This window comes from Chelmon rostratus, chromosome 3 (assembly GCF_017976325.1).
Source record: "Chelmon rostratus isolate fCheRos1 chromosome 3, fCheRos1.pri, whole genome shotgun sequence".
Taxonomy (NCBI): Eukaryota; Metazoa; Chordata; class Actinopteri; order Chaetodontiformes; family Chaetodontidae; genus Chelmon; species Chelmon rostratus.
Window position 1 is genome coordinate 30,532,909 of NC_055660.1, and position 53,155 is coordinate 30,586,063.

The window sequence follows — 53,155 nt, forward strand, 5'->3', positions numbered from 1 at the left end:
CCCACCCTTAATTATAATACTGCAAAATAAGACTTATAGGGTGCACTCTACATAATTACTTTTAATTTGGACTTAAAGTATTTCTGCTTTTCAATACTTCTTTCAATTTTTTACCAGTACTTGTCATGGAGTATTTTTAGATATTTTACAAATGTTTTTCTTTTTAATTGAAGGGTATAAATATTTCTTCAACCATGAGATGTAACAGTCATATTACCCCTGTAGTTGTATTTATGGTCACATATTTAAAGTCATTTGCTGCAGCCATTGTATTTATCTACCATGTGTCGTTCTGGGTTTTTGTGCTGGTGCACTGACCCCTCTGTACCTACATGGATAACTAACGTTGCATCTAATCTACACATCAGAATGAACACACAAACTACCGCAGTAAATCTACCTGCTGTGTGTACTGTACTGTGTGGCAGATCCACTCCTGAACACAGGGGACTCTCTAGTCCGACAGTCATCGTGCCAACTGGAAAAGTACTGCCAAAACTGGAGCTTCCGTGTAGCCAATATCAACCCTGAGTACCTATATCTGCGGACACTGTAGCTACAGGACACGCCTACTAAATATACAACCTCTGTATGGTTCGGGGTTAGGAAACAATTTCAGAGGGGGTGTGTGTTGTAGTAAAGTGGGTGTGTCATGTAGCAGAGTGGGTGTGTCGTGTAATATTCTAGCCTGCATCTAATCTCGTTTTAATCAACAAAGGCAACACGGCTGTACACCAGGACGACAGGCGTTGTTATGCACTTCAGATAGCGCTGCAACGCTTTTAGAAGTATCAGTGTTGGTTTTAGCACAAAATACGTTTCATCGTCATAAAGCCACAGTGTGACAATGGCAACGTCGACTGCTCTGGACTTCCATTCTCAGATTGCCTCCATCATGGAGGTGCTCGCTAATGCAGCCGTTGCAGAAATTTGTAAAGTTGTGGACGACGGATACGCGGTAGTTCATTTGGAAATGTCCCAGAGCCAGAAGGAGAACGAGTTTCTGCGAAGGAAAATCAAACTGCTGGAAGTGCAGATCGCCAGGTACCGAGCGGAGAGAGTGAGGGCAGCAGAGGGCTCAGGGCTCATCAGCAGCCGCTTCCCCGGGGTCCGCCTGCTCCACCCGCACAACACGGACTCACTGGCTGGTATGTAGCCCCGACACATACGACGGTAACGTCAACACGAGCTCCGGTCACAAATCTGTCCAAAATGTGTACGTCAGCGCATTTTAAATAGATGCAGAACGATGAATAAAGCTAATAATATGCTCTTTCAGCCGGACCTCAACTTCAAAACACAGATTTATCTGGGGGGGGGGGGGGGGGGGACACAGCAGTGTTCCAGTTCCTTGTGATGTGGATTAGCTCCAGTATTATCACAGTATTATATTATATTACATACATTTTTACTGTAGATTCGTTAATGCTGGTGGAAGGAGATACTGGAAATTATGTCACAAAAAGTTCAAAAAACATATTTTCCACACGTCTCTAATTTTTTGGGACTCCAGTCAGCTTTTAAAGACCTCCTCATCTATTGTAGATGCCTTTGTCAGCTGCTGAACAGTAGACCACTGCATGATCCTTTGGAGACTGTTGCACAGACTGTTACTAATAGCTCTCTCTGCTTTGTTTCTGAAGAGGTGTAACAGATCTGCTCTTGTTGTTCTCACCATGTTCAGCTACTATTGAAGGCACCCAGTCACAGATATAAAGTTGCACAAATCAGTATTTTTCGATTAACGACATATTAAATGACCATATATAATGTGAAATATATTACTTTCCCTGCTATTTGTAACACAACATTTTTAGTTTCTGTTGATTGTACTTTATCAAATATAGTACTGACATCAAATGTGGAATACCATAAAACTCGGTTTTGGATCCTGTTTGGGAATTCTCTGTGTCTCTGTTCCCTTATGTCATAATAATATGTCCTCACACATCTCTGAAAGCACAGAGGTTGGAATCATTAGCCATCAACACCTCTTTCAACAAATACAGTCACTCGATGGCTCCCTGAATGCCAGGTTTGCCTCTAAAAATGGTGGTGTCATTTTAAATAACACATAATTCTTCAACTCTGAAATAGGGTTGCAACAGTATGAGATTTTTATGGTATGTTAATTGTCAATGGTAGAATTCAATATCACAGATAAGCAAATCTACATGTGATGATAACCATAAATGTTCATACCACATGAATGAACTGATGTACTGCTGCAGCCCTATTCTGAAATATTGAAAAAAAAAATCCTAGCAGCTCCACTTTTTAGCAACACAGGGAGAATGTGACTGTGTGTGTCTTTATATTCCCATGTAAGATAATTATAATACCCTGTGACCTGCCATGACACAAATTAAACCAGTTCTTAAATTGTGCAGAACTCTGCAGCCTGTCTCACTAATCAGCTGTGCTAGTTTGCCATTTAAACGTCACGCAGAGATACATGGCTGATCTCTTCTCTTCTCTTTCTAATGTTCCATAAGGCCCCTCTCTTCAAGGCAGGACCAGGTTTCTGAACCAAGGTCCAGTGGCTCAGCAGTCTGTGCAGAAGACCCAGCCTATGAACCTGGATCAGGATCCTGATCAGGAGGTTGTGACCACCACCAAAACAGAGGTAGTTATCCCACAGTGCACCAACACCAGAAAAACATTTTCAAAATGTCTGACTTTGACATAGCAACAGATTGCATTCAGCCAAGGTTTCTTTTTGGGAAAGAATGTAAATATTTACAAATACTACCACAAAAAGTCAGTTTGATTTTTGTTTGCACCTTTAAGGCGTCATGGCGTCAAGTGTCAGCTTGTTACAGCAGCTCTGATTGCTTTTCTTTGTTTTAGTGTTTTCTTGTGTGTTTCTCGTGTTTTCGGTGGATAGAGCATTCCTACGGATGTACAACTGGTGAGACTAGTGATTTGTTTTTTACTCTTTTCTGGACCTTTAAAAACAACATTGGGAGATCCATTCAGCCACGGCTGCATTGTTTACACTCTGGAACAGCTGTTAGCGCTGTGCAACAGTGTGGAGATACGGAGACAGAGAAGGGGATGCAGAGCTGGAGTTAAGTGCTGGGACAAGTGAAGAGGGTATAAACCATCCATACCGTCTCTTCTTATGGGGAATGTGAGATCTCTCCTTAATAGGATGGAAGAGCTAATGGCGCTAACCAGACTGCAGCAGGAGTATCAGGAGTGTAGCGTCATGTGTTTCACAGAGACGTGGCTGAATGAACTCACGCCGGACACGCATGTGGCTTTGGACAATTTTCATCTGCTGAGAGCAGACAGGCAAGCGACAGAGAGCGGTAAGAGGAGGGTGGGCGCATAGCGATGTTTGTGAACAACAGATGGTGTTACCCAGGACACATCAGTGTTAAGGAGCAGCACTGCACGAGAAAAATTGAGCTGCTAGCTGTTAGCATTCAGCTGTATTACCTCCCGAGAGAGTTTGCACGTTGTTACGTCTGGCCTAGGGGAGCACAGACGTAACAAGAAAAAAAAACCCCTCATCTTCCCCAAGTCCCATTTTGTGTTTGGCGCCGTCCCAGGTGGCAGCCTGTAGCAGCAGCTCCCGTCATGTTTTTTTTTGTAAACTTTCGTTTATTTGTCCGTTCGTTCTTTTTTTCTGTTTTCTGATCAATCACAACCTGTTCGTTAGAGTTGTGACAATGTCTGGACTTAAGTTTGCTACCCTTCTCCGTGTTTTTCTTCTACTTTCCCTTCTGCATTTTCCCAGCTTGGGATAAATAAAGTATATCTATCTATCTATCTATCTGTCTGTCTGTCTGTCTATCTATCGATCTATCTATCTATCGATCTATCTATCGAGCCAGAGCAAAAGTTTTGCAATCGACCACTATATATATTTACACAAAAAAATCAATGAACAGAATATTCACGATAATGAGGGCTTCAGGGTTGACCTAGGCCAAAACAACAAACAAAATAATGCTAACTGACAGACAACAAAAACACATACAAGAAGACATAGCACACACTAACAGAAATGACGACTCCATAACCATCCATAACAGTGGATCAGGTGAGGAAGGAGCTCAGGAGATTGGAAAAACTGCATAAACTGGCTTAATTTAGTATGAAAAAGTAAGTGGAGTGGTATGACAAGTCTAATTTGTATGAATGGGACTGACAAATTAGATAAATCTCATGTCTGAAAGATGTGAAACATAAGGTTTGAATGCAGTTTCTGTCTGATTGTCTGATGTAGATGAGAAGATATTTATGTCATTTAAAGAGCAGTCATAGTCATATTACAGAGCTTTGTTTCAGCCTTGCCATCTAGGAATCTCTTTTGTCCCAAAAATTCCCCTTTAATCTTTGTTCAGATAAGGTTGCCATCAAAAATGCACAGTGATGGTCAGAAAGAGGTAATCCTAATGTAAAAACATTGTCAATGTTTAACCATGTTGTTGTTACATAATGTTACCATGCTGATAAGTGGCTTCATTTACATGTTGGACAAGTTCAAAGCTGTCCAGTAAATTAGCTTTAGGGTCATTGTTCCTGTTAATATGAATGTCTGGTCAGGATGAATATATGGGTATAGGACAATATCATATCTAGGACCAAGTATGATCAGCTCTGAGAATTCCTGCATAAACAGTGATGAATATCTTGGTGATTGATACAATGAGCACTGATAACTTTGCTTTGAGCTCAAGAGCAAGACATTCAAGTGATGTGAAGTCACCCAGGTCAGTGTCATTACACAAAAACTATGTAGAAAAAAGTCTGCTATCCCTCCACCTTTCCTGCTTTGTCTGACTGACAAAAAAATGACAATTTGGAGGACAAGCCTGTGTCATTGTTGCCACACCAGTAGTGCTGTTTCGCCATGTCTCAACTAAAAACATTATATCCAAATTATTTTCACGTGTCAGACCATTAACCAAAAATGATTTGTTAACTAACGAGCTGACAACAAAAGTTCTCATTTTAGCTTTAGAGATTCTGTGACAGGAAAGGAGACTGGCTGTTGTCAAATATTGAGAAGTTTAGGATTACTGAGTATGATCTGAGGGAATATTTGGATGTAATTTTTGGCTGATTTTGACAGCCCTACTTCCAGATGGTGCTGTAGATGACAATATCATCAAGATATGCACATGCAAAATCAGAAAGATGACTGAGTACCTTGTCGGTATGTTTCTTGCCAGTAACCCTTGCATAGGTCAATGGTAGTTAGGTATTCTACTTTCCCAAGGTGCCCAATGAGAACATCAGTTCATGGAGTTGAATAAGAATTGAACTTTGAAATAGAATTCATGTATCTGAAGTCACTACACAATCAAATCAATGCTAAAACAACTGGATTACACTATTCACTTTTCGGTAACCTGTAATTTATACCTCCTGCAGTTGCATCATCTTTCAACATAGTATCCTCCTGCGCAAGTTTTGTATGACCTGGGTATTCCTGAAATATTTTTAAATTTATTTCTTTCTGGATTTAGGGACTGCTGGTCTTCAGAGAGACTGCTCAAATCGAGGTCAGCAGATGTTTGTTCATGGTTGCAGGTTTCTTCTGCTCCTCAAAAGGTCCCTGCCACTTTGCCAGCAGCTTGCTGTCACTTGTTAGCAACATGACCAAGATCCTTTGACTCAGGTCAAAACTTCTGTGTCGGGCTGACGAGTCATACCAGGTATTCTGGTGCTGAAATTACATTAACAGGCCCCTCCCTCCTTCCCAGGTCTCCTTTAATCACGTCAGAGGGCCCCTTGCCTAGAGCAGTTACAAGGAAGAGAAGCCAGTGGAGAGCTGAGGTACTCCCCTGTAGGTGGGGCCGTAGGGAGATCACTGATCCCAGTCAGATCAGTGTCGCTTACAAACGAATGGAGCATCAGATCAACCTTCAGTTCATCTGTCTGTGGATGGGATGTCATTGTCTACCATACATGATGTCTGTAAAAGATTCACAGAATCTGAAGAAATCTGTGTACACAAGGGACAAGGCTGAAAACCAATATTGGATGGCCATGATCTTCAGGCCCTCAGATGGCACTACATTGAAAACGGCATGGGCTCAGGAACACTTCCAAAAACCATTGTCTGTGAACACAGTATGTCACAACATTCATAAATGCAAGTTGAAAATCTACAACTTGGAAACCATGTATAAATCAGACCCAGAAACGCCACCGCCTCTCTGGTCCGGAGCTCATTTAAATAGACACAAGCCAAGTGGAAAACTGTCCTGTGGTCTAACAAGTCAAAATTTGAAAACCATTTTTGAAATCATGGCTGCCGCGTCCAGGCCAAAGAGGAGAGGTACCATCCAGCTTCTTATCGGTGCACAGTTCAAAAGACAGCATTCAAGATGGTATGGGGGTGCGCTAGTGACATGGCGTGCCTGCACATTTGTGAAGGCACCATTAATGCTGAATGATATATACACATGCTGCCAAGTAGACAACGTCTTTTTCAGGGAAGGCCTTGCTTACTTCAGCAAGACAATGCTAAACAACCTTCTGCACGTATTACAGCTGCATGGCTCCGTAGTAAAAGAGTCCAGGTGCTAAACTGGCCTGCCGGCACTCCTGACTTGCCGCCCTATGAAAATGTTTGGCACATTAAGAAATGCAAAATACGACAAAGGAGCTGTGGAGCAACTGAAATTGTACATCAAGCAAGAATGGGAAAACACTCCACGTTCCATTTTCAAAATTACAGCAGTTGGTCTCCCCAGTTCCCAAACGCTTACAGAGTGTTGTTAAAAGAAGAGGCGATGCAGCAGAGTGATAAACATGGCCCTGTCCCAACTTTTTTTAAACATGTTGCTGGCGTCAAATTCTAAATGATGATGTAATTTTCAAAAACACTGGCATTTGTCAGTTCAACATTTGATATGTTGTCTTTGTGCTATTGTCAATTAAATATGGGGTTTCAGTGTTTTGAAAATCATCACAATCTGATTGTATTTACGTTTTACACAGTGTCCCAACTTTTTTGGAAACAGCGTTGTACTTGATGCTGAAATAAACATCTCTACTTCCTCTTCAAGTTTTAATTCACCGATACTATTCTCTTTAAAAAGATTTGAACAATGGTGAAAGAAATAATACTGTATATAATTATGTATCACCTCTCTGTCAGTCAAACTGCTTGTGATTTTAGTCAGCATTCATGCAGTAATAGTTTACAAAGCGTATGTTATTGTTTTGTTGGCTTCCATTATTATGGAAAAGTCCTAGGAAACTCCTACAACTTCTGAAAGTGGATATCTTGCGTATGTTACGTTGCCCTTTTTATTATAACATCTCTTATCCTTTCCCACTGTTTATCATCATCATTTGTCCTGTCAGTCAGCAGAGCCTGAGGAGGAGGGGGAGCTCCTGGTAGTCAAGGTGGAGGGAGCGATGGAGACCGGAACCACCAACCATGAGGTGCCAGTAGAGGCCTGCATCAGCAGCAGAGGCGACGCAGACACTGCCACATCGCCCCCGACTGCCTCGAAGGACACCAGCAACAGCCAGATGGCCAGACCACGCAACGAAATGGAGGTCAGTGGATCTGTCACCTTTGTTGTCGGCAGGACAGCTGAAACTGACAGCAGCAGTGACACTACCCACAGTTCCCTGCTGGAGCTAACAAGAAGCGATGTCAGAGCAGGGGACAGTCAGCCGCTGAACGCAGACACTGACATGATGCCACACAGGGAACCGGTGCCAACTTCCTGTGATGATGTAATAGGTCCCAGAAAAGATAATGAGGCTGTGTTAGACATCCTCAGGTCCTCCCAGTCAGAGGTGATAGTCATTGATAGAGGGGGGACATCACACAAGGAGGGGGAGGTGTATGAGTGGTCAGATGTAGACCAGACAAAGAGAGAAGCAGACAGAGGAGGCATACATGAAAAAACTACATCACCCATGGTTCAGTGTGCTGGGCTGGAATCAGCAGGATCTAGACCAGTGCAGGTGAAGTCTTCTCTGCCAGTAGTGTCTGTTCTCCCTCGTGACAGTCCAAGAACATCGAGTGGTGGCACTACCTCCACTTACATCTACTCCTCCAATGATGCACACAGCGTGGCTCTGCACCCCAACCACAGCCACCACAAATCCTTGTCCAGCAGCTTCCACCTGCCTTTCTACCACGGCATCACCATGGAGCGCCCCTATGGCTGTACAAGCTGCACCAAGCGCTTCTTCCTGGAGTCTGACCTGCAGAAGCACATGGCCAGGCACACCAGGGAAAAGCTCCACACCTGTCTTCTGTGTGGCAAGAGCTTCGTGTGCCAGAGCCAGCTGGACATTCACCGCAACGTGCACACCGGAGATAGGCCCTTCAGCTGCTCCGTCTGCCACCGACGCTTCTCCCATCCCAGCAACCTCAAGAGGCACCAGAAGATCCAGCACTGAATGCAAAAGGGACTTAAAGTATTGACGGTCGACGGGACAGCTACAGTGTTTAAAACAAAAAATGTTCCACTTTGAACATGTACGATTCTGTTTCATCACTTCCTGATGATATAGCCCAATTCTCTACTACAGGAGAACAACTGGTTTGCTGTTCCCAGCACACTGGAGAAATTAACAGTTACAGAAGCTCTTCGGGGGGGGGGGGGGGGGGGGGGGGGGGGGGGGGGGGGGGGGGGGGGGGGGGGGTGCAAACAGCATTGGGAGGTGCAAATAAGAACAATAAATTAGGACTGTGCAAGTAGGCAACCATAAAAAGAATTAAAAAATTTTAAAAATCTAAAAAATAAGGTATGGTAAAAAATAGATAGTGTTTTTTGCTCAGCAATAGTGGCTTTGGAGTCGCAGAAAAAGGGGTCACAGCAGCCGCATCCAGCTGCTGGTCATCCAGCGCCATCTTGAAATAACAGGTAGCTATCAGGTAATTATAGAAGTAGGTGTTGTACGAGTTAAATGTTGCTTCGTGATATTCAGTTTCCACCACTACGGCAGCCTGCTGGAACATTTCGCGAACGCCGCAGCCATCCATGTAACGTCACTGTTTAAAGTCCCTGAAGTCCTCCCATGACACTGCTGAAGTTTTAAAGCCAGGGTTATGCCTGAAGACGACAAGGCAAGGCTTTTTTACACAGCACAGTTTCACTTTTTAATCCTGATGCTTATTTTTCTGACTTTTCAGATCTCTCCATGTTTTATTTGGAACAGGACCAAATGGAAGAAATGTAGAGCAAACCTAAAGAAAATGCAATACTCAAAATCAGATGTGATGAATATAAGCAGCACCTCTGTCCTTTGACCTGTCTGAATGTTTCTCAAGTTTCAATGGCAGACTCTCCACTAACAATGAAAATGGCTATACAGAGAACTACAGAATTGCTGAAAAAGTTGCTGGATAGTGGCTATTGCAGGAAAAATACTGACTATAAATTGTTTATAAAATGGAATCAGCTGTTCCCCTCCTTTTTTTTCAACTTTTTAAATGCCAACTGCATCTGTGAATTTCTGAATATCCAGCAAATGTGAGAAAATAGGAATCAAACAAGAGTCCTAACTTAACATCTCATCATTCTATTCTTGTGCAGAGTCTTCTGTAATATCATAAATGTCAAAAATTGATGAGAAAATGTGTCATGAGATTCACTGTGAGAAGAGGAGCAAGCATCCTTCACACACACGATGCGTCATTACTTATTGCTTAAAACAAGGTTTAAAGTCTGTCAGTGATGCAGCCTGTGACAGAACTGAGAACACTCCTCACCCTTCACATTATTCCCTCTGTGCACCAGGTGCCGAATGTCACTGAGCATTATCACACTTTGTCATGTCATGTTGTGTCTGAATGAAGTCGTGAGGAACATTTATGTAACAGACACTTATGGTATGTCTGAGGGACCAGAAGCTGTCTCTTAAACAAATAGTTGAAGGCAGCAGTGTCTGAAAATGCCTGTATTTCCTGCATTTCCTTCTATTATGTCATTAAATTGAAATTGTTTTTTGAAATCACCGGTCTCGCTTGCACGCGCACACACACACACACACACACACACACACACACACACACACACACACACACACACACACACGTTAGTTTCCATCACTTTTGGGGATATTACATAGACTCACATTAATTTCCTGGAGACTTACCTTAACCATAACCATTACTTGCCTAACCCCAACCCCAACCCTAACCTAGACCTAAACCAAACCTTACCCTCACTTTAACCCAAAATGCAACCTTAAATTTAATGATTTACATGACAGGGACTTGTGGTTTGTCCCCATAAGGAAGGCAAGTCCCCACAGTCTGACTGTGTAAACCGATTTATGTCCCCCACAACATAAGTAATACACATACACACACACACATGCACACAGCATACATGAAAAAGGTTATTTTTAATATTTTTTGTGTATTTTTATTGAGAGCACTTCAGTGCCTTCTATTTTCACATCCAGTTAATAAAGATTTTAATGAGACAGATTAGTTCTCTCATCATATCATCACGTTTTGTTTTCGAATGAGAATTCCTGTTTCTCTTTTGCTCATATTAAGCAAGTCTGATCACAGTTGTGATAATTCTGTTTACTACATTTCTTGATGCATACAGCATACTGTGTGTGCTGAGCATGCTCTCACTGTTTGGATTCTGCAGTAAACCAGTTTAAAAACTTTGGTTAAGTTCTCGACATTTTGTCAAAGCACCATTATTCAGCTCTGTGTGGACTGCTTTTAAACTTTAGACCTGATGTCACTCATCTTAGATTCATCACATCATTCTTGACATGTAACAGCTCTGTTAACCTGTATCCTTTTAATCAGAGCTGTGATCTCACCAAAGAAGAGAGGAACATTTCAACTTACATTCATACTCATGTATACATTCAAGGCAGTGTAAATATACCAATAAATAAACGAGTAACGAGTGTCTTTGTGTCATTTCAGGTTTTATTTACTCTGTTAGTCACAGTGGATGCAGCAGTGGGATGCAGCTCTCTGCTGCAGTTGAAAAGATTTGCAAAAAGTGAATAACTGATCTTCATGAAATGATTATATCTAGCACAAGTAGCTAACACATTAACCCAATGACTCCTGTTTGAAATGATAATTATTACCATTTCAGGGCTTCAGGGGTTCTTTGTGTCAGCTAAACACCTCCCTCCTCTTTCCAGGGCCAGGGATGTCTGACAAACATGAGCATCCGTCAGAGCAAGGAGGAACAGATGGATGAAGTGCAAGGTATCAGTCTGTTCTTCTGTCGCATTGTTTCCTGTAGTGGAAATACCCCTCAATCATTTCAGCCTGCACCAAGCATCTTCATACCCTCACTCTTTAAACAGTAGTATCCGTGCTTTATTTTGACATTTTAATCACCATCAAACTGTACAGAGCATGTACATCTATTTTAAAATCATTTTCAGATTCCTATTATTCCTATTTCATATTTTTCCATGCAAGTGAGTGCAACCAAAGTCAAATTCCTTGTATGTGCACACATACTTGGCCAATAAAGCCTATTCTGATTCTGATACAGTCAGCAAAAAAGACTCAAATGAGCAATGTTTTTGTTAGTCTCTCGACACTTTCTGACTTCATCTCTGTGGCCGATCCAAGCCCATTGGGTCCAACTGATGATGTAAACCTTAAAAAAACCGCTCACAAACAGATAGTTTCACATTTAGAAATGGAGCAGTAATTTCCTAAAACAGCAGCTCACTAACAAACTGGAGGAAATAGTGCACTTGTTGGGGACTGCTTTCAGAGGCAGATTAATCTGTTTGGTGGGAGTGTTTGGGGTGGCAGGAAGGTGTTCATCACTCCTATTAGGATTTCCAACAACTGACCATAATGTTAAAAGTTCATTTATCAAGAAGTATAAATCTATAGCAGTTTAAAAGGATGGGTTTACTCTGTGTTGAGGTTCAGTATGTGCTGTAAAAGAGCACAGCTGTGTGTGGTTTTGCAAGACTTACATATCTGTGCCTTGAGACATTAGTTGGAGTTTAGTTTCAATGAAAATCTGCCTGCAAAGAGCTGAACCTTGCTGTTGTCTGTCATTATTTCCATAAACCTTTAAAAAAATGATGTTATACGGTATTACAGTGACAAACAGGAACTACTATAAAAACTGCTGTGGTTTCTGACTCGTTTTCCAAACAGAAGTGCAGGAAATTACCGAATTAACATAATCTCCTCTAAAATGTCCACTTTTTTTTAATTTGTGGTTTGATTTTATTGTATCACACCATTTCTCATAATTTTGACAGTTTTTTTTTCTAATTCAGCTGTCTTTGCTGTGGGCTCATCAGGTGACACCCCAGAGAAACACAGTCCCCCCCAAACGCCACAGGAATGGCAGGAGAGCAGTGAGACTGAAGATATGGAGTGGCCATCTTGTTCCACATTCACACCACAAATACTAGCGGGAAACTCATCATTTAGGCAAATAAAGACAAACCCTACCTCTAGTTTCCCCACTGCTTCTAAAAGGCCTCAGTGTGACATTGACCAGGCAAGCACCGCATCTAAGCTTGACATCATTGTGATCAACTCACTTTCACATGCAGCAGAGGACAGCTGCAGTGGGGTGCTGTTGTCTGGACAAGGTGGCGACAACAGAGCTGAAGAAGTGACACCTCTCATTGGTGAGAGCAACACCACTGCGAGTTCACAGTATCAGCCACTGCTGTGTATTCAGATCAATGAGGCACCCAGTGAGGTGATGTTTGAAGGTAGTGCAGCCTACAGTGATTGCATTTCTACCTTTAACCCCCCCGCTGTTACCAAGGGGATAGTGGACTCCCAGCAACAGCAAACTCAGCATTCTTGGTCAGGAATCAGGGCGATAGACACTGTCCACTTCTCTGGTCAAAACCATCCCTATCAACCACCTAACAGTGAGAACCAGGAGTCTGGGTCAGCACAGTCCCAGCAGCAGCCACAGGCCTGCCTCCCTTATGCCTGCACCTTCTGTTCACATCGTTATGCTCACCAGTGCCAACTGCGCATTCATGAGCGCGTCCACACAGGGGAGAAGCCCTACCAGTGCATCCAGTGTGGGAAGAGTTTCGGCCAAGTCTGCAGCCTCAAGCGCCATCAAATGGTCCACACTGGGGAGAGGCCGTTCCCCTGCCCCCATTGCGGGAAGCAGTTCTCTACCTCGACCAACCTGAAAGTCCACCAGAGTGTCCACACTGGGGAGAAGAGGTTCCATTGCTCCAAGTGTGGCAAGAACTTCTCCTTCCTCAGCAACCTCATCAGGCACCAGGCTCTTCACACTGCCAAGTAGAGCAAGATACACAGGGACGAGTCTGCTTCATAACCCCCTGTACGTACCTGAGCGGACAGATTAACATGAACACCCTCCAATATGATGCAATCAGGACTACACCACAACCAATGAACACTATCTAATGACATTCAACTTTTCATGTGTTCATATTACAATACAATATTATTGTTGTCCAGCCCCTGTGTTTGTCATCATATCTTTAAAGATTTTACATTTAGTGACACTCTGTTTTTCTTTGGATTCACTCTAGAAAATGTTCAGAAAGTCTGATTTGATGAAAAATCAGTGATGTAATTGGCCATTTTTACTTGGCAGAATGGCAGAAATTAGAGCTGATTGTGGCGTGTAGCCGTTTGAAGAAATTCAAAGAGAACATCTTTGTCCTCATTGGTGCAGGTCATATTAACAGCGCTCTTTAATTTGAGGCCATGTACATTTAACTTACATTTGCTCATCTAGTTACTTCCAGGAAAAACAAGCTAGATCAGTTGAACAGACCAACAAACAGCTGAATAGATGAGGTAATGCTGACACCCAGTTAATTCATCATGTGAAGGATAATTTTACACATAAATGAAATTAAAGGGAAAACCAAGAGAGAACAGTAAATGAATTGATATTGTACTAAAAGGAAGAGAAAACTTAAAGACACTAATAGATTCTGAAATGGCTGATTAATGTTGAGCAATGTTCATTTGTAAAGAAACTGGAAAAACATGAAATGCAAATTACACTGGCAGACAGTATCATCGCCTCGTAGGTTGATTACCTAACTTGATAGCAAACAGTTGCTTATGTACACATTCAGCAGACAGAGAGCCACATGATCATTCATTGCAGCCATGTTTCTGTCCACCTGATGATTGTAAGTCTATTGCTCACTCTCTTCTCTCTACCAGCTCCTGAGGGAAATATCTGGCTTTTTAGCTGCTACATGCTCCACTGTGTTTGCTGTGTGTCTGCTGCTGGCTTCTGAGCAGGTAGAGAACAGTGGGCTTTTAGAGCTTGTTCTCTGAACACAGCTGATGAGAGTATAACTGCAGCATGAAAAATAATGAGCCAATGGTCATTTTTTGAAAAAAATTTTTGGGGTAAAGCAAGCAAACTACACCTTCAAACTGCCTAAATGTCTGGGCACTGCAGTAACAAACCCAACAGCTGTCTAACTGAGACAGGACTGGAAGTATATGACCTACAGGAGTCAGGACAACCACAGTGGCATAGCTACTACAACCACCTCTGCTTTTTCAGCCTTTGCTCATCTGCCAATACCAGCCCGTGCTTCAACCATTCCTCCTCCAACTGTCATCTTCATCGAGTAGAGATAATACTGACCAGTAACAGGGCCAACCCAACACCCACTGTGGCCAGGATTCAGAGCAGTAAACACTAACAGCCTTTAGAGCTCAATGTAGAAGAGATTTTATTACCTTACTGCAGGTACAACAAAACCTACCCAAACTCCTATCACTATCTGTCTGCCTGGTTTATCTTGTGTGGAGGCCATTACTTCATCTCTGGGTACGTTCAGTGCTCTCCTCTGCTCTCTAAAAATGAATGGTGTTTACACTCCTCACTAACTGATATCTTTATGGGAGTAGACATCAAACACATCCCTGCACCACTTGGTTACAGACACCATTATAGTCTAAGCCACACTCACAGTCTCAAAATTAAGAAGAAAGACAGATTAAACAGAATAAATTAATAAGAATAAACAAGTTCAAATATTTCGAAGGGTCATTACTTCGTTCATCGTAATATGAACATTGTAATTCTCTGCTTGGTACCAGATTTTCAAGGCAGTTCTATTGAAGCCTTTGGGAGATGCATTGAGAAGTACTTCAGAACATTCAGATCATAACATTAACGTCACTTGCATGCGAATAAATTATTGAATAATAATCAAATGGAATGCACCTTGAAAATGATGTTTATCAGCTAGGTATCAGCTAGGAGCAGTGGTACGATAAGATAAGAGATAAGAGCAGTTGGAAAGAAAAACAGCAACAGAGATAGAGAAATTCAAAAAACAAAAAGTTGACTATATGTATTCACATATTATACATGCAACTATATAAAAGAACAAATATGTCGAAAAAATATATAAAAAATATGCATTGCCGCAATTACTGTGGAAAAATAGTCATAAAATCTACTGGCAGAAATTGACAGATTTTTACATGAATTGCACATGGTACAAACTGTATGCTGCCTTCAGATTAATAATAATAATAAATAGTGTTAATACTGCACAGAATTGCAGAGGAGAAGAAAAATACAAAACAGTAAAAAAAATAATATTGTACAAAATGTAAAGGATATGATTGTTAGTTGGCATAAATGACAAAAAACAATAGCTTATATGGGAAACAACATCAACACAGTCTTATGTGATGCTGGAGTTGAATACTCTGACAGCTGTTGGGATGAAGGACCTGCACATTCCTTCTTACAGAATGCAGCAGTCTGTCACTAAAGGAGCTGCTGAGGGCCCCCACTGTGTCATGCAGGGGTTGGAGGGTTGTCAATGATTGATGTCAGCTTGGCTAGCATCCTCCTCTCACCTACATCCTCAGTGGTATCCATAGGGCAGTCCAGGATGATGGTGTAGGAAAAACTCCGCTGATACAAGCTTGAGTTAATGAGAACTTTATTAACAAGCGGTATCAGGTCAGATGCCGGCCATCTGAGAGAGCTACAGGGTCAGATCAGTAAACTCTGCCCTTAACGTACAGACAACACAATATATAGCATGGCGTTTTGTCCTACTCCACCCATATCTTTCCTGTCTCAAAGAGTGGTCAACATTCTAAACATCAGTTTACCTCTGATCATGCTTAATCTGACATACATTTGATATTTGATTCATCTGATCATATACCTCCGGTTCCTCCTTTGGGTTGTCTTAGAGTTCCGACTAAAAAATAGTGACAAATTCAGGGTTTCTGTCATTGATCTTGGACACGCTTGCTTGACAAAGTCCTCTGCAAACCATCTTATATCTAATTTTGAAATCCCATTTTAAAATCTTTGTTTGTGGGATCAGATAAAAACTAAGTTCCTATTCAAAGTCCTATGTGCACGTGACTTTAGACTACTTTAGACTAGATAAACTAATCCTGTGCTAATTAGGTTCAGAATTGGCTACTCTTAGCCTCACCAGATCTCCTTGCAGCCACACTCTTTTCCAGCAAACACTGGAAAATGCACTTCATCCTACATAACCAGCCAATAACCAAAAGCACCAACTTGTGACTCTGCAGGTGTAGCAGCAAGAGAACCCACTGATCAGCTCCCAGTCAGAAAAACCTACCCCTTCTAAAGGGTCGAAAAAAGACCAGGAAGCCTTACTAAATCCAAAACTCCATTAAAATTACCAAACACTTACTAATTTGATGACCCTATGCCTATCGGTCATTCAACTTCACAACTGTTCACGATTAGATCATAAGCTTTACATATTTCTCATGCAGGAATAACGACTAATAATAATAAAGTAACAAACTTAAAAACCTAAAAAAACCTAAACTAAAGTATCATCTTTCCCATATTTAAAGTTCTTTCAACCGTTAATGTGTAACAAAGGATTACAAAATATCCATAACATAAATGTTCACAGATTATGAAAACATCAAATAAACTAGAAATACATAGAAAATGTCAAAATAAATCAACTTTGTGCATCAACAATTACACATTATCTAACGTGTCATCCAAACCCCTAAGTCTTCAGCAGCATTGCCTCCTATTGTGATTTACTGTCCATGATATCCTGAAACAGGACAAACAGCTACTGCAATGTCCTTTGTCCGTGGTCCTCCATCCATTTTCACTGTCCCTGTGTGAGTCTCTCAATCCATTTAGAAGACAGGGGTCCCTGAACATCCAGTCACTCTCCCCAATGTTGTCCTGGGAAGATAGAGAACACCAACCAGGATTTTGCAAAAATATCAGATACAAAACAATTCACTGTATCTAAACGTTCTTCTGTCACAAAATCACAAAAACTTTAGCACAGAATATCTTACCAAGCAGACAAATACAGCATTCTCCTCTCATTAAAACACCTTATTTCCACTACATTTACACTCATTGGCCAACAAAACAGACCCAGAAACATAGATAAGTCAGTCAGCCAGTCAATCATTTAAACTTCACAATCCAAACATAAAATCAGTTTTTGCGGCACTGTTGTGAGGGAGTATTTTGAATTTTAACAGTGCTTGTGCAAACAAAAATCCTCACTGGTCTTTATAGTTGTCAGACTAAGCAGAGGCTCATATTTTTTTAACAGATTAACAAAACGTTCTCTCTCGAAGACTCATAGGTAATTACATAAGTTATATTAGAATTATTTATAATATATACATACTATAATATTGTCCTTCCTTTGAAGGCTCATATGTTATCAGCAAATTCAGAAGATCCTCCTTCCGAAGGCTCATGTATTATTATCCCTTGAATGACCTGCGGTAGCGCTCCTTCCTGAGGGTGCTTCAGTCGGCCACTGAAGGAGCTGCTCTATAGTCCGGTGCAGTGGGTGAGAGCTGTTGTCCATGATGGCTGTGAGCTTGGCCAACAGCCTCCTCTCACCCACCTCCTCCACAGAGTCCAGTGTGCAGCCCAGGACAGAGCCAGCCCTCCTGACCAGCTTGTTTAGTCTCTTTCTGTCCCGCTCTGTGCTGCCCGGGGCCCAGCAGACGACAGCGTAGAGGATAACAGAGGCTACTACAGAGTCATAAAAAGTCCTGAGTAGAGGTCTGCACACTCTGAAGGACCTCAGTCTCCTCAGGAGGTGGAGGCGACTCTGGCCCCTCTTGTACAGGGCGTTGTGGGACCAGTCCAGTTTATTGTTGAGGTGAACAGCCAGGTACTTGAAACTGTCCACTGTCTCAATGTCCTCCCCCTGGATGTTCACTGGTGAGTGTGGTAGTCTTCCTCCTGAACATTTTAAACATCCGTTTACCTCTGATCATGCTTAATCTGACATATATTTGATATTTGATTCGTCTGATTCGTCTGTGAAGATGAGGGGAGAGATGAAAATGCCCCTAACTCCATCCAGAGCTTTTAAGCATGGCGCCAACGGGTGTCCACGTGATACGAAGTGACGTAATGAGCGTTCCTTATTTTGTCGTTTCCTTGCGGCACATGCGGAAGTAAACAGAAAACGGTTTCATTGAGAGGAACTGTTATTCGAGCGGTGGTCGGTACGCAGGATGACTGCCTTCTCTCACATGTATTGTGTGTACATACTGAGGCTGGCCTAATTTCTAATATAAAACTTTCGAGCAGCTTTGTCGGGTGACTCGTAGAACTGAAGACGTGCCGTATCGGTAGCGCAGGACAGGATGGCGAGTCATGTGGATTTCCAGACTCAGGTGGCGTCCATCATGGAGGTGCTGGCTAACGCCGCGGTGGCTGAGATCTGTCAGCTCTTGGACGATGGGTTTGCCGCCCTGCGACTGGAAATATCCCGGAGTCAGCGGGAGAACCTGGCCCTGAAGAGCAGACTGCAGGTGATGGAGGTCCGCTCAGGACAGCAGTCCCACAGAGAGCTCACCCCCCTGCCGCTGGAGTTCACCTGTACCAGGCAAGGTTAGCCTGCTCCGTCAGAAATGAATACAGCTCTGTGTCCTGTGTGGAGGTCAAGTTCTCCTCAAACATCAGATATCAGAATAGGGTCTTACTGCAGAGACAGCCGTTATTTCGACATGACAGTGAGCAACCTTTTGCCTTAAATTTCTCCGAACGAGATAGATTGATGTTAACAGATCGTTTGTCGTTGTTATGACATAATTATGACAAAACGTAAAAGCTTTCTCGGTTTATTTAAATCAGATGGTTTGTTATATCGCCAAAACGATCTAGTCAAAGCTCAAATAGAAAGCACGAAGTTAGCTGTGGACATAGGGAAGTAAATGATTATTTCTGGTAGTGTGGATGACAGCAGGTGGTATAGGTTTGTTTGTATCGTGTATGGGAATGTACAGAGGCAAGAATCGGGATATGCACTGAGCAGATTAGTAACCTAGCAACAATACAGAGCACCTGAGTGTGGTTGGGTGAGGGATGTGCATGTACGTTCATGATTTAGACCTAAAAAGGCTCAATTTTTCATTCAAATAATGTTGTATGATCCTTGTCACAACAATAACCCTTTATGACAACACATTATCATCTTGCAATGACAGATTTCTCTCTTCATTACCAATTGTTGCATACTAAACTATTTTGTTTTAACAATAAATGCACATCACTTACATGGAGCAGCTTGTTTTTCCACAGTACGTACCACAGACCGTATAATAAATACCAACATATCTTTTCGGAACAATAAACTTCTGTCATTATGACACCATACTTTTTGACATAATTTCAAAAGTTTGTTTTGAGGGCAGTTTCTTCATACAGCAAGACAAAGTAATATGCTGTTCTGTGAGAAGAGTTTCTTGTTCAGATAAAGTAATTATTATGTAGCAATAACATTTGCCATGATAACCTGAAATATCTTCATCTTCCTTCCTAAAAAACTGAACAACATGTTCAGTGAATTGTTTTACTGAGCTTTTGGAGGGAAGCACATTACATTACAATACATCACTACTCTATGTCCACAGACTTAAGTTGGCTGTAGGTCTGGGTCTGTTTTCCTGATTTGGTCCTCTTTGTTCCAATAAAATAAATCTTAAATGCTCTCTCAATAAATGATGTTTTAGACAACAGAGTTCTTCGTTTAGCTGTGTGTCAACAGTTTGTGTTTGTTCCTTTCCTGTTTCCACATAATATAAAGCCGGCTTCATAAAGAAATGCTTTGTTTGGGGAGAAAGAGTCCTAACCTCGACACCATCCATCACCTTGCCAGGCAACCAATAGTGTTGGACCTCAATGTATCTGAAAGGAATCAAATCCCTGCTGACAGGTTCAACATGTGGTGGAAAGCCTGAAATGTGAAAAGTGGGGGCTGTCAAAGCAGCAGATCAGTGCCTATGCTGTCGTGATCACATGTTACACTTTCACATAAAGGTATAATGGCCCAAAGTGTTGACACACTTTTTGCTCTGTACTTTGATGACTCCTCAAAACTTCAGTTCATTAATAGTATTTTCAAATGCAAAGTATACTCAGTACTGCAGATTGAGTATTTCAGCATTGTCATGGCCTTGACTTTGGGCACAGTGTTATAGTTTGTTGTTTATTGATGTGATACATCTTTTGTTAAAGCTGTCGAAATCAGTCAAACTCTGTTTATTTCTATTGCACCTGTCATACATACTATTTCTCAAATGCATTCATAGATGGAAGGTGTTCCTTGTATGTTTTCTGATACCAATTGGAAATAAAAGTTTAAATTTCAAACACAAACCATAACTTGAATTAAAAGGACATTTGAAGTATAGTAATGAAGGCAGACTTGCAACTTGTGTCAATAGTTACCCTATAGATAGCATCCATCTTAATGATCAAGAGAGCTGATAAAATTACATGATAAAGTTGTGTGTAGTGACAGGTTGTTTAATTAAATCACAGTAATGTACGTTTTCCTCACGTTGTATCTGATGCCTCTGGTTTGAATACTTTTCTCAGCATTGTACAGCAGCAAGGGTTACCCAGACTGAATAGCAGGACAGAGATAACATGGACAACCCTGGTAACATTAAGGTATAAAACAATTCACCATGCAGGAGACAAAAAAACATGTTTTAACCAAAAACACAGCAGGTACATAGAAAATATCACACATACCTTGTGACAGTGGAACAGTGAACATATAATAACAAACTCCTGTGATACACTTTGAACAGATCCTGCCATTACCAAGTCCAACACACTAGAGAAGAGTGATGCTCAACAGCCACTGGTCAGTGCTGCAAAGGTCAGCTTGTCTTACTTTATCTCTTCTTCTGTCCATCTCTTTCCTTTTAATGTCATTGAAATGCTAGCTCAAATGTAACTGGTTAAAGGAAAGATTGTGTGACAGGGGCATTGAAAAAAGTATGTATGTCATTTTCAAATGCAAAAAAGCAACCTGGAACAGTCATGGATGCTGATGACGGCAGCAGCAATGACTTTAACGTACATGTTTTCTATCTCTCAGTCAGTGATTGTGACAGAGCAGCTGGTGGAGCAAGAGGTGGATGTGATAAAGAAGGAAAGGCTGGAGGAGGAGCTGATGGGCTGCAACATGCTGGAAGACCATGAGGCAGCTCCTAACAGCAGCAGTATGTATGAAAACCTTTAAGATACTGTGCAGTTTTTGACTTTATACCACACCCCAACGAGGTGGATGAAGACAACATAAGTAGATACAGCTCACTAAATAAGCTGGCAGCTGGCTGCTACGGCTGAAGCCTCTTTCAAATATGATTGATTGATTGATTTCTTTATTTTCGTGTCATGCACACAAATGTGCCCAACCCACATGTGTTTACAAGACACTAATATACTGACATTGCAGCAATACATCCTAAACAATAATTCTGCTGCTCAAAATATATTGCCTTCTATTCCAGGCCCGGTAAAGAAATCTTGCCATGAAAAAGGTTCCCCTTCTGAAACATAGTTCAAGTTTTTCATGGTCATCCAACCAAAAGAAATCAGAATAAACAGAAGACATCTTGAAAAGTACATCTCTGATATCTTCATATACAGGACAGTAAAACATTAAATGAACCTCATTCTCAACTTCTCCCAAATCACACAGCTAACAAAGTCTGTCCTTCTCTGGAGGAGCATTAAACCTCCCAGTCTCTAAAGCTAATGGTAATGTTCCTGAGCCTGTGCACACAGGGATCTCTGTCTTTTGCTTTAATTACACTGCACGTAAGGTTCCACACAGTAGCTGTCCTTTATAAGACAATAATTTCGGAATTTTGGTTTATACCAAATGTCAACAGACCATTTTTCTATAAACTTAAGGAACATATTACTCCTCATCTCCTGAATATCACAACATAACCTATTATGGAAAATAAATGATGAGTTATTCAAATGAAATAAAGATTTTAGCTCATTAGCCCTGGGGTGACGATCGGAGATGCCCCAATTAAATATCTTTTTTATTCTCTCGTTGGGCATCTTCACCAGTCTATTCCAGAGACGAAGCATTTATGTCTGATGTTTGGAGGTTCCCATCCCATATCTCCAGTAATGGCCAAGACAGAAGCAAATTTATGGACTCCCTGATCGAGTTGCTCTATGATGCACTGTATTGCAACATGTATGTTCCTGGAAGCCCCAACAGACACATGAATTGTATAGTTCTGTATAAGTATGGAATCCTAAATTACCACAATGCTTTACTTTGTTCAATACAGATCCCAAAGCTCTGCCTGCTGACTGAGTGAAAACATTAACAGCTTTCTTAAATGTCACGTGTTCATCCAGTGTCAGACCAAGATATTTATACTGGTCAGTATATGACAGCACTACTGGACCCAAGTTAAAAATAACTGGACTTCTCTCCAATGATTTCCTCCTACAGTGTACTATTTGTGTTTTATCTTGGTTTATCACTAGTCTCCATTTCCAGCACCATTCCTTAACAGTGTTCAGCATACTAGTATGCCCACAGTCTGATCATCAACTTTAATTCCCAAGCTAGAGGTCTTAATCTGAACGGCTAAATCATTCACATAAATTGAAAACAATGTTAGTGACAAGACATCTCCTTGTTTCACACCGTATTGTTGGGAAAAACATCCTGTTCTGCCTTCATTGACTTGAACACAAGCGACAGGAGCCTGATAAAGGGACTTGATAGCATAGAAAAACTTTCCATTAACACCAGATTGTAAAAATCTGTATTGAAGAAGTTCTCCATTAATCGAATCAAACGCCTTCCTGAAATCAATAAAACAAGCAAATATCGACCTGTTCTCCTTAATTCTTGCTCGTATCAGAGAACTGACTACAAATATATCAATACAATACAAGCTCTAGATTTTCGAAACCCGTTTTGCTCATCCACAAGTAAACCTGTCCTCTCCAGGTGTTCTACCAGCCTGCGATTTAAGATGATGAATACAGCTTATACACACAACTAATTAGACTAATACCCCTGTAGCTAAGAGGCAGCTTGGGGTCATTTCTAGTAGATTTAGGAATAGATTTCATAAGATACTTCTACCACTGTGTAGGAATGGTGCCATTGTCAAAACAAGAGTATTCCATAAAGCCTGCAAATCATGATTCCAGTAGGATCTGTGAAAATTTCCAAAGTTTCTATGGGTAATAGTCTTCTTAACCCCCCTGTTTAGTGCCGTATAGACAAAGCCACAGAATCTACCAGGCATTCAACACATTTAAATTATTCTTGATAATCCCAGTTGTTCTGTAAAATCCTGCAGTACTATATTGCAGTGACTAGTGGCCAAAAATGAATCAGGAAGTCGTTGTACTGTTGTCTTCTGAGTATACGTTAAATGCAGCTTTTCTTAAAAAAAATGAGGTCTTACTTGAATTTGTAACGACAGTAGAGAATGGTCAGGTAATTTACATCTGTCACCCAGCAGACAGAGGCCTTTGTCTCCTAATCTCTCTATTAACTATTTTGGGTTAAAAATCTAAAGTTTAACTCAATTACTTAAACTTTCATGTGGGGCAATAATATAATCTACTACAGCTTTTCCTTTAACAGAAATTGAAGTGAAGTTATCCTTGCCTAAGAGTATTCTACCGTTGAGCACACATCATTTAACATCTCTCAAAAATTCAATTAACGTTTCTCCATAGTTGTTAACAAAGCTTCTTTTAAGTATATTATCCACATCACTTATACTGTCATCAAGATTACCAATACGACTGTTGAAATCCCCACACAAATAAACAGCATCCACACCCGCCGGACTGTATATCTGAGCAGTTAAATGCCCAAAAAAGGAATGAGAACCAATGATGTTGAACCTTCTGGGGGTAAATGGCAGGTAAAATTGCAAAACAGTATCCCAAAACCTATTCTTAAATTGTAATCCTAATATCCCCTCCACTGACTTATCCTTTACTTTCACTTCAAACAAGCAGTTCGTTTTTAACTAGAAAACCAACTCCCCCAGATCCTTTAACTGAAATGTACTGTCATCTGCTGCCTCCAAGTCACTGTTTTATGAAAGTCACAACAGTAACCTGACCTGATAACATTTCCAGCACAAGACTGAATTTGAATGCTGTCACATTAACAAACAGGCAACAAGGTGAAATATTACACAGCCAGAACCACATGGTTTTAAAAACATTTTATTTGGCAGTCTTTTTAATATCACTCTTTTCTTTTTAGCAGCCCTCCCACACTATGTTTGACTGTCTGCAGACCACCCAAACCATGCACGTCTTTTATCACAGAATTCTGATGGTGATTTTTATAAACATGTGGACAACAAAAAACAAATCAACAAATCATAGTCTAGATTTTTAAAACTTAATTAACTGCATGCAGCAACATGTTACACAGCCCACCCACAACAGAGGACGTGTATTAGACCTGGTCATAACCCATGGCCTGTCAGTCCAGGTTTCCTCTGCTGTGGATGTGGGCTTATCAGATCATTTCTGTGTCTTTTTATGGTGAACAGTTTTAAGCAACAGGAACAGAACATACTGTAAGGAAATGATGTCTTACATCTGAAGTGGCTGCAAGTTTTATTGATATTTGACATGATATTCCTCCAGAGATTTTACCTTCTTCTTGTGATTTTATCGTTGATCATTTTAACAGTAAACTGAAGTCAGCACTTAACATAGTGGCACCAGTAAAACTTACAAAGGTTGAAACGAACTCTCTGGAGAAACAGTGACATAATAAAACTGAAGAGAAACTGCAGAATAGCAGAAAGACAATGGTGGAAAAACAAACTAACAGTTCATTTTCAAATGGTTCAGGAACAGCTGACCATCTACAACAAGGCAGTTCAAAATGCAAAAATGCAAGAAGAGAACATTTTTCAAAATTAATCAGTAATAATCATAAAATCCAAGAGTCCTTTTTTCAACCATTGACCATTTAATCAACCCTGTTTTTAACCAACCTCTTGAACCAAACCTTTCATGTGAAGATCTTGCAGTCCACTTCAGAAGCAAAATAGATACTGTTAGATCTAGTCTTTTACATCGTCAGTCTGCGCATTTTAATTTCTCAGACTCTTCGCTTTTAAATGAGGAAACACTGGAGAGGTTTGTCCTGGTGGATGCTGAAATGCTTGAGAAAGTTGTCTCCCAGTTAAGTTCAGACATTTAGCGGTTTTTAAAAGATGATCTGTTGACCGTCATTAATCAGTCACTACAGACTGCTGTTAAGAATGCCAAAGGTAAGCCATTCTTGAAGAAGAACAATTTGGATGTTCAGGACAGCTTGTTTAGTTGTATTTGTCTTTATTATATTAACATTTCAAATTTATCTCCTGTGTTTCCTCTTTTCATTTCATCTCTTTTTGATTCAAGATGGCGTTTCCACAGTACTTCATCATCATGATGTAACAGGAGTGTTGATTGTGTGAGTTTGTGTGCTCTTTTGTGTGGGTGTGTGTGGGTGTGTGTGGGCGGGGTGGGGGGGGGGTCTTCTTTATTTTCTTTATCCTTGATTGTAAAGCACTTTGTGCTACATTTCCTTTTGTATGAAAAGTGCTATACAGATAAAGTTATTATTATTTTAAAGAAGATGTAAAGTTAGCCAAATGAGAAAAGAGTTCTGTAAGTTAGGACCTCTTCACCCTGTTAAAAAGAGCTACCGCAAATTTATTTTCTTTATTCATTTTCATTTGGATTGTTTCTATTTAACTGTACAATTAGATTTTTATCTCCCTAGATGATGGATAGATCTAAAGGTATGAAGGCTGAATAAATGCCTTATCTACACTGCCAGAAATAATTCAGCAAAATGATTATTTTGGATTACTGCATTCCATTTTAGATACAATAATAATCAGCCTTAAAAAAACTCAACATGTGTAATCTGTGTGTATTTGTCAAAGATAAACTCATCTTTTTAAACATGGTGTGGAGTAATGTGTGGTAGTTGAGTGAATGGAAGCTGCTAATGATTTACAGTTACGTAAATAATAATAATAATCTTTGTCTTTTTCTTTTTGCTTATTCTTTAGTTGGACCTCCATCTCTCACTCTTGGAACTGACAGCAATCGCCCCCTGAGTGTTGAAGCAGAAGTCTCCAGAGTCAGTGTGTCAGATCGTTATGAAAGGGCAGACTTTGCCAGACCTGAAGCTCAGCAGCAGGTTGAGAAAGAGGGAGTGGCAGAGGCTAGTACTCTGGACCCATACGTTCATCTAGTAGACCAGAACCACAGAGCCGCTCCAAGAGGTTCTGCTCCCAACACAGCCGTGGAAATGACAGAGTTGACCAGAGAAGAAGACAAACATGTGGATCACAGTGACTTTCTGCCTGCTGAGTACGGTATTACTAAACTTCCTGATGTAGAGTCTCCACTGATAAAGACTCTGGATTCAGAACTGTCACTGACAAATACTGTAGTGAAGGGTTTGTGTGGTGATACAGCAGACTGGAGGGGAGAGGCAGTGTCAACAGCAGTCAAGCTAGAGGCTGAACCTTCCTGGGATGAAGCTTTTATGACACCGAGTCCTTTAGTTTCCGTCACTAGAAATGAGTGTCTGGGTAACAGCAGGTCAACTAACAGTCACCACACACAGAGTGAGCCGGCAGAGCTGGACACTGGCAGCTTGGACTCTTGCTCTTTTGATGACCTGTTTTCCTCTCCAGAGGGGTCCAGGTCTCTGACAGCTCCTCACAAAAACTCTACAGACAGAGTCCAAGGCATGGAGGAGCCACTGTCGTCCTCATCTTTTCCTTTACTGAACTGCAGGAGCAGCTTTGGAAACTCTTCCATGTCAGACTCTCTAACTGCCTCCTCCTTCAGTAATGCCTCCTCTGACTGCAGGAGTAGAAGCTTCCCCAGCAGCACGGAGCAAGCGTTTAGCTGCCAGCAGTGCCCCCGCCTATTTTCTACCTCCAGAGACCTGATGGTGCACCAGCGCTCCCATGCCGGGGAGAGGATCTACCACTGCCACCTCTGTAAGAAGCCCTTCGTCCACCCACACCAGCTGAAAACCCACCAGCGGGTGCACACGGGGGAGAAACCGTTCAGCTGCTCTCAGTGCGGCAAACGCTTCTCCCAGTCCAGCCACATCAAGAGACACATGAGCGTCCACACAGGGGAGAAGCGCTATGTCTGCAGCCTGTGTGGCAAACGCTTCTCACAGGCCTGCAGCCTCAAGGTGCACCAGGCTGTCCACACTGGAGAGAGGCCCTACAGCTGCACCAAGTGTGGCAAGAGCTTCTCTGTGCTGGGAAACTTGGTCCGCCACCAGAGCATCCATATCACCAAGTGAACATCATATGACAACATATGAAGTCAGGAGGGCTCATTATAATGTCTGTTAGAAAGTATTTCAAGACTGAATATTGTTCTGGCTGCTGTCAGTTTTTAGACCTTCATGTTTACAATAAAACATAAAAATAAACTGCCTACAGATGACTGGTCAGTTTTAATTCTGCCTTTGTGACTGAACATGTTAACTTAATGATTCATGTCAAGCATCGAACTTTATTGGAACATATGTCCAATAAATGATCTACAAATCTTGAGATAGATACATTGGCGGGATGTAATGTAAGATTTTGTAATGTACTTCTCTGTCTTTGTTTGCGAGAACAAACTTAGTTGGAAAAAATAGTGTTTTTTGCCACTGAACATTAGAAAATGGGAGTTCCACACAACTTCTCAAAGCGGAGTAATTGACATCTTGCTGGAAAATGATTCCTTGTATGTTTATTGGTACATTTACAGTGCAGCACTCAACTTTATTTCCAAAGTGGAGTTCACAACCTGTATAGCTGAGGTAGAACACAGGTGCATCAATGTAGAAATAGAATAAATAAAATACATTTTTGATTAAAGTACTTACACAACTTTGAAAGTAAACATTTGTAGGGACGAGAGAATGTTTTTTTCAGTCTATACCAATATCTAAATTATTCAAAAAACAAAATACAGAAGCAGGTTTACTAACTGTTGCTCTCTGTATATGTTATACATGAAGTGGTAGTTTTTGATTTTGGATTCGTGGTATTGCAGATGACAGATGCAGAGTTTAAAATCTAATGTAAAAGAATGCGACATAGTTTTGGACACACTTCGTTGTAAAAGTCTACAACATGAACCCACCAGCACAAAGCTTACTGCCAAAGGACATGAGATCTTCTCTCCCAGGTCTCGTGTTTGCTCACACAGTCGCCGCTGCCTGTGAAGTGATGCTGAACAACAAACTGACGTCATCAGGAGGCGACTTTCGCACCTCAAAGCTTCACAACAGTCTAGAACACATTGGAGAAAACAGACAGTGTGAATTAGGCACTAAGCTGTTTGCATGTCAGCCGTTACATATCAGTGTGTTGATCTGTGGATCTGTTCACGTCCGTGCACCGCAGCAGCAGCAGCCGTTGGCCGCGCGCATCTGTCTGCAGGAGCAGGCACACAGACCTGGCGATGATGGCGGACTGTGTTGGCTTTCAAGCGCAAATCGCCTCTATTATAGAGATATTGGCCAATTCGGCGGTGACAGAGATCTGCAAACTGGTGGACGATAGCTACGCGGCTCTGCGCTCCCAGATGGACCAGGAGCGGGAGAGGAGCGAGAAGGAAAACAATGTCCTGCGGCAGAAACTGCGAGACATGGACGTGAAAATGCGGAGCTACGAGAGGAAAATGAGAAGACGGAGCCAGCGGGAGGAAATGCACGCCGTTCATTTTAGGCTACCCGAAGGTAAACAGATGGAGGTGGCAGGAGGCAGGAAACATTAAGTCATGACACTGACATATCATCATATATACATGTCATTGATGATCTGATCAATATCAGACCATAGACCAGGTCGAAGTGGCTGTCACTCTGTTTCCACACTGCTCTAACTTCTCCAGCACTGCTGTGATGACTGAACACACACACACACACACACACACACACACACACACACACACACACACACACACACACACACACTGCGCTCCATCGGTTCCTGCTCTGCTGTGGACCTCAGCATCACATGGACACACATGTCATGTATGTGTGTATGTCAACCAGTGTGTTATACTGCAGACTGGTCTGGTCTAGTCACGGTTATACTGAAGGAAAGGTTTGTTGTAGATATCATGGTGAATTGTGTCAAATGCTACACCTAGGTCTAAAAGGACAAGAGTTCCAAATGATGAATCCTAGTGAAACGTAGGACAAACATGTAAAACTTTATTTTTAAAGTAACACAAGGCTTCTGCAGTCTGGGTTAGACTGCTCAAGTGGCCAAAGGAAAGTTTTGGAGCTGTTGTGGTTCAGTTTCATGGCTCTCATCACACTTGTTTCCAGCATATATATATATATGAAAAATAGCTAGAATTTACTTTTTGCACATTTGGATCTTAATGGAGTTTTAAGTAGAGCTACAATATGCAAAAGCAAGAAGGGGGAGTGTGACAAAAAGCTCTTTGAAAAAGTAATTTATTGAAAACAACAAGTAAACTGAAATAGGCTGTTTATCAGCTGATCATCAAGACCATCGCTCAAAAAATTACAAAACCAAACCAGAACAAAACATTTTCTCAGTAGGGCTCAGTAATGAGTAGCTCCACCGTTCTTGTTAATCACTTCAAAAATTGGTTTGGGCATGCTTGATGCGAGTGTTTCCAGGAAGCTATTGGGAACTGTGCTCCAAGTGATGAGGATGGCTTCACGAAGGGCATCAACTGTCTGGAACTGACGGCCATTTTTATGAACTTCCCTTGCCATCCATCCCCAAATGTTCTCTATGGGATTTAAATCAGGGGAACATGTGGGGTGGTCCAAAAGAGTGATGTTATTCTCCCTGAAGAAGTCCTTCGTCAAGCGAGCATCGTGAACTGCAGCGTCGTCCTGTTGAAAAACCCAGCTGTTACCACACAAACGAGGGCCCTCAGTCATGAGGGATGCCCGCTGTAACATCTGCACATAACCAGCCGCCGTTTGACGACCCTGCACCACCTGAAGCTCCAGTGTTCCACTGAACGAAAAAGCACCCCAGATCATGATGGACCCCCCTCCACTGTGCCGGGTAGAAAACATCTCAGGTGGGATCTCCTTGTCATGCCAGCTGGAAGCCATCTGGACCGTCGAAGTTAAATTTTTTCTCATCAGAGAATAAAACTTTTTTCCACCTTTCAGTGTCCCATGTTTGATGCTCCCTGGCAAAGTCTAAACGGGCAGCTTTGTGGCGTTGAAGGAGACGAGGTCTTAGAATTTGTTTTTTCTTCTTGAAACCCTTTTCCCACAGATGCCGTCTGATGGTTACTGGTGGCAGTCGGCACCGGTGAGGGCCTTAATTTGGGTCGAGGACCGCCCTGTGTCTTGACGGACAGCCAACCGGATCCTCCGGCTCAGCGCAGGTGTAATTTTTTTTGGTCTACCACTCGACTTTTTTGTTCCATAACAATCAGGATCTTTCAAAAAATTTAGAATGACTGTATTACTGCGTCCAACCTCAGCAGCAATTGCACGCTGCGAGAGGCCGTGCTTCGGACCACGTTCAAGAAGAGAAAGCTTCTTATCTTTAGCCATCAGGAGGGCATGACCGTGTGAATGCCTGACAGAAAATGAGAATTTTCAAATTGTTTTGTTCTAGTTTGGAGAGTTTTTTGTAATTTTTTGAGCGATGGTCTTAAACTTTTGATCAGCTGATAAACAGCCTATTTCAGTTCACTTGTTGTTTTCAATAAATTACTTTTTTTAAAGTGCTTTTTGTCACACTCCCCCTTTTTGCTTTAGCATATTGTAGCTGTACTTAAAACCTCATTAAGATCCAAATGTGCAAAAGGTATATTCTAGCTATTTTTCAACTGGTCTTAAGATTTTGATCAGGTCTGTATATATATATATACACATGCGCACACACACACACACACACACACATCCTGGATGACTTCAATGTCCTGGATTTTCCACAAAACATGTAATTGCTGGACAACAGAAACTGTTAATGTGATATAAATCCGAATTTAGAATGTTTGTTGACAGTCCAAATATAAAAGTTGTCTTAATCCAAAATCATCATGATTATTAATATTACACTATTACACATTTAACAGCCTTTTGCATACACCTCACTTTACACTTACTGGATACCTACCATACCTCACCTTTACCTTACGTTTTGCATATACTTACCTGAACTCCATTGACTTACCTTGCTCACTTACTGTAGCATTATGCTATTTGACAAGATACCTAATATGCAGATGGTCATCAGGTCAGCAGCTGTGACCACAATATACTTAGGTTTATACATTTGTACTAACGTTAACAACACAAACATTACAAGATATTAATTAGTATAAATAGTAATTAGTAGTAATACAATATAGTGTATAATACAATAACATCCAGTAATCTACACTGATCCCTGCTTGCAAAAAGCACCCATGTCGAATGGTTCAGGGTTGCTCGAGTGACTGGGGTGTCCATCTACCTTAAACAAGACAAATTTGCCCTCCCTGTGTACACAACCTGCTTTCCTGCTATATAAATATTGGTAGGATTTTGGTACTTTTTCAATTCTTCATAGCTGCTTCATCAACTCCTTGAGACAGGACGAAATAAATAACTTCATTAAAAGTCTTTTAACTAGCGAAGTAGCTACCCGACATTATGTGTCAGTTTAGAGGCAGTCGGATGACAAAAGGTGGAAGAGGCTAAGTATTAAATGTAGGTGTGGTGGATTAAGGTGAATTCCTGTAATGGAGCCACAACACAATCATGTGCATCAGTATTGATGGAAAAATAAATTAAGAATGCTTACACATCGATGGAAAATTGTACGCTTTGCACAAAGTTTTTTTTACTGTTCAACACTTTCAAATTTACAGACAAGAAGGAAGAGGGTACCAGTGTAGGCAGTTTCTTCAGTTTCACGTGAATGCTGTCATCATGTGAGAGTGGTGCTGACATGAGTTAGAGAGATGCAGTGGTTTTCAGAGTTTACAGTATTCCTGTTGGCAGGACAAATATGGGCTATAGTACTTGACTTAATAGATCCGTTGAGTCTGGGATTGATGTGCTGCACAAATTCTGGTAACAAGGTATCAAAGGAAAACCGCCATGACCAAATTGATTTTCATGATTTATTCTGGAAAAGAAAAGAAATCTCTAACTGTGATCTTGATTCATTCTATTTTTAGTTGTTTTAGGTAGGAACTTATTTCTATTAAAAGGCAGAAATCTCAGACAACCAAAACCAACTGGTTTATTTTTGCATTTTTGGGTGAACTGTCTCTTAAAATGTAACCTGGTTATTGTGGATTATGAGGACGGTGACAACTGTGTTAAACTGATCAGTGGCCAGTTTAATAGGTACACCCAGCTCAAACTAATGGACTCTAAACTCAGCTCACCTGTGGTAAATCCCTTCATCATGGCCAAGTGCTTGCTCATGATGGAATTGTTGGTTCTCTGTAGATAAAGAGTTTGCTCTGTACCTGCTCTATATGGATGGTGTGATTTCAGTTGTGATTTGGCGCTATATAAATAAAAATGAATTGAACTGAATTAAACAGATATAAGGTAAAAAGCAAGTAACTGAAGTTAAGGCTATAGTTAAAGTTTCAAGTTTGGATTTATAGGCCTCAGCAGGGAAGATATTCCAGAGGAAGGAGGCCTGTATCCCTATACGCTGAGAATGGAGTACAGTATACGATACAATGAGATCAGACAGGTATGAAGGGGCACAACCATTTGTAAATTTCATCAGATGCAGTTTAAAGTCTGATCTGACACAGATAGGGAGCAGAGGAAGGGAAGCTAAAATTGGTAATGTCAATTTTCTTGTTTTAGTTAAAATTATAGTTTCAGCATTCTGAACTATTTGAAGACTATTGGTACTAGTGTGTGGCAAGCCTGACAACAAAACATTTAATTAAGCCTGGATGAGAAGGTGTAAATTAGGATCTCTGTTTTGGCCAAGTACTAGTCTCAGAACCCATCAGCTTTCGTCTGACAACAATTTAGACTCCTGAGGCAATGGCCAATGTTTCGAGGCTTCTGGTAACCAGCAGATATCAGGACAAGACTTCCTCTTCTGGGTGCCAGTCATTGTCTACAGTCCGATTAGCAACTTGACTTTCAAATTTTCGGCATTTCGACTGAGCTCTATAAACATATCTACATATTAATAAGATGAAAAGAAAAGCCAAAGTCATTGAAAGTAGGTTGGTTCTGATATTGCATTGTGGCCAATGCATTCTGCCTCTTTGTCTCTCCACACAAACTGTTAAAATGCAGCCATGTGATTGGTCAATACTCCTTGGACTAAAACAGACTTTAAACTGAAACCACATTGCTTCCAAGACCTAAATCTTGTCCCTTGCAGATGTCTGTTTATAGAAATTATCCAAGCACATAAAAGATCTAATTTTAACTATTGACATCTTGATGATTTCTTTAATTTCCAATTTGTATTATGTATTATTAATAATTAATATTATAAGAAAAACACTGTGAGCCAGGCCAGAGACACCAAATTCATTTTCCAGTCAAGACAAGTCAGAGTATTTCCTACCAAGATTCAGACCAATGAACGATAACTTTGACCCCTCACACACACTTACAGATAGATGTACATCTACTTCAGCAGAAGTTATTGTGTGCTTTCATGTGCTTTTATGTCTTCTACCTTTTCTATTTCAGCAAGTATTATTAGTATTTGATATATGTATATATTTATTTGTTAAAACCTTTCTGGACTGAAACCAGGCACATCCTTACATGTGTGATGGCACTGTTCATTCATTGCCCCTTACACAATACTACTTGCACTTCACTGTCTTTGTACAAGTTTTGCACTTTTTTATTCTATTTATTCTTATTGTGTAAACTGAAGAAACACAATTTTGTTCCCCTGTATACTGAATATTGAACAGAATAACAATAAATTCTACCTTTCACCTTACAGAAGAATACAAATGGATGACAACTGAACATGCACAAACTATATGCTAAAAATGTGAATTCATTTAATTTAATTAGGGACACGGGGCACGCACCGAGTCACTGGCTCCTGTTATTAATTTACAACACATGGTCGCATGATGAAATGCAAGTAGTAGCCCGTTCATGATACATGATACATATACTTGTCGAACATACACTATACACAATATTTGAATTAGGATAGAAGAAAATAAAAAGAAAATAAAACTGTATACAATTACTTATACACATATTCTTATGTATGTATATATACCTATACACATACACATCCCGAAAGTATGTACAGTATGTGCAATGTAAATTTCCATGTTCTGGGATGTGAGTGAGTTGAGGACTTTCACAGCCTGAAGAAAGAAGCTGCTCTGAAGTCTGGTGCTGAATATGCTGAAAATGTCAGTAATGACATTGACATTGATGTTCTTACATGTACTATCTGCAGGGCCAGGTATGCTATCAGGCCTTTGTTCACATTCCCTCTCAGTAGGGTTTTTCTCACATCCACTGCAGATCCTGTCAGGGGCCAGTCCTCTGAAGGTGGAGTAGACTTTACAGCTGACTCTGCTGAACAGCAGCCATTGTGGCTGATCACAAGATAAGCAACAAGATAACAAGATAATGGTGTGATAAAACGGAAATGCTAAAATGTAGCATACACACAAACATTAGCACAAGTAGAGACATAAAGTCAGCAAAGTGATTCACCATCGTCTGTTCCACAGCAGTATTATAGAACAACATCAACCACCATGAGGTGCACATCATATCAGAGGTATGATGAAACATTGTACCAGTAAAACCTTTGAGAAAGGATGCATTTTACTGTTCATGAATTAAAGTAAGAAGACTGTGTTCTACTTCTTTTAAAAGTTACACAGTAACTTTAGCTAACTTAGTCTGATCTGACTGTGGAACAGCACAGCTGCTCTGACCTCTTCATGCACAGGGATATTGTGTGTTTATGCATCTAAGAAACACTCAATATGGAATGAAATCTGATGGACACATTCTATGAAAATGTGTAAATGCATCTATCTCTCCAAGGCTCAGACGTAGGCTTTCCTCCCAAGTGGAAGGTCAATAAGCATTGTCTGAGGGCCTTTCTCCTGTAATAATGAGCTGAAATTAGCTACTGTTAGTTTGTGAATACCAGACATATAAATGCAACCATTTTCATGTTTGATTTCTCAGCCAATCAACAAGCCTTTGTTTATCTCTCTCTATTTATCTTCAAGCCATTGGTTCCCTTTCTGCCCCTCTCAACTGATGATTGTATGTATGCCAGCTGCCGCCTGTTCACCCTGCTGTCATCTGAACAGGGATACAAAAGTATTTGTTGCCGTGCCACCAGACTACATAGCAGCATCTTACCTCAGTCTCCTCAATTCATCCACTGCACTCTACCATAAATAATAGTTTATTTTTCTGACTCATTATTCATTTATCCATTTGTGTAATTTTTTGTGAGTAGCATAATGAGACCACAACTTGCCTGTCATTGTACAACCCTGTGTTGTAGAATCATAAATTAACCGTGTACCTTCTAAGTAGTATGTTGTGTTTTTTAAACATCACTACATTTTCCCACCCGGACTGCAAATCAGATGATATTATTACAAAAGAACAGAGCATTCAAGATCAGAAATCAGATGACAGAATGTGATGATGACACAATTAGCCAAAATCCCACATCTTCAACAGGTAGCATGACCTGTGGCCAGTATTTGCTTAGTGTTCTGTGCTATTTTTCCAGGATGTGAGGACCATCAGCCTGTGGTGCCACCTCTTCCCACCGCCTCTGAAGACAAACCCTTCCATCACATTTCAAAGGTAGTTTCAAAGTTTTATCAGCAGAATATTTTTTAATAAAGTCCTGTTAGCACTTCACAGCTATACACTGTATGTAAAGCATCCTTTCTACCCTCTGAGCCCGTAGAAATGAGGGCAGTAGGAAAGACATACCTACTCGCAGGTGACCTGGAAACTTCTCTGATGTAGTGTTTACTCAAGTAAACCAAACCACTAATTCCATATGAACACACTGAGTTTCTAAATGTAAAATCTTCATGACAGGGAGCAACAAGTCAGAGATGTCACAACATGAATGAAATCCTGACTTTCCCAGCACGACTGCAGCTGTAGATGGTGTTGCCTGATGGATTGTTTCAACATTTAGGTTTAAACGTTCTTGAATTGTTTCCTGCTGCTTCCCACACAATGTTGCAAAGCACACCGTGTAGTGGAACATTTCTAACTTGACACTCATGCCTGCTATGATGTCTGCATTTCAGGTAGCCCAGATGTATGAACATCATCACAGGTGTGAGTTCAAGCTTCATACTGAACTGTGTGATAAGATAAGATAAGACTTTATTAATCCCCAGCCGGGGAAATTTGGGTGTCACAGGCAGCAGCCAATAGTAGTTGGAAAAAAATAGCAACAGAATAGAGAAATACAAAATAAAAGCTCTCTATATATTTACATTTTATACAAAGGACTATATAAAAGAAAAACATGTCAAAAATATATCTTGCCACAATGAACTATAAGAAAAATGAAAAATGGTGAATGATAAATGAACCCGACAGATGCAGATATGTATTGTCATTGCCACCTGCTTTTCATTCTGTCACAGCAGGAGGACATCAACGTGCCACTAGTGAAGCAGGAGAAAATGGAGCGAGACGACTGCAACCTGGACCTCAAAGTGGAGGTCAACATCAGGGCAGAGTGTGGCCTGTCTACTGGTGAGTGGCTCTGGACATGATTAAATCAGTGTTTCATTGACTCTTCATATGGTTTCAACGTTTACTCTGGATTTAACACAAACAATGTAGAATATGAAGATAAACGAGGCGATAGCTGATGAAAAGCTTACATCATGTCTGGATTTCAGTCGACTGGTCAGTTATTCTCTGTTGATAGTTGCTTTAGTATGTGTGACATTTTTGTGGTAAAGCATTCTAAACTCAGGGTTCATCTAGTAGCTCTTTGGAGGCTTTAACTGTATGCCATGGCCTTGATCAGGTGAACTCTGAGATTACAATATTTTATCACAGATGTGTCTTTACAAGGTCAAGATTGTACTCAAGTAAACACTGTCGAACACATGTGTCACTAATAACATTATGAATTGCTTTATTGCAATGCAACAATTGCTAAAATGGGCCATTATTACTGTTATCAGTTCCATCCTTTAGTGTTGCCAGGTTGTCCGTGTTGGCAAACTCAGCGAAAAGCCTAATGTGTGTGAATGTCTTCATAACGTCACAGCATGTCACAATAAATGCAGGTTTCTAAACTAACTCTGGGGGCTTGTCAGATGGTCAGAGCTGAATTACTCAATTTACTGCGGGACAGACAAATTAAGGAGAAATGGCAGAACGTCCAGGTTCAGGTGGAAAAAAATGTTTTGACAGTTGAAATTGCATGTAGATTTATTATTTGAAGCCTGCTGATTTAGAAAATGAAGTACATTTTTCTTCATCATGTTGTACTGTTTTTTTGGCGTTTGACAGGCCAGACTCGTCTGATCCCACAGCATACTGTTGTGTTTTAAGGGATTAGCGGACTCTCAATGCCACACTCGGACAGAGTAGACAGGAGACAGGAGTAAAGTAAAACAATTAAATGAATGTTCAACAAGCAAGGCAGTAATGAGTCCAACCAAGTGCTGAGTTCACTAGGGCTGAGTCCAGAAAGCCACTGATCCAGGTTTCCCAGGGAGGGCAGACAGACGGGGTGCAGACGGGGTCTGAAGAGAGTTTGGACGGTCCAGGGTTCCACAGGGAGAGCAGACTGGCAGGGCGCAGACGAGAGCAGGTGAGACTTGAACACCTGAACACAAACACAAAAGAGAGTCAGGGAAGCTGGTCACTAACAAGTAGCAGACTAACAGAAGGACACACCGGTAGGCTGACTATTTGAGGAATACTGGTTGATCTAATGGACCTTATATACTGTGTAGTCTTCTTCTGTGTGTCTTCACTGAGCACAGTTGTGCTCAACAGGCAAGTTTCCTAATTATTTTACAAACCTCACATTGCATAACATTACTGTCTGTCCTGGTTTGGCTCCAAAACTAAAAAACTAAAACAATGAACAACTCATTGTTTTTACTGTAGGTAAAAACTCTATGCAAAGAGTTTTTAGAGAAGAGAGAGACAACAGTGAACAGTGCACATGCTATACTGAATGAACTGCATCTGAAAATTGTGTGTAAGAAACCATTTTAACACCACAATAACAAAAACAATTAGAATAAACTGATAATATAAGATAATTCTTTATTACCTTTATTACCTGTGACAGGAAAGGAGACTGGTCATAGCTGAACAATGATAAATTTCAGATTACTGAGACAGGTACCAGATGGTCTACGATGTGTTTGACCATGCCTCCAGCTGTTTAAGATCACCAGTATGTTAAAGGAAGCGGCATGTTGTCTGTCTCTTTTCTGATAGACACCTGAGAGATGGTGTCTGTGGTTGATTGTAGTTTAATAGTTTACCAATTCCACTGAGCTGGCCTTTGCATGTATCTGTGCATGCTTGTTTTGGTACTGCCAAGAGCGTGATGTAGGTTGGCATGGAGCAGTCTGCAGCCAATGATTATTGGATGTATCATCAGGCTTAGAGTGATGTTTACAGTTCCAGAAGATATTGAAATTATCAATTAACTTTATCACATTGGTGAGGCATCCCAATGTCAACCATGTATTTATGGCAAGCAGTCTGCTGAAAGATTCAGTTCCTTTAGCCAGGGATTAAAATGGATCCTGATATGAACACATAAACTATATATAATGTATATACTATATACACTGAATTTTCAGTTTCTGCAGCAGTAGAAAAAAGTCTTCTTTCTGGTCCTCAGGGCCGGTTTTCCCTCACAGAAGGAGATCCAACGTGAATGATAATCTTCTTGTTATTTCAAAGGATAACTGGTAACAGCCCTGCTGCTTCCTTGACAGATGTTGCTGTTCTCGAATGCTTGGTCATAGAGTCCCCAGTCAGAATGGTGTTTGGCTTATCAGATGAAGATCAATATTTCTTCTGGCCTCTGACCTACCAGTGTTTCTAGGGCTCTTTCGTGGCTTTTAGTCAGCCTTAATTCTGATTGTGTTTTCCTGGCTTCAACACATTATCAAACTTGTTGTTATGTCAGTGGGCAATACCCGTGATGAGAGTTCAGGTGGTAGAGTGAGCATTGGTGCCCTCTTATTGTATATATATATATATATATATATATATTTTTTTTTTTTTTTTTTTTTTTTTTTTTTTTTTACTGGATTTGCAGTCCTGGCTGGAGTTGATGCTTTCGGTCAAGCACCAGTGCTGTGCCAGTAAGAAGCATCATTAAGGAAGGTTGGTTTGGGAGCCCCAGCAGCTGATCCTGTGGTACTAGGACACATCCAGGACAGTGTGTCAGCCAAATCTGTGACAGGATCCTCTACAGCTGATGCAGTCCTGTGTTTAAAAGTCTCTCTGTTTTCAGCACCTTGCTCATTAAACATACATTTGATGCAGCATTTCAATCTTCTTTTGAAGCTGAGTAATTCTCTCAGTCAGTTGCCATGTTGTCTCCCATCCTGGTCCCAGGTTTGAAGTCCCAGAAACAGCAAAAAGCCTTGTACTGTTTGGAGGTCACACTTGCACAGTACTGAAGAATTAATAAAAGTGATAAAAAATATGGTGGTAGCCCTCTGTTTCTTTCATTTAAGCCCCTGCAAGTTTCCAGGATCTACTTTCTGAAACTTTTGGCAGAAAAAAGCAAAAATATGTTTTATTTCCATCTTTGACAGTTTCAAAATAACAAAATGGGAAAAAGGCCCAAAGCAAAAGTGTGGGCTCACTGCATGGTCAGTACTTAGTACCCCCCCTCTGGAAAGTATCACATCTTGTTAAGACTTTTTGAAGCCAGCTAAGAGTCTTTCATTTCTTGTTTGGGGGATTTTTACCCAATCTTCCTGCAAAAAGCTTCTATTTCTATGAGAGTATGGGGCTGTCATTCACGCACTGCTTTTCTGAGGTTTAGCCACAGATTTTCATTTCTATTTAGATGGTACTGTGAGGCCTGTGCCAAACAGTTGGAGAGCTGTTCTTTTCGCGACATTCTGCACCCTTTTTTGTACACATATATGTGTTCACTGCAGCCAAAAAGTTCTCTTTTAACTCAGAACCTCAATCCACAGGACTTGTTTACAAAATGCATGGGGCTTGTTAAGATGTTCCTTTACAAATTTCTGATTGTTGAATTTTGCGGTGAGGGCGTAGGAAATTGTTTTCTGACGACTCTTCTTAATGTCATATTTGTGCAGGTGTTGCTGCACAGTAGAACAGTGCACCCCCATTTCAGAGTCTGCTGAATCCAGCTGAGTTGAGAGCAGAACAATACAGCAATGTTTGATTTTCTTTGAAATGTCCCTCTTCTGCTTTAACCCCACTCATCCTGTCTGTCCTTCTTTAGCCCTGGGGCCCAGTGAAGAACCTCCCTCTGATGTTCTCAACACCAGTGTCACCAATGTCACCTCATCCACCACCCCACCCTCATCCTCCCCCACTGACGCCACAATGGACCTGACCTGCAGGCCTCGAGCAAAACGCAAAGCCACCAAGCCTCTGACAGTCAGCAGTGGGGGGGTCCCAGCCCCCGAATCTGCTCACAGAGACCTTGTAGGGAGCCAAACAGATGGGGCTCTGAAGCCAGAGATACAGACAGATGATAATTCACAAAATGAACTTCATCCATCTCAGCTGTCGGCCCCTGTAGCCTCTGATGAGCCCAGTCCTGACCGCCTCAACAGCCTGGGCCTAGACCTCGCCTGGATGCAGGAAAGGGTCAGCCATCTTGGTGCAGCATATGCAGTAGCACAGCTGGGTTTGGGGAACACAGAAACTGGCCACCCCTCAGCCTCCTTCCCCTCACAGGGAGGAGGAGACAGTCTAGATGGCCCTCCAACCATGCTCTTCACAGGCGGCGCTCATGAAATGGCTGCTTTTGCTGCCTCCTTTGACATTGCTGCTGCTGCCGCCGCTGCTGCTGCTGTAGTAGCGCCACCGCCTCCGCCACCGCCTCCACCACCTCCGCCTACAGCACCTTCTGCCACCACCACCAGCCAGAGGCGGCCTTACAGGAGCAGCGCTGCTGCAACTAAAGAACCTGTGGTGTGCGCTGTGTGCGGCCGTGTCTTCCCAAGTGCAGCCGCCCTGGAGCTGCACCAACGGGTGCACACAGGGGAGAGACCCTTCACCTGTCCCCATTGTGGAAAGGGCTTTGCCCAGCCCAACAACCTGCGGGTCCACCTCCTCATCCACACTGGGGAGAGGCGTTATCGATGTACGCTGTGTGGGAAGAGTTTCATCTCGTCCAGCCACCTGAAAAGGCATCGCACAGTTCACACACAGGAGAAGCCCTACAGCTGTTCACGCTGTGGACAGTCCTTCAGCCAAATGTGTAGCGTTCGCAGACACCGGCAACAGTCCCAGTGTGGCCTGTAGACTGCTGTAGACTGACTGCTGAGGGAAGTGGATGGCATCTGGAAGTGATCCTCGTACAGTCTGGACTCTAAAGGGCGAGTGATTGAAATCCCTTTGTATGGGAATTCTTGCATCGTGTGTAAGCATGAAAAAATGAGAAGGGAGGCTGTGTCCTGTGATATCATGGCACGTAGAGTTGATATTTGTCCTAAATCATAACAGTCATATGTATATTCTGTTTAAAGGTCTTTTTCCACTGTCTCAACCTTTTCTTACTCCCTGTTTCAAACTGAGAGAGGATCACAGGGTGGACCACAAAAGAGTGCCTCAGACAGTGTTGATAACACTTAATCTATCCATTTGTCATTAATGGTCTTGTTTGTGACGATGGGGTTTACATATGTAACCCTCATGGGCTTATCCAGGAGGGAGAGGGTCATAGTTTATCTTTGGTCATTTTGGTTGATGATGACGGCACATAGCCATCAAGCCAGTGTAACTGAACTGCCCACTGACCTCCTGGTCAGAACCATATTTGTAACACCTGCCAGGCATAGTGTGTAAGTAATAAGCTGAGTTATAATAAAATTTACTGTTAAAATTCATCAGATGTTAAGCACCTGCTACTAACAAAATCTATTCTTGCCTTATTCTACTGTGATTTATAAAACCAGATTCACATTTCTAATCACTTCCAGCTTTTGTTTGTTTTAGGACTGCTGGTACTCCAAGAAAAAAAATCTCACACTTTAAAGTGTTAATATGAAAGTGTGTGGAGTTCTGAATGACGTATTTATGTTTTTGGTGCGACTAACCACGTCCTGGACCTACCTCTGTAGTGGACACAAATTATTTATTGTATATCTTCCTTTCTGACTGTGGGTAAGACGACAAGTAAGTGTATTCTGCAAAATTTCAGACTCTTCCTTTAAAGCACTTTAAATGTTTCCATAACTAAATGTTAAAGCCACGGGCAAAATTTGGAGGCATTGATTTCTTTCTTTAGTTCCATGATTTATTTATCAAATATAGTCCACTTTGTTAATCATATTGCTACAGAATCATTAATGACAGGCCTTTCAGAGATAGTCTGTGTTGAATGGTAAATGTTGCAACTTGAATAAATCTTGTAGTGCAGGCCTGCAAATTCTCATGTATGATTTTGTTCATGTTAACATTTGTCCCAGACAAACTGACCTCTAGGTTTCCAGAATTGGGAAGTGAAATCAGAATATTTAATTTTTTAGGTACAAAGCCCAATTGATGTAGGCCTGCAATGTTTTAATCCCCTTTTCTCAACCTTTCACTTTGAAGCCTGAGTTGTCACAGTCTTGTTAATGTTAAGCATTCTTTGCTCTCAATTAAATATCAAAGAACAAAGGAATGTAAAAAGATGTAAAGTAAAAACCATATATATCAAAGTCTTGTTTGTATGTGTAGGTGTTTGGATGTAATTGGCACCAGCTATAGGGTGCACAGCTAAAACAAATATTTTGCCTTTTAGTATTCTTTCATGACATGTTCCAGTATTCAAAATGTATGGGTATCATTAAACATGTAAATGGTTTGCAATGAACTTGGCTGTGTTGTGGGCATCATTTGTGTGGTATGATCTCATATATAAAGATCTGGAACTTCTCTGTCATCTGGACTCCTCTGTTATGTTTTCAACCATTTGGATTAACACACACACACACACACACACACACACACACAGCAACAAGGGCCACGAAGGAAAACAGTTATGCACACAATTTGACAAGAGAAATGTTTTCACTTGTACCATATATGAATGCAAGCAGCACTTGGTTGAAACCAAGGGGACTGTGAGTCAGTTTACAAACAAGAAAAAAGTTACGTGACATACATTTTGCAAATTCTCTAGAAACAATGCAAATAAAGATGCTAAAAATGATGGACAACTCTCAAGTCTGTTTGTTTTTAATTTAGTCAGATCTCCTGTTTCATTGTAGATATCAGACGTGCTCTTCAAATCTAAAATGTGTTCAGCTTCAGCCAAACTATCATTCTTAAAGCAGGAGATGTTCTTAATTTCATTTTCAGTTCAGAATTAAAAACAAACCCTTTTCCTTGACAGGCATTGCTTCTCTGTTTCTGTTTCTCTTTTCTTCTTTATACTTCTTTCTGCTCCTGGCTTTCTGTTCATATTCTGAAATAAACAGGTATCTACAACTATGCCAACTCCACCAACCAAACTCCCCCAAAACATGTTTCAGTTTCAAAGTTGAACTCAACCAGAGCTGCAACCATTAAACAATTAGTTTATGATCAGTCAACTATTAAATTAATCACCAGCTACTTGGCTACCAATTATACACTAATTCAACAATTTTTTAAACAAAACAAAAGTCAAAATTCTTTGATTCCATTCTTTTAATGTAAATTTTCTGGTTTCTTTACTCTGTGATAGTAAACTGAATGTCTTTGGCTTATGAACAAAACAAGAATTTAAGATCATCATCTTGGGCTTTGGGAAACACTGGTTGACATTTGTCAACATTTTCAGACATTTATAGACCAAACAACAAATTGATTAATCAAGAAATGTATCGACAGATTAATGGACAATGAAAATAATGATTAGTTGCAGCCCTTAACTCAACTGACTGAAGTTGAAATGAAAATGTTGTCCAGGATGAAATGATACAGCTTCACCAACATCCTCAGTTAATTTAAACACAAGATACTTGTACTCAAAAAGAGGATTCATTCTCAGTGAAGAACCTTGGAGCTCTAATCTGCCTCTATACATGCCAAAGAGCAGTGATTCCTAACACGTCTCTGGGGGTCATCAGGTGGAAACCTCCCTTCAACAGTGTTTCGCCTACTTAGTCCCACTACACCACCAGGAGGTTAGGCAGTGAACTCCGGCGTCCCAGAGTCACCCCCCCTAGTGCCAGTTCACACTGCTCCTACACAATCCAAACAGCACCGCCACGTTCAACTGACCCAGAGATGCTCCAGGTAGTGGCCAGTACCGATGCTACCATTTAACTATTGCTAATGCTAATGCTAACCGCTAAGAAGAACAGAAGAAGACAATACAGTTCCGATGCTACCATTTAGCTAATGTTACGTGCTAACCGCTACCTGCTAAGAGGAACAGAAGAAGACAATAAAGCTAGATTCACCTATACTGTTAATGTTAATTGCTAGCTACCAATACTAACTGCTAAGATACTATCATACTCTCACCGCTTTAGCTATTGTTAGCTGCTACAATGCTACCACAGGCCTAGATGCCACATGTAACTGCCGATTGCCACACTACCATCATCTACACCTGCCTCTCACCAACTGCACCAATAAAAGCAGGGTGGGAATACAAACCCTGGTTCGGGTAGGGGTAGAAAATAAAGAGGTAAAGTCAAAAGATGAAAGTAGGGATTGGATACAGACCCTTGTTCGGGTAGGGGGTGGAAAATTTAGAGGGTGCTGAAGGTGGAGGCCTAAACCACAGACTAGATTTAACAGCCTCTTCTAACATTTCCTTCAAGAAGCAACAAACCCTACCATTTCCTTCAAAAAGCAAACAAAGCAGGAAACCAAACCCTAACATTTCCTTCAAGAAGCAAACAAAACAGGAAAACAACCAAAAAGATCAAAAAACAAGCCAACTCTGTATCTTACAACGCAAACTCACCTGAACAGGCCGCATGGTCCCAAAGAGAGACTCTAGCTGGTCACACCCCCACCTTATCTAAACTTCCTCTTCCTGGTTCTCTTCCTATTGGCAGAGCGAGAAGATGGGGCGGGGAAAGCAGAGCAGAGGAGAGGTGTCTTGTTCAGACTTTAACCTCTTCTCCCGCCGGGTTAGGCATGCATGTCCTCTGCCCCCCCCCCAACAGTGAAACAGCTGACCCTGCAACAAAACCTCTACACCCCACTTCAACCGGACAGACCCTGGTCTTCCATCCCCTCTGCTCAGATTCTGTCTTTAAATCTGCATACTTAGTCTTCTTCCTTTCATAAGCTGCCTCCACTGAATTTTCCCAAGGGACTGTTAACTCAATAAAAAACACAGTCTTTTTACTCATGGACCATAAGACAATGTCCGGCCTCAGATTACTATAAACTATTTCCTGGGGCACAACTAGCTTTCCTCCCAAGTCGACCTGCATTTGCCAATCATCAGCCCCTACCAGGCAGCCACCTACCTGCCTTCTCCCTGACTTAGCAGCTCTATTTTTCTCCCCCTCTCGAACAAACTGCACACCTAACCTCTCCTTTCTAGAACTTCCAGAATTCACCTGCTTCCTTCTCTCTTCAATGCCTGCGGCTAAGCTTCTCAGCACCTGATTATGCCGCCATGTATACCGGCCTTGTGATAAGCTAATTCTACAACCTGACAAAATGTGCTTTAAACTTGCTGTACCTGAGCAGAGTGGGCATGATTGATCGCCCTGTACCCAGAGACTTAGGTTCTGCGGGGTTGGCAACACATCGTATGTCGCCCCTATCAGAAATTTAATACGGCCTTCCTCCATATTCCACAGGTCCCTCCAACTAAGTTTCCTCTTCTCAACACCTTCCCAATTCAACCATTGTCCCTGTTTGGCTTGACCAACTGCTTTTGCCCCCCTTAACAACTCCTCATGCCTACGCACCTGTTCCACTACAAGCTTTCTTTTCTCCTTTAGACCTGCTTTATTCCACACTGGTTTGCCTGGGCCAAGCCCCAAGCCTCCCCGGCCAAATTGAACACTTCCTACTATTTCTGCATGCCTAAGAGCTGCCTCTGCCTCCTGCACTGCTGCCCTTGGGTTCCATTTCCTCCCCCCAGAAGGATTCGGAACCACATTGCTAACTAACATGTCCTTACTCCCAGATAATAAAAGTTCTGTCCTAACCTTAGTACATTTAAACTCCTCTGTTCGACTGGATACTGGCAGCTGAAGCATTCCTTTCCCATACAAAGCTACATTGCTTAAGCACCTGGGAGCACCCAACCATTTTCTAATATAAGAGCTAACTAGCCTTTCCATTCTCTCTGCTACAGATAATGGGACTTCATATACTGACATTGGCCACATTAACCTAGGATACAAGCCAAACTGCAAGCACCACAACCTCAGTTTTCCTGGGAGCCCTGATTTATCTATTCTCTCCCGCCCTTCTGCAACATCCTTTCTAAATTGCACAACCTGTTCAACATCATTCAGTTCCACATTGTACCACCGTCCTAGACTCTTAACTGATTTCTCCCTAATTGTTGGGATTTCCTCACCATCTATAGCAAACTTCCTATCACTTACTTTCCCTCTGTATATTGAAATACTCCTTGATTTACTAGGTTTAATCTTCATACTAGCCCACTTGAGATTCTGATTGACTTTATCTAACAACCTCCTTGTACATGGCACTGTTGAAGTTAGCAGTGTCATATCATTCATATAAGCCCTAATTGGTGGAAGACGCATTCCATTCTGGCGTCTCTCCCCACCTACGACCCACTTGGAAGCCCTAATAATTACCTCCATAGCCATTGTGAAAGCTAGTGGGGAAACTGTACATCCTGCCATAATACTCAAACTGATTACCAGGATACAGTAGCACCTATTGACAGCATATCAGATCTGAGCAACAAGTAGAGTGGCTGAAGATCTAAAGTTTCATCTGCTGCTTCTGTGCGTCTCAAAGCTGGCTGAAATGGCTGCCTTGTTGGCTCGGCAAACGTTGCTCAAAGAAAGGCATGCTCTTGAAGAACAGGAAGAGCAATTAAGAAAGCGGAAAGAGCAACTTGAGGTGGAGGCTGAGATAGCAGCATCAATGGATCGTACGGGTCAGAGAAAGGATGGCGTGGAGTCATATTTTCTCTTTCTGCAGAGCACTTTGTGCCGAATAAGGGTGGACAGTATGGACAGATGCTGTCTGTAACCTGAAAGCTAAAGCCACACTTTGGAGGTGCAAGGCCAAAGTCACCTGCCAGAACTTTTAGTTAGTTATATCCACCATTCTTTGTTGAACAGCAAGGGAAGGTGGCCATCGACCCCATATTTGGAGATATACAGGACGCTCTGACAGTTGGTGCAAGTAAAGACAGTGGCAAAGTAAAACCTGTTCATCAACTAAAGTCTAGAGGGAGTAGTTTTGCCACGACTGTTACAACACTCGAAAAAAGGCCTCATTCAGAGAAGAGTAGTGTCAAAGATGGAACTGAGAAGACTTGTCTCTACTGTTATGCCCCGGTCTAGCGGAACCTTTGACAAAACATGATGAGGTGCTCCCCCAGTCTTCCCACTCCAAGAAAGCCAGCAACAACAAGGCAAGTTCAAATAATAGGAGCAGTTTTACTGGCTTCAGAGGGAGAAATAACAAACAAAAAACACTCTAGATAACCCTAACTTACCTAACCAAAAGAAAAGGGAAATAAATGACAACTGATAAGCCTACCTCCTATAAACGAGGAAACAGGAGAAAACTGGATTAAATCAAAAGGCTTCTCCCTCCTACTACTGCTCACTTTTGCTACTTAAAGGAATTTAACAGAGTTTGACAATCACCATGATTCACACTAAACACGCAACAACAGGATTGTATGATGCTGCCGTTCACAATGATGGCCTGGCATTTCCTGGTGGTGGAAAGGCTGGAGAGGAGGGAGCGCGCAGTCCGCTGGCTGTTCAAATAGTGCGGGGGATCCCCCCTTGACCAATCAGGCGAAGCAATCAGACCACCCAAGGGACACACCCGCTCCTTGTTCACACATCATTGAGGACACACACACACACACACACACACACACACACACACCTAGGAGAGAGGGGAAAACTGAAACAAACAGACAAAACTAAAATATGAACCACAGGGTCATAACACTACTGTAAGAACAGTAAACACTCGCTGGATTCGTGGTCTCTATCAGAGAGAAAAACACATAGTGAGAAGATCCTGAAAGCTAATGGAGTTTTCTTTGCTATTTGTGCATTTGGCACGTCAGTAAAGAGTGCAGGAAACATTTCTCGTGTAAATTATGTGGCTCACAACAACCCAGCATGCTGCACATCCATCGGGAGGAAAGAGAAGCAGAGGCAGAGAAAGACAAGAGCTAATCAGCAAGTGCTGTGGACAGTGCTCTTGTGAAAGTGAACACCGGTGGTCTCACTGTGGCTGATGATCAGGACTGCAAGCTTGCCATTGTGCCAGTCAAAGTGAAGTCAAGCAAAGGTCAAAAGGTCATGGAAACCTATGCCTCTTTCTGCACAGTGAGGCTGATGGAGAAGCTGGATCTCTCTGGGAAGAAAACGAAGATTCTTTTGTGCACTATGGGCCGAGAGAAAGTTGTGGAGAGCTGCGTTGCATCTGCCTTGGAAGTCGCGGATTGGACAGTGACACATATTGTGAAATGCCAAAGATTTTCACACAACAGGAAATGCCTGTCAACAGAAGCAACATTCCACGTCAGAAGGACCTGGAGAAGTGGCCTCATCTGAGACATGTCCATCTGCCAGAAATAGACATGGATGTGGAGATGTTGATTGGTATGAATGTTGGAGCGTTGGAGCCCCTGGAGGTCATCAGAAGTGTGGATGGAGGGCCATATGCTGTGAAGACCATGCTTAGCTGGACTGTAAGTGGGCCACTTGGCAACTGTGGTGATACTCCAATGTGTCAGCCTGGAGTTTTTGTCAACAAAATTGCTGCTGTCACACTTGATGAGCTCTGGAACCAACAGTTAAAGACAGACTTTCCTGAAAGTAGTAAGGAGGAGCAGCAGCTGGTGAATGGCCATTATAGTGTCGCCTTACCTCTGAGGAACAGGAAGATCAGCATGCCCAACAACCGCAAAATTGCTGAGCAATGCACCTCCAGTCTGAAAGGGAGGTTCGTCACGGATGCATCACTCCACAAAGACTACACTGCATTAGTGAATAACCTGATCAAAAATGGATATGCTGAGAGAGTGCCACATTCAGATCTGGACCGAAGTGATGGCAAGGTGTGGTATATCCCTCATCATGGGGTATACCATCCCCAGAAAAGGAAGATCCATGTTGTTTTTGATTGTGGGGCATCATACAAAGAAGTGTCACTTAATGTGCATGTTCTGCAAGGACCTGACCTCACAAGCACGCTGATTGGTGTCTTGACCAGGTTTAGGAAGGAGCCCATTGCTCTGATGTCGGACATTGAGGCTATGTTCCATCAGGTTCGTGTGCCAGAGGAAGATGTGGACTTGTTACGCTTCCTTTGGTGGCCCAATGGAGACTTCAAAAGAGATATGGCAGAGTACAGGATGGTCGTCCATTTGTTTGAAGCTACATCATCACTGAGCTGCGCTAATTTTGCTCTACGGAGATGCACCGAATATAACAAGGAGCTTTTTAGCCAGCAGGTGTTTGAAACCATCATGCACAGTTTTTATGTCAACAACCTCCTTACCTCGGTAGCCTCAGAACAGGAAGCTATGTCTGTGTATCGCAACTTGAGAACCATCTGTGCCACGGGAGGTCTTCATTTGACTAAATGGAGCAGCAATAGTTGTGGTGTGCTGGCAGCACTACCAGAGGAGGAAAGAGCAAGGGAGGTTCAGGACCTGGACCTATAACAGGACGTCTTACCAGTGGAGAGGGCCCTGGGCGTGAGATGTTGTGTACAGTCCGATACCTTTAAGCTCAGTGTAACCATCGGAGATAGACCATTGACCCGAAGAGGAATTCTGTCAACTGTCAGCTCTTTCTATGATCCTCTAGGGATTCTCGCCCCTGTGATTTTCACCGCTAAGAAGATCCTTCAAGACCTGTGCTGGAAAGGGCTAGGCTGGGATGACCCCATACCAGTATCTTCTACCCAAGAATGGACAGACTGGGCTAAAGAACTGCAACTGTTGGAAGACTTCTGAATCAGACGATGTTTGAAGCCCCCCAATTTTGGGGAAGCAACTGTGGCCCAGCTGCATCACTTTGCAGATGCAAGTGAGGAGGGCTATTGTACCATCCCTTACCTGTGGTTGCACAACCAGCAAGGCCAGACACACACTGCCTTCATCATGGGAAAGTCAAGGGTGGCACCTCTTAAGCCTGTGACGATTCCACATATGGAGCTGACAGCAGCGGTGATGGCAGCTCACATGGATAAGTTGTAGAGGAGGGAGTTGAGGCTGCAACTGCTTTGGTCGGTGAGTACTACTGTTTTGAAATATATAGAGAACGAAACCTCAAGATTTCGAGTCTTCGTTGCAAATTGTGTAGATTCTCAAAAATCCTCGAGATGTCTGATTCATCACAATGGAGATATGTGTCTACTATAGATAATCAAGCAGACCTTGCCTCCAGGGGTTTAAGGACGAAGCTTTCTCCTGGAAAATGAGGTATGGGTATCTGATATTGGTGTGTTGGTGCTGTTCCTACACCATCATAATTATGTTGCTCCAGAAACATCTTTGCAGCTGACCAATCATGCTGTTTTGATGTCAAAGATTTGCATATCTGGGAAAATCCTTTCTGGCACATGGCTGATGTAGTTTTGTTGCCAAAACTGAACCAAGTAGTTTTGTAGCCTAAATCTTACCAGGCTGTGACAGAGAACTGAAAATAAAAAATAAATAAAGAAGCGAATTAATTCTAAAAATAACAAGTCAACAACTGTAGTCTCTCAGATAAAAGTCCTGAGTCTGACCCATTCATTCACTTTGACCTGCAATTTTCCCTCTGTGTGATACACTAAAATCTGAGTGGAATATTTTACAAAAAGAATGACTATGACTGACGTTGCTCATCATTTACTTCAGTTCAATTTTAATTGACCCCCCCCCCGCTAGGTATGATACATACGTTTACAGGTGTGACTGGTTGATAAAAAGACATAACATTCATAGTGATAACGGACAGTGAAATCAATAGGCCTAAACAAACAAGACATGGTGTAATTATGAATTACACATGAAAAGAAGCCCGACGAGAAGCGTCATCCTGTCGGGTTTATTTCTCCGTATGAACCTGCTCACTGTACACTACTTAGTGTACACTACTACTTATACTTAGAACACGACTTACTACTAAAACATTCAGTAATGTGACACAAAATAGTGATTAAAACATATTTTATTGATTTAAAATTAGCCTAATCTGTCTGTCACGGCTCTCACTGCGCAGCGGCTCTGAAAGTAAACACGTACGTTGCCTAGCAACCGCCTTTCACTGTGTCCAGGTCGGCAGGCAGGATAACTTATTTCTTTACAGTTATTCAGAGAAATCGTGTCAAATGTGGGGAAGTGACGAGATATCCCAGACCTGAGAGAGACGTAGCTGGAGACAGAGTTTGGTTTCTATTATTTTGTACTGATGGATAAAAGACCCGCAGCAGCTGATTTCTGCGTTCAGCCTCATACATTAAAACATCTGTCTCCAGTTTTGTCTCCAATCAGCAGTCTTTTAGCAGGCTGATCGCTCATGGGAACCAAAGGAAACGTTGCTTATCCGCAGATGGCCCCCGCGTGAGAAAAAGAAATACTATGGGTGGATCTCATTTCTCAAAATTGTCGTTTCCTCGCTCCTCGATCCTCGCTCGAACCGGAAGTACTTCTGGTCCGCCATATTGCTGGCCGTCCCAAAGCGAAAATTGCGGCTCTGAGGAGCGAGGAGAGAGGAGCGAGGAGGGCCCTCGGAGGAGCTATGAGCGAGGATACATCAGTGCATCCTACCCGGAAGTCTGTCAACTGAACGGTATGAAGACTCCGCCCCCACAGCTGGCACGTTTGAACGAGGTGGAGAAAGTGCGCTGGTGTAAATATCCTGCAGTGAATGGCTGTAATTCAGATGAGCCTAACGTAAAGTTACGTTCTCCAAAGAGCGATAATACAAGAACATGAGGATCCGTCATGTTTCAATCACGTAAGAGATGATGTTTAGTGAGCAGGGACGATAGGAACCTGCTCACTATTATCCCGCTTAGAACTCTGCTCACAAAGCATTCAATATAAAGTGACACAAAATAGTGATTAAAACATATTTATTGATTTAAAATGAGTCCACTCTCGTCTGTCATCGCTGTCACTGCGCAGCGGCTCTGAAAGCAAAACACTTACGTTGCGTAACAACCGCCTCTCAATGTGCGCAGGCCGGCAGGCAGGAAAACTTATTTCTTTACAGATATTCAGAGAAATCATGTCAAATGTGGAGAAGAGACGGAATATCCCAGACCTGAGAGAGACGTAGCTGGAGACAGAGTTTGGTTTACCGCTGTTATTTCTACTGATGGATAAAAGTCCCGCAGCAGCTGATTTCTGTTCAGCGTCAGACATTAAAACATCTGTCTCCAGTTTTGTCTCCACTCAGCAGTCTTTAATCTACAACCTGTTCTAACACTAACACATCGGCCTCTCGTCACTTTTTCTGCGTGTTATCTGAGTGAAATAATGTGTTTCATGGCTCGTAGGTTTCTCTTC

At 41.7% G+C, this 53,155-nt stretch overlaps 2 protein-coding genes across 2 annotated transcripts; both read left to right on the forward strand.

The window, feature by feature from the left end:
* The first annotated feature begins 728 nt into the window (after positions 1–728).
* On the forward strand, positions 729–27,693 carry LOC121604818. Its single transcript, XM_041934435.1, has 10 exons — positions 729–1,148; positions 2,496–2,626; positions 7,333–7,530; positions 11,116–11,182; positions 12,229–13,228; positions 14,511–14,617; positions 18,579–18,836; positions 21,044–21,114; positions 21,337–21,460; positions 26,333–27,693. The coding sequence occupies exons 1-10, from the start codon at positions 848–850 to the stop codon at positions 27,592–27,594; spliced, it is 3,519 nt and encodes a 1,172-aa protein (XP_041790369.1). The 5' UTR covers positions 729–847; the 3' UTR covers positions 27,595–27,693.
* Positions 27,694–28,598: 905 nt separating this feature from the next.
* LOC121627760 (zinc finger protein 316-like) lies at positions 28,599–43,342 on the forward strand. The gene is made up of 4 exons (XM_041966810.1): positions 28,599–29,028; positions 36,023–36,099; positions 36,906–37,017; positions 40,739–43,342. The coding sequence occupies exons 1-4, from the start codon at positions 28,752–28,754 to the stop codon at positions 41,767–41,769; spliced, it is 1,497 nt and encodes a 498-aa protein (XP_041822744.1). The 5' UTR covers positions 28,599–28,751; the 3' UTR covers positions 41,770–43,342.
* The last annotated feature ends 9,813 nt before the right edge of the window (positions 43,343–53,155 follow it).

Bases quoted from the DNA above. Each gene is read 5' to 3' on its own strand.
- LOC121604818 (XM_041934435.1), top strand. From the start codon at position 848: ATGGCAACGTCGACTGCTCTGGACTTCCATTCTCAGATTGCCTCCATC. The intron at 1,149-2,495 runs GTATGTAGCCCC...ATGTTCCATAAG, and splicing joins CAACACGGACTCACTGGCTG to GCCCCTCTCTTCAAGGCAGG. The intron at 7,531-11,115 runs GTCAGTGGATCT...TCCTCTTTCCAG, and splicing joins GACCACGCAACGAAATGGAG to GGCCAGGGATGTCTGACAAA.
- LOC121627760 (XM_041966810.1), top strand. From the start codon at position 28,752: ATGATGGCGGACTGTGTTGGCTTTCAAGCGCAAATCGCCTCTATTATA. The intron at 29,029-36,022 runs GTAAACAGATGG...CTATTTTTCCAG, and splicing joins TCATTTTAGGCTACCCGAAG to GATGTGAGGACCATCAGCCT. The intron at 37,018-40,738 runs GTGAGTGGCTCT...GTCCTTCTTTAG, and splicing joins AGAGTGTGGCCTGTCTACTG to CCCTGGGGCCCAGTGAAGAA.